The 72089-nt window shown below is 41.6% G+C and overlaps 1 long non-coding RNA gene across 1 annotated transcript; it reads right to left on the minus strand.

The window, feature by feature from the left end:
* Positions 1–25681: 25681 nt before the first annotated feature.
* LOC133073849 (uncharacterized) lies at positions 25682–41977 on the minus strand. The gene is made up of 5 exons (XR_009697053.1): positions 41804–41977; positions 41659–41718; positions 40315–40451; positions 27107–27289; positions 25682–26367 (listed from the first exon to the last, which is right to left on the minus strand). It is a non-coding gene; the product is annotated as an uncharacterized LOC133073849 (long non-coding RNA).
* Between the last annotated feature and the right edge of the window lie 30112 nt (positions 41978–72089).

A 72089-nucleotide genomic window follows, 5' to 3' on the forward strand; every position in this document is an offset into this window, starting at 1 on the left:
GAACTAGAACCATACCCGTAGCTATTCCCTAGTAGCTCAGAAGGTAAAGAATCCGCTTGCAGTGCAGGAGACTTGGATGTAATACCTGGGTTGGGAAGATCCCCTGGAGAAGGGAATGGCAACCCACTCCAGTATTCTTGCCTGGAAAATTCCATGAACAGAGAAGCCTGTCCTACTGCAGTCCATGGGGCCACAAAAAGTTGGGCACGACTGAGGGGCTAGCACTTCATGTTGTTTTCTGGACCTCCAACTTACCAACTGCAGTTCTTAGGATTTCTGACCCTGCATAATCACATTATTGAACTCCTTTTAATAAATCTTTTTACACACATGTATGTAAATCTCTTATTGTTTTGTTAGGAGAAACACATTGACTGAAACCAGCTACCTTGGCCAGGCATCATAATAACTATACGTGTGAGTTATTTTGCAACATGAGGTCCTGAAGGACCACAGAACTAACAAGTCACCACCAGCCAGAAGAATTTGGGAAATGTCAAAAGGAGGCAGCACGTGTCTTACAGCTTCCCAGAATCCTTCTCACTGGCATCCATCTTGGCTGGGCAACGCGTGTGCCACCAGGAAGAACCCTGAGTAAGACAGATTGGCCAAAGACAAGCTGGAAACTAATCCCATCGCCGTGAAACCCAAGACTGTGAGCCATGAGGGAGAGCAGTCATCCTGGGTCCCCTCACCCTCCTGCTCTCTGCCCAGGTGCCCCTTCCCTATAAAGTCTCTTGCTTTGTCAGCCTATGTGTCTCCTTGGACAATTCATTTCAAAATGTTAGACAAGAACCTCCTTTCAAGCCCCGGAAAGGATCTCCCTTCCTGCAACAGTTTAAGTTTCTCTGGAAAACACTGACTAAGACAACATGTGGAGTTCTTAGGACAGACTCTAGCACATACTTGGTGTGGCAAGGCATGCTCAGTCGTGGCTGACTCTTTGCGACCCCCTGGACTGTAGCCCACCAGCCTCCTCTGTCCATGGAATTCTCCAGGCAAGAATACTGGAATGAGTTGCCATTTCCTTCTCCAGGGGATCCTCCCAACCCAGAAATGGAACTCGAGTCTCTTGCATCTCCTGCATTGGCAGGTGGATTCTTTACCACTGCATCACCTGGGAATCCCCAGCACATACTTAGCACTCAATAAATCTTGGTATTAAGAAACATTATATTGAATCAAACAGGTTAAAGCCTGTTCCTGCTGAACGCAGTGTTCCCCTGGAAGCTCTTCAGTGGTGATGCTCAGTACAGAAACTGTTGCTGGGATTGAGAAGTGGGCTATCCTCACTGGCAAAACAAAATGTGCCCACAACAAATTTCTCAAGTCCTTTCTCAAGAAGCTGTCAAAGCTCTGCTTCTGAGCCCCGCTCTCTCTAATGCGTGCGGCACACCATCGCCAGGACACCCTTTCTAAAGCACTTTTGAAAATGCTACCAGGGCATCAAGGGTAAACTTCTTCATTTCTCCCATGGGAGTTTATTGAGGCACTGGATTCAGCCCCTGGGACACAACAGTACATGAAAATTCTACATACTCACAGAGTATGTGAGGGGTCAGACAACTGCACATGCATTCACTTCTCTAAGACTAAACTGATACAGGGCAACAGCCACTAAAAAGAACTTGGACCTGTGGGTGGGATCACTGGGGAGACCTAATTCAGAAAGCCTTCCCCAAACTGCCGTACTCATGGCCTCCTCATCCCCGTGAGCCACTTTGGTTTAGGTTAGATGGCTTTAGCATAAATTCATTCATTTGTTTTACAGATGCTACTGACAATCACTCACAGAAGCTTTTGAGGGAGATCTTTCAGACTGGAGGAACAAGACTCCCAGACATGGTTTGCCCAGTATCACTGAACTCGGGAGTAGAGGGACCTGGATTTGAACTTGGACCCACCTTCTTCCTCCTCCCAGCTCCCCTGCTCTCTCCCACTCCCCCCATCCCCCAGCATCATTGGGGTGCACTCAATCTGCCTTTTGTCCATGCTGCTCCTGGGACGTCCCCTTTCTCTACACAGCTCATCAAAACATCTCGGTGTGGTCCACCTTAAGTACAATAGGAGAGGAGAAGACTGAGCCCCCATCACAGGCTGAAATCATTAAGGAAAAGCAGGGGGTTTATGTTAGACCTTGAAGGATGTGTGAGATGTAGGATTTAATTAAGTGAAATGTGGAGAGATAAGGCCTGGACTTAGAGGACACAGGCGAGAAGGGGTGGGTGGCTCCAGTGACCGAAAATAGGCCATTTTGAGTAGCCTAGGAGAACTGTAGAAGATGGGATGTGAACTTGTATTATATGAAAACAAATTCTCTCTTAAGAACTTCTCTACTAACTGGGGACTCAGAAACCCCCAAAGTAATCTCTCTGAAATAATCCGCATGCCCATGCACAATACTGGGCACAGGGCAATTTCTGAAGTTCAATACCAGATGGACCAATGGGCTGATATTCTCTTGAATTCATTTGAGGGCCAACTCCAAACCTTGCCGTCTGCTGACTCCTTCCTTGTACGAGAAGACCACATTTTCTATTTGCCTTAAAACAGCTTAACATTTTTGGTGCATTACTAAGGCCACTTTAATTTATCACTTTGTTTTAAAGACCCACACCATGCAAAAACAGCATAAAATTCCTCATTGTATTGGAGGGCAGATGGTACAGAGACATGAGACATGCGATCTTTCATTGATGCGATTGGTATAAATTCAGCCTGCTTTCTGTGATTTCTAACAGTCATGAATGGGAGCCGCTTGTCTTTCTAAAGCAAGTTATGAGGGTTTTTCTTTTTTCTTTCTTTTTATTTTTTTTTTTTTAACCACCAAAGCCACTGAAGAATGTCTGAGCAGCCACAGAGAGAAGCCAGGCAGCTGGGTTCTAAATTCCTCCCTTGTCTAGATCCAGGCAGGCTGAAATAGTTTAGAAAGGGTTGATTTACCAAACCTTCTCTGTCTCCCAGCTTTTCATGAGGTCTTTTTGTGTATCTATTTCTAAAATGTTTGCTTTTTTACATAGATTTTTGTATTTCAAGTATTCTAAAGAACTTAGTTTAGGATTTCACTGGAGTCTGGCCGATAATTCAAAGGGAGAATTTCAAACAGAAATCAGGGCTGGTTTTTCCAGAAGTTTTGTTGGCATTATGCCTGATTGCTCTTATTTTTATAATGATGATAGTCCCTCCTTTCTCCCTTTGCTTTCTGCCCACCTTCATGTACAGAAGAAGGCCTGGTTTTAGAGGTCTGTCTTGAAAAAAATCACCATAATGGCATATATATGAGGATTAGGCATAGAAATGTCAGGGCTTATTACATCTCAGTAGTCAGACTTGCTCTTGTGTTTCCCATTACCACTCCATCTCTGAGATGCCCCAGAGAGAAGGAGAGTTCTGCCTGTCCCAGGGGAAATGCAGCCCCTTCCTAAGGTTGAGCAGAACCTTGCCTGGGGTCAATCATTATTGGGAGACTGTGATACTCTCCACTTTTGTTGACTTTCAGGAAATTCTATTGCAGAGAAAACCTCTGGGAGTGCATGTCATCCAGTTCTGTCTGGGAGGGGAAAGTCTAACTGTTCATGGTATTATTAAATACCATGTATAAACCACAGAATCTGGCCATCCGTAATCCCTCTCCCCAAGGACCTCAAAGAGCGTTGGAGGCTTCACTTTCTTTTATTCATCCTCACAAGGGACACAAAGAGAAAGAGGGGGCATTAAACAGTCTCCCAGCATGCTCAGCTGCTGGAATACCACATCTCTTAATTTTCACTCTGGGCTCCTCCAACTTAGAAGAAATGTGAAGGGTTAGCAAGGTTCAGAAGGAACCCTAAAATAACTGCTAAAGGCAGAGCCACCAGGACAGGGGCACTTGTCAGGATTTTCAGAGGCACCCCTGCTTTTGTAGCAAGGGAATGACCTTGGCAATCCATGTGTGATGGGGGAAGGGAGACTCCTTACTTAATGCATGGGAACAAGCCGTTGACTTCAGGAACCCAGAAATGATTGACTGACCCAGGACTCACCTTGCCCAAAAGGCAGGCTCTCCCACCTTCTGCTGCCAAGGAGAGCTGCTGACACATCTTGCTGGCAGTCTTCCACTTTAAAGAATTAATCTGCTGATCACCGTAGATTCATCTTCCTGCGGGCTGCCGAGAAGAATCTGGGTCAATGGGAGTTTATGGTTGTGGGATCAGTCAGTCCAGGATATGAACTATGACGACTCCACATCTCACTCTGTGGCCAGAGTGACCAGGAACAGGCCTAAGGGAAAAGTCCCTGATATCAGCCCGATCTGTAGGCAAAAAGTAAACCCAGAGGCATCTCTTCTCTTTCGACACCATATTTTCTCCAGATGGTTGGAAACCTTAACACACATGCACAATCTCTCTCAGTCTCTCTCTTCCTTATTAGCTCATGACTTTTACTCAACTGCTCTACAGAAAAGCTCTAATGAACTTATTATTACCAGTGTGTGGTCTCTCCAAGGGGCATTTGCATCTATAAAAAATGAAAATGTTAGAGATCAAAGACTAAAACTGGTGTAGATGGGAACTCTCCTGGCCGTCTAGGGCTTAAGAATCTGCTTTCCAAAGTAGGACACGTGGGTTCGACTCCCAGTCCAGAACTAAGACCCCGCATGCCGGCGGGTAACTAAGCCTGTCGGCCACAGCTGCCGAACCCATGCCCTAGAGCCTGTGTCCTGCAGCAAGAGAAGCCGCTGCCGTGGGAGCCTGAGCACCGCAACTCGAGAGTAGCCTCCACTCACCACAGCTGGAGAAAGCCTGCTGTCAACCGCAGAGACCCACTGCAACCAAAGACGAACCCAAACACCACCACCAACAGCAGCGAAGTCTGATCTTGATGAGGAACTGGCGAGTCAGGTGGAGGAGGCATTTCAGCCGTAGTACACCCATCCCTCTCTTAGACATGGGTTATATGAGGTGTGTGGCAGATACCTCTTCTACCTACTCCAAAATGCAAGGCATGGCAAAGTGCAGAGACCAGCCTGGAGGGAACCTGTCCTCTGCTGGCTCTCAGCACTGGGACTTGTCTTACCCTGCACCTTTCCGGGCGTCAGTTTGCTTCTCTGAGGAATGACAGATGGGAGGAAGATTCACTCATACCACTCCATCTCCATCTCCTCCACGTGGCCCTCATCCTGCTCCCTCACCGTCGGGGCCCCTGTGTAGATATCAGAGTCTACTGGCCAGCCGTGGAAGATGGAGTGAGAAAACGTGGCCTATTGCCAGTTCACTCCAGAATTTTTATACGGGTCAAGTTAGGGAGCAACCATCTGGTGAAACGGTGGAATTAGCATGTCCTGGGCTTTACATACCATGGGCTCCATTTCCCCCGAGCCTTTTCTGGCTCTATTTCTAACTAGCTCATCCCCAAGAAAACGTGCAGTCTAGAATTTCAGGATTCAAAATGTTGGCCTCAGCGCTGGAGTCTGACCCACCAGCTGCTTCAGGTGGACTTCCTCGCCAGCCCTTCTGTCCTCCTTATTTTCCTTCCTCTTCTACTCCAGCAGGCTCCCCTGGGCGGCCCTCCCTGTCTTACAGGAGGGAGTGTGCAGGCCCTGGGGAGCCGGTCAGCTCCCACCAGCCCTCGTGGAGGCACCGGGATGGGCGGGTTGGCAGTCAGGGAAAGGGCATAACCCAACCAGTTGTATCAGAGCCACCTGCCTGAGAGATAGGCGGGGCACGGTAAACAGTTTTCATCAACATTAAAAATAGAACCTGCAGAACAGGTCTTGTTCTTCTTCAGTGTGCTGGAGCCTACTGCCTAGATCAAAGTGATTCCCATGGATGTGATGAGTGTGGGGGTAGGCCAGAGAAAGAACTGATGAATGTGGTGAGATTTCATGTTGTTTTAACCTCTGCCACACTCTTCAGGTCCGTACATTTCGTTCCATGCTCAGATGCTATCCAGATGATTCATAATCTAGTGTTGTTAGCTTCAACACAGATGGAAAGGTAACTAGAAGTGTGTTCTGTGTCAGGACTACTCACCTGAAAGCCCTTCAGTTCCGGGAACCAGCTGTGGCAGGGGGCCCGTGTCACATACCAGCTGCGTCACTAGGGGCTGCGGGTACACGGTGGGCATGGTGAGCGCCTTCTGTCCCCTCGGGGCCGGCGCACAGTCAGGAAACTTCAAAGTGAATGAGATGCAGAGAAAGCCGTGAAAGCACGGAAGAGGGGCCCTTCTTCTCTCTGGGTGGTAGGACAGGGCCTTGGGGAAATAAAACAGGAGGTGTGACTGGCAGGATGAAGTTACTCACTTGCAGGATGAAGTGAGAGGGAGAAAGAGAAGAGCATTCCCAGCAGAGGGAGCTCTTTCTTTGTATTGAAGTAGGTGTGGCTTCCCTGGTGGCTCAGAGGGTAAAGCATCTGCCTGCAATGCGGGAGACCCAGGTTCGTTCCTTGGGTCGGGAAGATCCCCTGGAGAAGGAAATGGCAACCCACTCCAGTAGTCTTGCCTGGAGAATCCCATGGACAGAGGAGCCTGGTGGGCTACAGTCCACAGGGTCACAAAGAGGCTGACACGACTGAGCGACTATACACACAGGCTTGTTGGGAGTTGGGAAGGAGGTGATGGGGGAAGAAAAGAATTGCAACCTCTCTTTTTCCTATTCTCCTCATTCCCACTCTTGTCCCTGCAGGAAGAGAGAAAAATCAAACTGAGGGTTTTGGGGGCTTAAAGAAGATATCAGATTGGAGTATTGTTTCTAACTCGCAATAGTGGCAAAACCAACCAATAAAAATCCAACCTGTGAATAACCAGAATGCCCAGGCACAGGGCAATGGTTAAACATGTATGGTGCAACCATCTATATTGTGGAATAGTACATAGTCATTAAAAGGAACAAGATATATTTATATATGTAAACAGCTATTTAAGAAATGGTAAAAAAGTAAGTCATAGAAAAATAGGTAAAGTATGTTCCCAGTTTTGTAAAGAAATAGATACGTCACTTGTATTTATTTATTTTCTGTACATATATATGCATATACAAACACACAGAAAAAAATTCTGGAAAGATACTCAACTTCTGGGAAAGGGTATAGGACTGGAGGAAGAGGGACTTTCACGATTTATTAGGTTCACTTCTGTAGTATTTGCATTTTAACCGAAGCATGTATTACTTACTTGAGGTTTTTTCTTTTTTTTTTTTTAATTGTGGGGAATAAGTATTTGAATAGAAGGACAAAGTTCTTCAGAGAAGAGCCACAGAGTCTTCTTTGTTCATATCTTTCACTTCCACATTCCTGCATTCTGGTGCTTCTTCCTTTGCTCAGCCCTGTCTGACTCTTTGTGACCCCTGGACTGTAGCCCTAGCCCGCCAGGCTCCTCTGTCCATGGGATTTCCCAGTCAAGAATCCTGGAGTGGGTTGCCGTGTCCTCCGGGGGATCTTCCTGACCCAGGGATCAAACCTGCGTCTCTTGCGTCCCCAGCATTGGCAGGTGGATTCTTTACCATTATCACTACCTAGAATGCTACCTGCATTCTGGACACTCACCTAAATTCAGGGAGACCGAGATGCCCCAGAAGCTCAATTTTTGTACTTGTTACCATAAATAACACCCAAACGAGAGAACCAGAGTGAGCCTTTGTACTAGGAGGCATCGACTTGTTTGCTGGCTTCCACGTTGTTGGAAGAGGGTGGTTAATTTGATTTTTCTCTCAGGATTATTTTTCTAGTGTTAATTAATTCTGCGGAGTCCTTTAGTGATCACTTACAAATAAATAAAGAAGAGATATTGTCATTAAAATAAATTGTTAATCAACTTTAATGCTATCATAGAGAGCATAATCTAAGTTCTAATGTGAATTTAAACTATAATGTTGTATAATTTAATGTATATGTGCTCCACTGTACAAAATAGATAACAAAGGCTTTTACTGGGAACTTACCTGGCAGTCAGGTCCAGTGCTTGGGACTCAGCTTCCACTGGTCGGGGGACAGGTTCAATCCCTGGTCAGGGAACTAGGATCCCACAAGCGGAACGGCGTGGCCCAAACAAACAAACAAAAACAAACAAACAAGGACCTACTGTATAGCACAAAGGACTATACTCAATATTTTATAACAACCTATAAGGGAAAAGAGTCTGAAAAAGAACATATTGATAAGTGAGTCACTGTGCGCTGCATCTGAGGCTAGTGCGACGTTGCTGTCAATCAACCATGAAGTGAAAGTGAAAGTGAGTCGTGTCCGACTCTCTGCGACCCCATGGATCATACAGTCCATGAAATTCTCCAGGCCAGACTACTGGAGTGGGTAGCCTTCCCCTTCTCCAGGGGATCTTCCCAACCCAGGAATCAAACCAGGGTCTCCTCCATTGAATGCATATTCTCAACCAGCTGAGCTACCGGGGAAGCCCAAATCAACCATACTTTAGTAAGAAAAGTTAAGTTGTGTCAGAGGCTAGCATACCTAAAGGCAGTATTTTCGAAAATAGTTCCTCTTACCCATCTCCCACTTCCACCAAAACATCATTAGATTTCATTTGATCCAATGTAAAACCAACCACAAAACAGGAGTAGGTAGCACTAACAGTGCTTCAGTGACATTACGTTCAAGATTTCCCACCAGTACCAGGACATCGAGTTCTTTCGTGTCTCCCCGGCAGAGAAGTTCTAAGTAACCTGCTGTATCAAATCAACATCCTTAGACGAGGAGTCCCTGATTCTACTTGAAATTGCTTTCCTAGACCTCTGGTTCAAGTCAGATTTAGAGAGAGTGTCTGACCTTCCTAACCCTTCAACTTACCAGAGATAGAAAATGAATATAAGTAACAGAACTTTCTCCCAACTCTAGAAATCAGAGACTGTGGTGTTTGATGTCCTTTCTCACTGTTTACTTCTGTAGGTCAGGTTGCTTATCCTTCTTAGGCTCCCATTTTTTCATGTCTACGATAGGTGCGCAGTTTCTATGCCAGAGAACATGCGTAAGCAGCCTTCCATCCTCAAGGGAAGAGCTCTGATAGTAGAGAAGAGCGTGGTAGTCTCACAGCAAAGCAAAACCATCCATAGAAGACCCTTTTCTTTTCCATAAGATGCTGCTTGATAGTCAGAGATCCCTATGTCCAAGTTCACCTAAGTCTAAGGTCTGTAACTGTGGTCCCAGCACATAATTCAGAGGGTTCATGAACTAGCTGGATGCAGGAAAAAAAATTCCACCTTTATTTTTAATAATCCCTCTTTGAAATCAAGCAACTTTTCTATTTTCAATGCGCTCACAAAGCACAGTAGAATCATTCAATCAGTACTTGTGACGTGATCACTGGCAGGAATCACACATACTCTACAGAAGGTTGTGGTTGTCCCAGATAGTTGCACTAACCTTTACTACAAAATTATAGTAGGCGTTTGACCTTCAGGGCTTCCCTGATATCTCAGCTGGTAAAGAATCTGCCTGCAATGCAGGGGACCCTGGTTTGATCCCTGGGTTGGGAAGATCCCCTGAAGAAGGGAAAGGCAACCCACTCCAGTATTCTGGCCTGGAGAATTCCATGGACAGTATGGTTCATGGGGTCACAAAGAGTTGGACAAGACTGAGTGACTTTCACTTCACTTCTCTTTGACCTTCAGTTAGATCTTAATGCTTAATCAAGAAACACGTATATTACTATGTCACAGATTTTATTTTTTTTAACTTCTTTATTTTTATTTTTTGGCCACACCATGGCAAGTGGGAGTTCCCCGACAAGGGATCGAACCAGCACCCCCTTGCACTGGAAGGTGAAGTTTTAACCACTGCACTGCCAGTAAAGTCCCTACATCACAGATTTTTAAACAAATATTCCAATAACTATATTTCATTATAATCAGATTCCTTTATAAACTAATATGTTTTCTTTTACTGTCTTCTTTAAAGACAGTCTTCTGAGAAGGATTTATAAGCTTAACCAGACTGCTAACGGAGTTCATGCCCAATAAAGATTAAGAACCTTGCTCTAAGTGGGGTTAGAATGGGTCTTGCAAATGTTCCTGAAGGTCTGTGTCAATGTCACTTTATCTGCACATTCCTGAGATTCAGCTCCTAGCTCCTTGAGTTCCTCCTAACCAAATATGCTAAGGAAGAAGCTAGCTACATCTGTACAAACACCATCCAACTCAAGTGTCAGGTTTCCTCCTCTTCTTCACAGTTGTTGGAAGCCAACAGCTAACAGCATTAGAAGGATCGAATATCCTGTGTGGCTGGAAGAAGAGAGAGAAACTTCTTATGGGATCACAATCCAGGCATTCTGGTTTAACCCTGCTACCCTGTTTGCTTTGCTCTGAATTAAGTGCAACCTGTCAGTGTTCTTAAAATGAAAGAATAAGTCACAAACCTGCAAGTTGCTGGTTTATACTCTCAGTAGGACAGTAGGGCATCACCTAATAGCTGTTTAACAACTTAATTTTGAAGAGTCACGCCTCTGATCAGTGCCTAGGCCAGGCATGACAAATGGATTTCACCCTGATCTGCACAAGTTACCATTGTGTTGGGAAGGGTTCGGAGGCCAACTGCAAGCTTGAGGCGGAAAGAGCTGTGGTTGATTCTTGATGTCTACCATGGTGAAGTGACGTAGCTAGGTACATGCCTGTGATAATCCTGAGTCCAGTCCTTACTGTTACCAATGGCCACCTTTAATTGAGACCCAGAAAGAAACACATTCTTGAACATTTCTTTTATGTCTCTGTCTGTACTGAAGAGCAAGGGAAACCTCAGTTCCTGCAACTATTTTGCCAACTTATTGATTTAAATTGATGAACAATTTAATGATGAGCATTAAACACAGAATGACATTGTAAAAAATTGCCTGAGATTTTAGCAGAGTTGATGAAGGGGAGTTTAAATCAAAATAATTTGATCAAAGAAATTGTGATTCCTGTGCTTTCCTACTGCTCATTGGTACCGTAAAGTTTGACCTCATGACTTCTGCTCAGGAAAGCTTCTCCCAAATCCAGTGCTCACAGACTCAGTTTCCCTGGAAGGGAAGAAAATGGATGGATTTGCCAGGCTGTCTTAAGCAAACCTGATTAAGGAGGTCATTTCCGGAGTAATTCATGGTCCCTAGCAGTCTTGTTCAACCAGTGTTTGGGGCCCTGGCCCACATTTTGGCCGAGACTCTAGCTCAAATTTCTGATCGCCCTTCACCCGCGCCGCGGCCGTGGGCTCTAGCTACAACAGTACAGTATTCCATTGTTTCTCCTAATCTCATACTTTTATTTATGCACCGGCCATGTGCCTGTCACCCTTAAGGAACATACAGCCAAGTCAGAAACAGACAGATTAAAGAATCATTCAATTTAAAATAGAGAACTCCACAGTTCTCTAAACTCTATAGTTTAAAATAAAGAGCTCTAAAAAGAGATCCCTCCTACACTCTGGGTGAGAATGAAAACTGTAGCCACTATGGGGAACAGTATCCGGGTTCCTCAAAAAAATAAAAAGAGAGTTGCTATGTGATCCGGCAATCCCGCTCCTGGACATATATCTGGACAAAACCCAAATCTGAAGAGATATTTGCACGCCCACGTTCTTAGCTGCACTATTCACAATAGCCAAGACATAGAAACAACCCAAGTGTCCATTGACAGATGGATGGATAAAGAAGATGTGTGTAAATATTTCTAATGGAGTATCACTCAGCCATAAAAAAGAATGAAATAATGCCATTTGCAATAACATAGATACAACTAGAGATTATCATACTCAGTGAGATAAGTCAGAAAGAGAAAAACAAGTATCATACAACATCACTTATGTGTGAAACCTAAGTTATGACACAAATGAACTTATCTACAAAACAGACTCACAGACATAGAAAACAGACTTCTGGATGCCAAGCGGCAGTGGGGCGAGACAAACCGACAGTTGGGGATGAGTAGATGCAAACTACTATATACAGAATGGATAAACAGTAGGGTCCTCCTGCATAGCACAGGAACTACATATATTCAATATCCTTTGATAAACCATAAAGGAAAAGAATATGAAAAAGAATATATATAATATAATGAATAATTATATATTAGTTTGGGCTTTCCTGGTGGCTCAGATGGTAAAGAATCTGCTTGCAGTGCAGGAGACCTGGGTTCATTCCTTGGGTTGGGAAGATCCCCTGGAGAAGTGAATGGCAACACACTGCAGTTCTTGCCTGGAGAATCCCAGGGACAGAGGAGCCTGGGGAGCTATAGTCCACGGGGTCTCAAAGAGTCAGACACGGCTGAAGCGACTTTGCACACACACATACCAGAAGCTAATACATTGCAGTTCAACTATCTTTCAGTAAAACAGATTTTAAAATAAAAGAGCTCTATAGTGCATGATTGTGAACCCCAGTCTTTGGGGTTCAGGAAAAATCTTTTGGAGGAAGAGACATTCAAATGAAACCTTCAACGAAGAGCAGGAGGCAGCAAGGCCGGGGGAGGTGAGGGAGAGGGAGAGGTTCGGGAGCAGAGCGTGTTAGAGAAGGGACGGAGGTGGGGGAAGCTGGTGAGAACAAGGCTGGAGAAGCAAGCAAGGGCCAAGATCATAAACCACCCCAAATGACACTAAGAACTTGAAGCCATAGCCTGAGAGCAGTTATAAAATATTAATTTTATTATGTTTGCTTTGGCTGCTCCATGGGGAGCAAAGTTGAAGGAAACAAGATTGCAAGTTGGTGAAAGTTTGTCTTAGGACACACAGGGAAACAGGGAAACCGAGGGAGCCGTCTTGACAGCAATAAAGCCAAGCGCATGGAGCACTGAACTGTTCCTCAAGACATCACAGTCCCCCAGGAGGCTCAGAGCAGCCTGGCAACCAGTACTTCTCTGCTTTTATGCCACCATCAACTATCAACCCTCTGGGTACCTCATGGCTTCTACTTACTGCCTTTTATGTGTTGGCTTCAGTCTTTACTGCAATAGGAATTTTTCCCCACACTGTGACAGCCCTAGCCTGTATCATTCCAGGGTCTCCAAGGCCAGGGACCTTTTGATGGTTCAAGCAGAAAACTCCTAGGGAAGATTATTATCAGTTGTTTCTAGGTCACATGCCTATGGCTGAACCAATCACCGAGGTTAAGCAACTGGGAGTCCTACCGCAACCATATGTTATGGAGAGGAGTTCTCCAAAAAGTGGCGATCCATTAGCAACCTGAAGCAACTTTTCAGAAAAGAAAAGTGTCATTGGCAGGTCCATTGGGCTTCATGGCTTGTCTTGAAGATATTTTTCTAAACACAGGTAACTTCGTTCAGAACTTTAAGTTTCAGTTTCTTCTGCTAGAGAACAAGAATTTGTCAGGTTAGATGTTTCTTAAATAAATCTCAAATCTGTAGAATACCCATCAGACTTAGGGGTACGGGCAAAAGAAACAAAACAAAGAAAAATATTATATACTGTCTCTTTCTCTATCAAGAGTCTTTTAGTAACAGGCTGTACCAGTTGTGTTTCTTTGATCATTAACAACAGACAGTGACACTGGCAAACCTGAGCAAAATAAAATGTATTGGGAGAATATTGAAAGCTGATAGATAGGGCACCTCTGATGCCTATGAAACAGGAACCATAGGATTGGTAGATTGGTAGCAGGAGTATGTCAGAGAATACCACTGGGATGAAGAGCTCCAGATACACACAAGGGTAAAAAAATTATATTAAAAAAAAAAAAAGCAGGAAATTTGAATAAGAATCAACACATGAATAAGTATAACTCACTTGGCGGTACACCTTAAGCTAACACAACATCATTGATCAACTATATTTCAATATAAAATAAAAATTTTTTTTAAAAAAGAAGAAAAGCAGGAAAATTATCTTCATAAAAGTCAGGACAATGGTTACCTCAAGAAGTGAAGATCGGACCAGAATACATGATTTTTAGGGCCCAGTGCAAAATGAACATGCATGACTGGTCAAAGTTTATTAGGAATTTCAAGACGGCAACTCAAAGCATGAAACCAAGCCTGGGACACTTCTGAGCACGGAGTCCTTCGCCGCCGCACAGCCCACACACCCATGAAGCGGTCCCTGATGAGGGGGAAGGTTTCAGCTGGGGAGGGACACACAGGAAGCCTTAGGAGGCTGAAACCTTCTCAGTGCCGCTCCATGGGCACCTACTCAGCTACCTGTAAACCTTACATGTAGTTCTGCATCACAGGCAGATTCTTTACCCACTGAGCTTTGAGGCCAGCCAACTGTGAGGCTCCTCTCTCATGGGATTCCAGGACAGGAAACCTGCGCTTGATTCCTGGGCCGGGAAGCTCCCCTGGAGAAGGAAATGGCAACCTACTCCAGTATTCTTGCCTGGAAAATCCCATGACAGAAGAACCTAGCAGGCTCCATGGGGTCACAAGAGTCAGACATGGCTTAGCGACTAACCCACCAACCATATAGTTTTATGCACTCTTTCCTAAGTGCTGTTATATTTTGCAATTAAAAAAAAAAATCCAACCACATCTTCTGTCCTATGTAAACCATACAACGTTCAGCATGCCAGGAGAAACAGTCTGAGTGGCCAAGTTCAGGTCAAATGCCCTTGTCTCACTGCCATAAAAGGATAGTAATCTAATAATAAAAACAAAAATGAGAAGGTAAACAAGAACAAGATGAAGAAGAACAATAACAGCAAGTAAAGAGCTAATACTTACTGAGCAGCTACTGCACGTTTTAGATGCTGTTCTGAATTAACTCATTAAATACACATTACAACCCTATGAGATAGAGACTTGCCTCTGCAGCTGCCAGAGCAAGAAGTGGGCACTTGGACTTACTGATCACTAAGTTCTCACACTGTGAGGGAAAGAGAATTCTCCAGAGATGAAGTGGATATGTTGGGATACAGAATGGGTGTGGGTAGCCAAGAAACGCCAAAGTCCACTAGATCCTGATAGCTCAGCTGGTAAAGAACTCGCCCGCAATGTGGGAGACCTGGGTTCGATCATTGGGTTGGGAAGATTCCCCTGGAGAAGGGAAAGGCTACCCACTCCAGTATTCTGGCCTCGAGAATTCCATGGACTGTATAGTCCATGGGGTCACAAAGAGTCAGACACGACTGAGCGAGTCACTTCACTTCACAGCACAGGTCGGTGAGAAAATATGGCATGGGTACAAGCTGTTCTTTTTTTGGGTTTAATAATAGTTGGTTGGTTTTCAAAGTTTAATGCCCTGTGCTAGGTAATATACAGAGAAAACAATGCTGAACAAGACAGTGGCCTTCAAGTTACAATATGTCAGTTAGGAATAAAAGAGAGGAAGAGGGAAAAAATACCTCTAAGGAAATAATACAGGAAATGCTCAGGATCTCAGGAAAATGAGTGTTGGTGGCATTATTATCACATTACATGTTGCATTCTCAAGGTAGCTTCAGCCCTGCAAAGATGGACTCAGAAACCTACAGCTAAGAGGTCCATTTCTTCCACAGTGAGTCTGCCCTCGGAGTTAACCTGACCACAGACATCCTCGCTTTCTTGCCAGACTGAAACAGCTGAAGAGCATGACTGCACACATTAGATCCACAGATATGCAAGGCTGCCAAGTGGGGCTCATCAAGACGCAGAAATCTGGAAATCCCATTAGCGACAGATGCAGCCCAGCATGCATGTCTGGGGAGGCCCTGGCTCCAGCTCTTGGGACCAAGGCAGATTCATCTTAGATCATGACAGTCACTCCAGGCCAACCTGAGATCAGGGTGAGGGGGAGCCTCGTGACAAGGAAGGAGCTGAGAAAGCCAGGCAGTTCTGGACCATCCACTTGCCCCAGGGCGGGGCAAAAAGGACAGCCGCTGGAGACAAGGGTTCAAGTCCCTAGAGGCTCTCTAACTGATGTCTGAATTAGGAACTTGAGTGCCTCAATGTGAATACTGCTTCTGTCACTTCAACTTGAGCAGGTTACTTCACCTCTCTCTGCCTTGGTTTCTCATCTGCAAAATGGGGATGAGACATTCGATTGTTAGGATTAAATGAGATAATCAATCTATACTAGCAGTGGTGTTTATTATTACTGTACAAAGTGAGGGGTTGAATAACAGGATCTTTAAGGGGCTTCCCTGGGGGTCCAGTGGTTAAGACTTCACCTTCCAATTCAGGGGATGCAGATCCAATCCCTGGTTGGGGAACAAAGATCCCACATGCTTTCGGACCAAAAAACCAAAACATAAAACAGAAGCAATACAGTAAACAAATTTAGAAAAGATTAAAAAATAAAACAGAATCTCTAAGTCCTTTTCTAATGCTGACATGCTGTGACATTATTTTTTTTTAAGATTTTTTTTTTATATGGGCCATTTTTAAAGTCTTTATTGAATTTGTTACAATATTGCTTCTGTTTTAAGGGGGTGTTTTGGCTGCACAGCTTGTGGGGTATCTTCCCAACCAGATACCGAATCCACACCCCCTGGATTGGAAGGCAAAGTCTTAAATCACTGGACCGCCAAGAAAGTCCCTCTGTGACAATCTTAAAGCAAAAGTATTCATGACTTTGGATTTCTATTGAGAGAGCTTATTATTCAATTGAAGGCATTACCTGTGAGTGTATTTTCAATTCTATTTTTATGTCTATTCACGTCTCTGGTGATATTCAGGCACTGGCTCATGTAAAAGACGAGTATTTTAGCCTATCTGCTTTAACAGTGATAATGAGTGCAGTCCAGGGTTGAACAGGGAGGGAAGCTTGGAGACCTTGTCTACTTTTAATTAGCTCTATCTTTTAAAGAGCGTTCCTTCAGGAAGGGCTGAGTTGAAGCTGAAGGGGGCACGCATAAATGTGAAGATGGTTCCAAAACAGGAGAATTCTAGATTTAGAAGTTCAACGTGGAGATTATACTTACTGAAAATATTCTTAATGTATATTTTAGTGGTAAATTGTTAACATTCTTTCCATATTTCCTGACCTCAGTTATTCCCTTTCCTCCACTGTGGTTGAGGGTAAAATTCAGGCATGGATATCTTTCAGAGAACCAAGGAGACAGAACTTTGCCTGCGGTCAAAAAAAAAAGGGGGTGGGGTGGGCAGAAATTTTAGTTGCTTCTGAGCTGGTTTGTGAAAAGTCAGGGGTGGGAAGGCAGTGGGAGAAGGCCTCTCCAGGGGCCCAGCTGAAGCTCCAATTCCCCATTCCTCTTAATTTGGCTTGTGGTTCCGAAGGCCCAGGGAAAACATAGACTTCCACAAATGTAACCCCAGGCAAAATATTAGAAGAAACAAAGCTTAGACAATTTGCACAAGCTATAGAAAGTAAAAGCAATAAACTGAAAGAGCAGATGAGACCTTCCTGTTGGAGGTACTGTAATATCTCAAAGCCAATAAAAGAGTCCTTCAAATACATCCTCAAAGTAACTAGACTGTTTATCGTGATGTCACATTTATGACCCACACAAGTAGCAGTCAACTAATATCATTATAAAACTGATTTATAAGCACTTACATTGGATTTTTCCTCCTACTGGGACCTCAGATTTGACAAGATCACCTCCCTATTTGCATGAGGAATTCCTGTTGTAACTGGGGACCATGTATATACAGAAGGCAAGATGGTTCCTGTTGATGACAGTTTTACATATTCCATTTTTTTTCTTCAATGGCAAAAGTCACATGCATATGGTCAAATTCTTGGTAGGGGCTCTTTCAATTTCCATGATGTTGATAATCAGATACAGAAAATTTGCCTGGGAAAAGATCTCTAATAAAATTATGAATAAATCACTTGGACTGAATCCAGACAGAGAAACCGATGTGATTTTTTAGAAGCTGAGAACTTCAGATTCTTCAGCAACATTTTGGTAAATTCATTTTTGAAAACAGCAAACCACAAATTGGTTTTGTGAACTATGTCCATCACCAGATTTGTGAGGCCGGGAAAACTAGGGTAAGATGACGACAGTAATCCCGCAAATGTCTGATTTCTACCCCCAACCCCCAACCCAAAGGAACAACTGTCCTTTCAGAGCCAAGTCCTGACTTCAAGGCTGCCGAGAATCCCACTCTCTGAAAGCCCTGCAGAAAACTAGGGGGTGGAAGGCAATCATTTAAAAGAGATCACATTCAGTTTTATTAAAAAACCAAAACAGCTGGGGCATTGATTTGCAAGCTCTGTAATGCCATTGGTATGCCTGACCTGGCCAAGATATTAAAAAGATATTTAAGGCAGTGTCAGTAAGTGTCTCAGGCACAAACTTTGGCATATTCAAACAGCATTATGGAGCTGTGGGTAATTCGTCTTCCTTTATGTTTCGCTATGCAGAGAGAAGGGGAGGGAACTTTTACAAAATGATTTACTGTGACACATCCATTCTAATGAAAGCCTGTGCCGCCCGCCCGCCAGCACTGCTGGCCGATCTGCCCCCACCCAGATGCTCGGCCATATGTCCCACGCTTGGCGTGAGAGACAATTGTGTTGGTGGAGAACGAATGAGTCCAGGGATCTGGGTGTTTTTTTTTTTTTTTTTTTTTAACAGAAATTCCAAAAAGCTCTGAGGTTGCTGGCTTCAGTAAGAGAGGCAGCAGGAAAGGGCCCATCAGTTTGGGGTTATGTGTTTTTAAAGATGCCCCAGCGGTGTAACCACAAGATGGGGTAAGATTTAGTGCCTCCGCGGGGCCAGGGGGATGGCTGGGAGAGGAGTCCCGACTTCGTGGGCGCAGGTTTCCAGCCTCGCCGGCCTCCCTGCTCAGGTTCTCTTCTTTCTTGCGTCAGCCCAGCTGGCTTCCCTCTGACTTCCGGCAGCAGCCGCATTCCTCGGATCCTCACGTCCTAGCTCTTTCTCAGCTGCGCTGTTACGTACCGCTTACTTCCTGGAAGCAGCTGCTGCTGCTTCGACAAAGTGTTTTTCTAGCCCCCTGCCTATTGCGAAACTGGCCTAATTGCCTTCCCCTCTTGGAATGAAATCAACATTCATTGAACACTGACTATATGTAGGACATCATGCTTGGCCCTGTGAAAGAAAGAAATCTGGTGTAAAGCTGGGTCTTTGTTTCAAAAAGCCTGCGATCTACCTGTCTGTGAATGAAGGCTCCCACTGTAGTCCTCGGGCAAGTTTTCTTAACCTCTCTGCACCTTAAATGATGTTTTATGTTTCCTCATCCATAAAATAGGGAGAATAATAATACATAAATCTGTGCATGTGCTCAGCCATGTCTGACTCTTTAGGACCCCATGGATTGTAGCCCACCAGGCTCCCCCTGTCTGGGAAGTTTTCCAGGCAAGAATACTGGAGTGAGTTGCCATTTCCTTCTCCAGAGAACCTTTCTGATTGGGGATCAAACCCAGGTCTTTTGCGTCTCCTATCCTGGCAGGTGGATTCTTTCCCCCTGCTGCCACCTGGGAAGGTAAAAAATACATAAAACTGCTATAAGGAAACTAATGTGTGCAAAATACTTAGAATAATACATGAAACGTGGCAAGCATTTAATAAATGTTAGCTAGTTTTGAGCCCTAGTGGAAGGAAAGAGAAAACAAGAGAGGTAAAATAATATTTATCTGCCGTTCTGTATAATAAGAGTCTTATAGGTATTCCCTTAATCCTCACAGTACCCTGTAAGGTGGGTATTACTATAACCCTTTCATTCTGGAGTCAAGGAGATTGCCAGGTTCATAATTAATGTGAGTTTCCACTGTTGACAGAGCTTCTAGTCAAGGCCAAAACTACTTGGCGGCAAAGCCCATGTTTTTGAAAAGTCAAATGATTTAAAATTTAAATAAAGTTTCTAAAATACTAGAGGGTGTATGGCAAGGTGATAGGTCATTGATTTCCCAGTAACTTGCACAGAAAGACATTCCAACACGAATATCAGGGGGGAAAGACTAACTGGAAAAGGTGGGTCCGGAGGAGAATCTTGATGGATGAGTGTAATTTTGGAAGTGGGTAGCAAAGGCCCATTGATGGTGTGAGCGATTGTAAGGAAAGAGAAAATTGCACCATCTTTTGAGAAATGCAGCACAAACTAAGAGCTCTGGCATGTTTGAATGCTTTTCCACAGGGAGCAGGGGCAAATTGAGTGTCTTAGCAGAGCTTTAGAAAGATCTTCCTGACAGATATAGAAAACAAGCAAGGTTACTGAAGGGGAAAGGGGGGAGGATAAATTAAGTGGTTGGGATCAACATATACACACTATAATATATGAAATAGATAACCAACAAGAACCAACTGTATAGCACAGGGAACTATACTCAACCTATAAGGGAAAAGAATCTGAAAAAGAATCTATATATATTTATGCATATATCAGTATGAATGCACAACTGAATCACTGTCCTATATACCTGAAACTAACACAACCTTGTAAGCCAACTATATGTCAGTAAAATATAGATATACATAAATATAAAATTCTTAAAAAAGAAAGATTTGCTTTACAAGAGAATATAAAATAATCTAGAAAGTAACAGTCAGTTAGGGAACTATAATAGTCCTCTTAGCAAGAACTACCAGTGTCTGCCTGAGGATGGAGGCAGGGGTAGGAGGTATGCAGGAGACGGATGACACCCCAAAAAGGGGTGACTGAAGTGAGTGAACAAAGAGACTCTTTGCAGAGGTCTGGGTAGGGCTGGACTCTCATCAAGGTCAGAGTCATCGGAGCTCTATCATGGTCCGCTGGTTAAGGGTCTGCCTGCCTGTTCAGGGGACTCAGGTTCAATCCCCGGTCTGGGAGGATGCTCCCTGCTGTGGAGCAGCTAAGCCCGTGGGCCACAACTACCAAAGCCCGCATGCCTAGAGCCCCTGCTCCACAGCAAGAGAAGAGTCACTGCAATGAGAAGCCCAAGCACCACAGCTAAAGTGTAGCCCCACTCGCCGCAACTACAGAAAGCCCTCGTGTGCAACAAAAACCCAGTGCAGACAAAAATTAATTTAAAAAGGGATAGGGTCACCCTCTGGAGCTGGCAGCAGTCAGGAACTCTTACCGCCAGGAGGCCTGGAGGGGCAGAGGGTGAGGAGCAATTCCTGGACTCAAGGAGGGGAGTTGGACAGGGAGGGCTGTCTGGCCAGGGCTGTGACTCCGAACGGAGGGACACAGCCAACCTGTCGTAACCAGCAGGACGGGCGCCAGGAAAATAAGTACCCTATCCTTGCCTCCTCCCTCCTCTCTCTTGCCAGTGCCCATGGGCAGGGAAGGCTTTTGTTGAAGTCCACACAGATCATGGTTACTGAGCAGAGAACAGGATGGAGGAGAGCAGAGGGAAGGTCTGGACATACAGATGGCAGACACCCAACACGAGAGGTTAGTTAGGGGATTAGGTAATTGCCATGGCCCTGTGCCGGGCACACAGAGGATGCTGAACCCTTGATGGTTAGTATTATTTCTTATTGTTTTTCCTGTTTTGGTTGGCTTGGTACTCATGTGTCCAGCTCAGCCCCTCTGGCCTCACCACAAACGAAAGTTTTCAAATCCCTGCAGTAGTATGAGGAGTGACTCACTAAAAAGTCAATTTTTGCCTGCAATCTTTGGCCTCTAATTTTTTTTTTTTTTAAGGAAGCTTTTAAATAAGAAAAAAGGAGTCTTGGAAATCATCTTTTTTAAACACAACCTTTGTGATTTGTTTTATTGGAAGTTCTTAACGGAGGAAAGGGGCTCGTTTGTTTAGATTGCTATGCAACAGCAGGCATTGAGTAAACGGGTTCTCAGTTTTTATTTTTTTAAACTTCACCCAGGAGAACATCGATCCAAGTTTAAGAAAGAGAGGAGGAAGGGAATATAGACTCTAGTGTTTTCAAAATTCCGAATGGAATTGCACATAATAGATGCCTAAAACAAACATTCCCAGACAGAAAACTGCCTTCAAAATTCTCTTTCAAGGTAAAATCAATAGATAATGTCTTCATCCAGCCAAATATTTCTTTCCAGCCAATTTATACACTGCCTACTAAATAATCACTGAAAGTTGAAAATGTATGACTTTCAAGCAAATATCAGTGAAAGGTTAAGTGGCTCTAGAAGAATTCTTTTTCATCGCCCTTCCTGGCCCTCGACATGTACAAAGCACAACTAGGCAGAAACAGCCACAAGTAAAAAGAGAAAAGGGGCAGATGCTTTCCCCAATTCTCACCCTATTTTAAACTCCATCCTCAGTTTTGTTTACAAAAGCTTCAAATTCCCCCATTGAACTATTTCTCATTATGCCTAGAGGTTTCTGGTTGACATTCATGCTGGTGCTGATTCTATCAGCTTGGCAGCCCTGATGTAGTTTCTGAAATTTTTGGTCAAGTTAGAGGGGGAATTGTACATGAGTAGAATACCCTGCACTTGGTTAAATCGGACACCTCAAAGCCCATGGTGGGGAAAGAGAGCAGAGGTTAGGAGAAAAATAACACTCAGTAGCAACCAGCAAAACAAACTTCTGTCTGGGGCAACAAGAAGGCCTTGTAAAGAGAGATCAGCCCTGGTGGCACCAACTCATCATTTAAAACACAATGTCTTATTGCTTTATTTAATGTCAGAATAAACCACAGACAAAGTATAACCAAGTCAATAAATAAAATGACAGGATTTAAATACAACCACTCAAAGACTGCCAATTCAGACTGACACTTTGATGCTTTTCTTCCCAAGTTTTTCTTTTAAACACATATATGCTCTACATGCAAATGCATATAAGCAAGATTACAAAGAAATACAGGGACTGTTTTTGAAACTAAAAAACAGGATTATTTTACACATGCAGTTTTATGTCTTGCATTTTAAGTCTAGCATTATATTCATGCATTTTCCCATATCATTAAGTATTTTCAGAATGGTTATTTTTTAAAATTAGCTACATAATAGTGTGCCCTGCAGAGGTAGCATAATTTCTTCAACCAACCTCATATTGTTGGCATTCATGTTGTTTCCCAGTTTTGACTGTTATAAATAATATTTTGATGAATATCCTTGAAAGAATATCTTGTAATTCTGTGTTTAGGGATGAATTCCTGGAAGTGAAATTACTGGGTAAAAAGCCCTGAAAATATAGAGTCCAAACTGCCATCTAGAAAAGTTATGCCAACTCTTGGTCTTGTGGGCAGCCTATGAAAGCACCCATTTCATTACACCCCACCATTCCTGCGAACTGTCATCTTTAAAATCCTTTGCTTATTGGAGAGGTGGAAAATGGTGCCTGGGTATTTTAAAATTTCATTTTTTCTAAACATTTGTTTGCCATGCCAAACCATCATTTGCCGTCTTTGAAAAATCTGATTTCCTTTTGAGTGGATTTTGGAATGCCAACTCCCTGGGAAAAAACTTCCATGAGACATGTGAATACGGCCCTCTTAATATAAATGTCACCAAATCCCTATGAGCTTTCATTTTAATAATAATGCCAAACAATGGATTCTTTTCTGTCATGTTTGCAATATAGTCATACCAGCTTTCAAATGTTGGCGCGTCCTGGAATCTCAAACAAGAGACACTGGCAGTTCTCCAACCTGGAATGACAAGTGAGCATCTCTGTCACTCTGAGCCCACAGGGGGATGGCACAGAGACATGCGATGGAGTGACATGGGTGCCCATCCGCACCCTGACACTCACTCACCCCTTATATGTCAAGGGTTCCCAACCATCATGCCATGGACCCTTTTGACAGCCAGATGAAGTCTAGGGATCCCTTCTCAGAACAATGCCTTTAACTGCATAAAATAACATAAAATACAGAGGATTACAAAGGAATCTAATTATAATAAAATTTTGTTTCCAAAATATTTATAAAAATCTGTAACATAGCCATATATGTGCTTATTTATTAAGCACTGAATAACAAGGTCCAGTGGCAGAGCAAATGACTGCCGTAATTGCAAAGTAGTAATGAGGATAAAGATATACCAAGATAGCTACTAAACTGATACAATATGAGAATATTTAGTATTTTTGTTAGTGACAAAGTCCAAGTTCTGCAAATACTGTCTTAGTTTGTTGCCTGCATTCATAATGAAGGAAATGTTGCCTTTCAGTGGGAGGTTAGTAAAAGATGTCAATTTTTTTTTTCTCCATCATGGAAAGCTTGAGCTCTCTCCGTGGGATACACAGTCACATGAAGTAGGAAATTATGTAAAGACATTATCTCTACCTCCTCCCACTTTTAGAACTGTGACATTTTCTCTGGGCCCTGGCCATTATTATTATTATTTTTTTTTTGCTCTAATTACTACCGTTCTGGGAAGCAGTTGGAACAGGGCAGTAGGCTTGGCCACAGTGGAAGATCTTAGTCAAGGGATTGAAGCCATGTGTTAAAAATACTGTACTTGACGGGACTTCAGACCTTCACTCTGATCCCATTCCATGTCTAGGTCTGCTCCACCGAACCTGGGAGCCAGGATCTCAGGGTTCTAGCCACCGCTTCGTCACTAGTCAGTGTGACAAAAAGTCCTTTGACATCCCAGAGCTTCAGAAATTTAACTCAAAACAATGTGTTGTTTTTTTTTTTTTTTAAAAACAATCTATAAATTCCCCTTCCATCTCTCACAGTCTTTGGCTTTAAAACTTTCAAAGCCTTCTATTGTATTTTGATGATTAATGCAGCTTTCCAAAAGAGTTCTTTAGCATCCAGATCAGAATGCCTCACCTGTGTTCTAAAATAGTTTCTTTCCCTTTGTCTGTCACTCTCAGTCCCTTTTTATATTTTTTCCTCATCCTCCTTCTAAAACAGAGACTTTTTTCTTTCCCTGAATGGAACCTGAACTCCTGTGTTGATTCAAAAATAGAACTAGAAGTTTCTCTGGAAACCACTTCTCCCCATCTAGGTATGAGTGCCTGGGACAGCCAGTCTCCATTTCAGCATTGGTTCTAATGGTCCCCAACCTCTGTTCCCAGAGCATCCTTCCTTCCTTAGTAGGTAAGTTTCCCTGCTCTGCTATTTCCCCTTAAGCTCTAGGCTGGGGCTTAACTCTCTGTGTTCTTGCACTGAACAAGTGGAGTGAAGTGTTTGGTTCTCCTACTCAGAGTTCACAGGGTAAATCTTTCTCATGGATTTTCCTTCCTAATCACCCAACATTCTTAAACACTTGGCATTCTGCTCTGTTCAAGTGATTGGGGCCAGATTCAGGCAGAGTCTAAGTTTTAGGTGTCAGAGTGAACAGGAGTGCTGGGTGAATGGGGAGAGGGCCTGGCAGGCCCCGGGGCCCCGGGGGCCCTCAGAATACTAACAAGGCTGAAGGGAGAGGCTCAGAGGCAGCCTTGCTCTTGGCAAGCCCAGGCAGGGTTCCCTTTGATGTGAAGTCTTGCTTGATATTGCTTTGTGTGTCTGCATTTGTCCTTGGCAGGCAGAAGGCAGTTCCTTTCCAACAATGAGGTGCCCTTGTGTATTGCTGCCATCCACTGAAACAGTGATGCATGCAAGCTGCTCCCAGGGTGACAGGCAAGTGCAGGGGGGAGGCTGGGGCTGACGGGAGGGGTGGGGAGGACGCTCAAGGAGAGCCAGGTGCCGAGCGTGTTAAACAAGGAAGCTGAGACAGGCCTGGGAGTTTGTACCAGTGCTCTCAAAACCTTTTACCTTGAAGTAGGAACAATTTGAGAGAGATACACAGTAATTAGGAGCAAAATGTTGAAAGTGATTTCCTTTGATTGAAACACAAAGAGGTTTAGAAATGTGGATTGCAATTGCCTCAAGTTATTCTGGGTCACATAGTGGCTTGTGAATATTAATAATTACAATCGGCTAGATTTTGTGGATGTTATTAGTGCTGTCCTCTAAATAGTTCCAGTTTTCCACCCTTTTAAGTACAAAGTGGATTGTACTTCCCGGTCTCCTTGTGGCTGGGCAGAGCCATGTGACTAGTCCTAGCCAATGAATGGAAGTGAAATGGGTCTCTTCCTGGCGAGAGTGTTGAATTACTGATGCAAGGCTTTCTGGAGCTCTCTTTCCTCTTGGGATTGGGGACCGCCAGTATTCAATGCGGTCGTTTCTCCATCAGCCTGAGCCTTTAAATAACTATAATGTCAGGGTTTCCCTGCCAACCTACAAGGGACAAGTAGCATGAACAAGAAATCAACCCTTTTAGTTTAAAGTCACTCATATTTGAAGGTTGTTTGTTACAGCAGCATAACCTGGACTATCGTAATTGCTGAAGACACAGAAGATGCCCCTTTCCTTGTCCTGTTGCTTGGAGATCAGATACTGCATTATATCGAACTGATCCTTGACTTCCAAGGGAAACCATCCTCACTCCATTCAGGCAATAGGAGCTTTTACAGCCAGGGAATTTCTCGAGGGAGGGGCGCTGTAAGTCAGCTGTCTGTGGTTGCATCTCTAAGCCTGAAGCTTGGGAAGCCCAAGGTGTTGTAGATAAGAGCCATGATAGGTCCCAGAAGATGCAGGAAGATGTTCATCGGGTCTCAAAGAAAACCGAGAGAGAAACTTTATCAACAGAATATGTGAATTTTGTCTCTCTTCATATATTTCTATGGTCAGATGACTTCAGTCCCTGGGCTTCTTTAATATGAGAGTGGAAAAAGTGGAAAAGGAAAAAAAAAAATATGGTTGGAGAAAACTCACACATTAAAAATAACTCTGAAAGAATACTGGCAAAATTTTAAGAGATGCAGTTTATATTACAGAAAGTATTTTTCAGCCCTGGTAAGGCGCAGCAGAAGGGACATTGGTTGGAGATTCATCTGAGGTATACAGAGGGCTGCAGTCAGTCCAACAAAGCTTCACGGAAGATATTTTCAAGAACTATTGGACATTTGGAAGGAAGGATAGAACAGTGGGTCAGGAGAAGGGCATTACAACCTAAAGCCCTTTTGGGGAAAGGACCTAGAAATTCAAGATGACTCTAGAAGAAGACATTACAGAAGTTTGGCCTGAGGGATGTTCAATTTTTAGGTAGACAAGTGAGACAGGAAATTTAGGTGCTCAGAGGTAGACTGATAAAGAATTTTTAAGTAACTGTTGCTAGGAGAATTACTCCAAGAAAAATGCCCCAGGAAGGGAGAGAGGGTAATAACCAAAACATGACAAAAACAGTAGCATTAAGGTTATAACCGTGGATGAGGGTGGTGTCTGAGAGGCCAAGGAAAGGGAAACTGCCAGTCTCCATGTGAGGGAAGACTGGATGCTGCAGTGATGTGGCTGAAAGTGTTAACTGTCCTCCCATATCTCTCCTTGCCCCCTTCCTTAATGGCAGTCCCTATTTTTAGTTGAGTGCCCAGCTGTGCGGGATAAAGATTACCTTGCTCTCCTTCCTCTTCACACAGATGTGACCGCGGGGCGAAAAGGACATTGGTGTCCTTGGTAGTGCCCAAAGACCTCTGACTTCAGCTTCTTTTCTTCCAGCCCACAGTGGCTTGTCTCCCTTGAGTGACTGTCTCCCTCTGCAATGCGAGTTTCTTCGTCTCTTGTTCCTGCCAAGGTTCTGTGCAGGAAACAGAAACGATTTTAGGTACCTCATGGAGAAAGGAATTGAACACAGGGAACTGAGCGCCACTAAATGACTGGAAGAGTTCAGTGTAAGTGAGGCGGTCCTGTTAGATGGAAGGCTAGTGGCACTGCTAGATTTTGAGGTGATAACCCTGTAACTCTGAGCAAGAGGGCAGGAGTTCACTGTCAACACCCAGAGTCAAGGAACCACTGCCAATTTCACGGGTGCTCCATATCCGTGAGAAAGAAAAAGTGAAAGTGAATTCGCTCAGTCGTGTCCGACTCCTTGCGACCCCATGGACTGTAGCCCACCAGGCTCCTCTGTCTGTGGGATTCTCCAGGCAAGAACACTGGAGTGGGTTTGCCATTTCCTTCTCCAGGAGATCTTTCCAACCCAGGGATCGAACCCGGGTCTCCCGCATTGCGGGCAGACGCTTTACCATCTGAGCCAGCCGGGAAGCTCCATATCTGTGAAGCTGGTCACAACACAGCGGGCTGTGAAGTCTGTCCACTGCAGAAATTCATTTCTGCCAGAACCTATCACTGATGCAGAAATAAAAGTGGCCTCCACCTGCATTTCATCTTCTAAATCTCATGGGAGGCATCTCGAACCCTGGCAGCAAGGGCGCAGAGAAACGTAAATGTGAGCCTTCCAGTCTCTGTGACGCAGGGAGCAGGCAGAAGGAGATGGATATGGATAATGAGTGCCGACAAAGCATACCTGGTCCATCCCTTGTTTGTCCCCCCCCGGAGATGTCAGATATTCTCCATAACTTTCTTAGATGACTTCCTTGCTCATGTGTGTCTGTGATAGCCAATTTCTGTAAGGGACTCAAAAAACCATTGATAGTCCTCATTATCTACCAAATGAAGTCCAAGTGCCTTCTTTTAAACCTAACGGTTTCTTGGAAACCTAAGGTTTTCAACCTTATCTCTCATTTTTCTACTTAATGAGCTCTTATGGACCAGAAAAACTGAATTGGTTTCTAACCTCTAAACATCTGCCTCTATTTTCTGCCACCAACATTTTAGCTACTGTTTCTTCTCCCTAGGATGTTCTTCTTCCCATCTCCCGAGCTCAGATGTTACCTCCTCTAGGAAGCCTTTCTTGATGCCCTACAGCTGGGAAACTCCTTCATATAGCAGAATCCCTGGCACTTGATCTATATTCCTGCCATGGAATTTAAAACAGTCCATCATGTATGACAGCTTTTGTTTAAAAATCATTTCTTCTCTAGCAGACCAAGAACCATAGAGGAGTTATTTCTTATTTTTATTTTTTATTTCTTATTTGTTTTTGATCCCCCGCAGTGTCATAGTGCTTATCAAGTGAATAAATGCAAACCAGGAAGTCAGTTATTATTCTCAAACATTTTATAATCCAATAGTCAGATTTTTAAAAAACACTTTCACTGTTCCTTAGCATATGAAATCTGAAGTTCTTTGCCCAAATTTCATGCTCTGCAGCGAACTGACACTCCTGACATCCCACCCCATAATTTTTTAACTTTCAGTGCCAATAAATAAGCTGCTTTGTTCTCCCCACATGTCTTGTTCATCTTTCATTTCCTGTTATTGCAGCTTGGTGTGTCATTTATATGATGTCATTTTCCATTTGCTCCTAAACCCCAAATAAGATGGGAATGCCTCTTTAATGTCTATAGCAATAAAAAAAAAAAAAAACAATTAACAGATTGTGTTTCTGTGTTTCCAACCTAAAAAAGTGAAAAGTGAAAGTTAGTCAACTTTGGCTACCTGATGCGAAGAGTTGACTCATTTGAAAAGACCCTGAAGCTGGGAAAGATTGAAGGCGGGAGGAGAAGGGGACAACAGAGGATGAGATGGCTGGATGGCATCACTGACTCAATGGACATGAGTTTGAGTAAACTCCGGGAGTTGGTGATGGACAGGGAGGCCTGGCGTGCTGCAGTCCATGGGGTCACAAAGAGTCGGACACGACTGAGTGACTGAACTGAACTGAACTGAGTCACTCAGTCGTGTCTGACTCTTTGTGACCCCACGGACTGTAGCCCAACAGGCTCCCTGTCCTTAGAGTTCTCCAGGCAAGAATACTGGAGTGAGCTGCCTGACCCAGGGATCAAACCCAGGTCTCCCGCATTGCAAGTGGACTACCAATTGAGCCACCAGGAAACCCACAATTAATGCAAAAGATGTAGCTTGATTATACATGATGAAGAATATATTTCACAGGTATATTTTAAAATTCGTTTTCAGGTGACTCTATTCACTAACTCTTTTTATTTATGAAACACCTCTAATTATAATGCAAGTCATAGACCTTAATCTTCTTTATCAAGCAGAATACTTTACACATGGTGAGTGAATAAAAGTGGCTGAGTCGTGGCCGGTTCTTTGTGATCCCATGGACCGTACAGTCCCTGGAATTCTCCAGGCCAGAGTACTGGAGTGGGTAGCCTTGCCCTTCTCCAGGGGATTTTCCCAACCCAGGGATCGAATCTGGGTCTCCCACATTGCAGGCAGATTCTTGACCAGCTGAGCCACAAGGGAAGCCCTTAAACATGGAATTAGACACAAAAAATTATAATTTAATTGTACCCTTTTTCTGCTCAATGTGAAATTTACTCTTTATTAAAACAACAGTGGGACTTCCCTGGTGGCCCAGTGGTTAAGAACACGCCTGCCAATGCAGGGGACACGGGTTGGATCCTGGTCCAGGAAGATTCCGCATGCCATGGGGCAGCTGGACCTGTGTGCCACAATTGCAGAAGCCCGCGTGCCCTAGAGCCTATGCTCTGCAACAAGAGAAGCTGCTACAACGAGAAGCCCAAGCACTGCAGCCGGAGAGTAGTGCCCACGCGCTGCAACTAGAGAAAACCCATGCACAGTAACAAAGACCCATCATGGCCAAAGATAGTTTTAAAAACAGCGTTTGTAAATGTTCTGGTTTCCTTCCTCAGGTGCATGTTTTACATGCCCCTCCCTTCAACTAGTTCACAGTTTCTTCAAAGGAAAGTAACCTTCCTTCCCTTGAACTTTTATCCTTTTGTGTCTAACCCACTGCACCTAGTATTCTAATCTTTAAACAGTAAGAATTCAAATAAGGTTTATTTCAAGTCATTACTATGAAAAATAGCATGAAGGAAGTTATCATTGATTTGTTTGTGCAATGTTATTCCTTCAAACATTATCCAAGCAACTGCCTCCCACTGTTCAATGAAAGAATCATTTTTCTAGATATTTGTAAGAATATACCTGTCTATTATATGAAAAATAACATGGTCTGAGGCTACAAAATGAGTAGACTTATAAGCAGTAATAGAGTTACATAAATCTGGGCTGCACATGCAATCATAGAGACAGAGGCAAAGTGCTAGGGGAATAGAGTGGAAAGAATGATTACCTCTACTTGAGGCTCATCTCCACCAGAGAACATCTGTCTGTCAGGCATACGTCTTGGGTATGCTTCTGAATTTGTATAAGGAGCACTTAACCCTCCTCTCTCACTAGTAGGTTGTTAAAGCATCTGAATCTGCTCTTATCAGCAACGTAGGTTTTCATGTTCAGGTAGGTTTGTGCTGGAGATTACAGCCTTTCACTCCTGTGGTCTCATTTTCATTCAAAGTCCAGTTGTGGGAACTGATATTTACAAAGGAGTAGTTCAAGAGCATTGCCACCCAGGCATTACTCTAGATAGGCTAAATGTTGCCCTTGGATTAAACAAGATCATAACAAGGCTGTGGACTTGAGTTTTGATTCCTTGTAGGCCTCCCTTTTCCAAATTTGTGCCTTAGCCTAAACCATCAGCCTACAGAAAGAAACATAAAGTTCCATGGGATGCTATGGTACTTTCTGCTGCATTTATTTACTGCAGCCATTGATGTTTAGGGCAAAGTCTGAGGAATCACACAGTATCCTCCTTTTGATTACACCCAGAAGTGAGGCTGCTCTACATCAGGAAAAACTGTTCATACTGTGTGCAGAAGACATTAACCCAAAGCCATTCCCAAGGCCTTTGCTTCCCCTCGTTTCTCTGTAAAGGCCATAAAGGCATTGCTCACTTTTCCGGTCTCTCTTGTAGTGAAGGGGAAATCATATGATCCAGTTGTGGCCATGAAACACAGAAAGAAGTGTGCAAGGAAGCCTCTAGGGTAGCGATTGCTTTCCTGATGAAAAATACATGTAAGAGGAGAGCTCTCTAGCCTCTCCTTTACCTCGTCTCCCTACCTTGATTATGGATGTGATGTCTGGAGTTGCAGCAGTCCACTTGGGGCAGCGAGGCTACAAAGTGAAAAAAACTCAACACCCTAAGGATAGCAGGGAAGATAGAGAAAGCCTGGGCCTCTGACAACATGACTGAACAACTGCCCATCTATGTACTTCTTGTTAAGCAAGAAAAATAACCACTGATTCATTTCAAGCATTAGTTGTGCTTTCTGTTACTTGCAGCCTAACATATAATTACTTTTTATTTTATAGATTGTTATCAATCTTGTAATTAAGACTGTCTTTGTCTTAGCTTTGGTTACTAGAAAGTTACAAAATTGTAACTGATGTCCACCATGAGAATATATGCTCTGTTAATTTTTTTTCTGGATTTTGTGGGGGTTTTACCCATGCTTTTATTTCACCCCAATTCCTCCAAGTATTTATCTTGTTATTTTGTATTATATGCATATATGAGTGGAATTTTTTTTCTAGAACAGAACAAGGTATAAATAAATAATACATAAACAAAAAATTCAACTGGAAGATTGAGGAAGTCATTATTTGAATAAGGTTTTCACAGAGGGACAACAGCTGTGCTTCACTCTTTAGTTAAAATTCAGTAATTACAATAACTCCTGAGATTGTAATGGAAGTGAATCAGTAAGCAGTTCAAATAGTGGGCTATTAAAAAATTGTATCTCTATTAAATTCAGAACTCTAAGATCTTACAGTAGGGGGAACACAGACTTCAGGAGATCCATAAACCTTCTGACATAAACAGAATTCTGTTTATACACACATATGTGCATTTTCCTGGGTAAAAGCCTGAAACTTTCATCAAATATGCAAAGTCTGTTATTCAGAATAAGCTAAAGAACTTCTGGGTTAAGTTACATTTACCCTTTTTGAGTCCCCCCCCTACCCCCCACCCCAGAATCACCATTTTGGTTCCTTTGGATTTTCGCACTTCTGTCAAGATGCTACACTCTGTCACAGTGTTGGTGCCTGCTTCATCCTGAGGGTACACACTCCATCGGTGTTAGTTGACTTGCACTGACATTTAATTATTTACACTGCGTTTGGTGTCTGGAATGGCAGTCTCTGGTTGATCATTCTGGAGGCTCTGAATCCATCGGCTGCATCCCAGAGGGCTTGGTGTGTTGTAGACCCACAAATCAAAGTAGTGTGAGGGAGGAGGAAAATAATTCCCATCTAGGATAATGCATTTTTCATGAGAAACAGGTCATTAAGAACCATTGCCTGGTGCTCACTCTCATTCTACCTTTTCATCTTTCCTCTCTTGTCAAATTATTGTGCCTCCTTCTTCTTCTCTCTGTGTTTCCCCTCTGCTTTATTTCTCTGTATTTGATTATCCTGCCATCTCCGTCTTTCTAATATATTTAAATGATTCCTACACGATATGCATCTTTGAACTATTTTCTGGCCTGACTTTTGTTAAGAACACACATCACATGTCCATCACATGGCATCTGTCTCTTCATTTGCTATTGTACACGATACTCACATTCTAGCTGATATAGTGCATTGATTTTCCCAAACTTATAATTTCAATTCCCAACACATCAAAAGACAATGCTCATATCCTGTTTTTCCATGATACTTTGATACTCCCTGAAGATTTCATTTTGCTGCCCATTGTCATATTTTTCTGTTCCCTCTTACGTCTGTGAATACAGACTCAATAATTTACTTGTGCCAATTTTCTGTTCTGACATGCAAATTCCGTGGCAGTTTCCTCCCAAATGATAGACTTGAAGTGATCAAATCCATCACATTTCTCAGAGCAGCTTTCTCTTCTCTGGTTAAAATCATGGGTGGGTTTAAGTGAGTCAGACATTTTTGAGGAAGGAGATTTCTGTCATGAGAGAAGTGATACCATGAGGGAAAAAATATATCTCACTGAAAACGCCTTTCGTATTTCTGTTGACAGTTCTTTTTTTTAAAGCAACTGAGTCAGTTATAATTTTTACTAAAATTTAATTACATGCAGAGAGTAAACATCTGGAAATCATCCTGGATAATCAGTGTGAACTTCTACGGTAAATCAAAGACTTATATGCCAGAGTTTAGAGATTACAGTCTTAATGATCTGTATGTTATTCATAAAAGCCTTTGTTTTCAATCTGTCTTTAAGATATAATTTGAATTCAAGGCATTTATGAAACAGGAAACTTGTCACTTTATTTCTTCCTTTATGTGTATCTCCCTTGGGACAGTGGGGTTGTTGGAAGAGGGGGTTAAGTACTGCTTTGTTTTTGGTGTGTAAGCTTCTTTCTTTAACTCATTTATTTGTGAAATTTAAGAAGCAATAGGGATTCTGAGTCAGACAAGTAAGCTGGAAAACAATAAAACTTGAAAACCACCTAGATGTGAAATCCCCTGAAACGAAGGAATGCTTCCAACATTAAGCTCTCTGTAAGCATGAACTATAAGTGATAACATTCCAAAATTAGCTTGTGAAGGAAGGGTCATAATAGGAAACTTGATCATCTGAAATTAACCCAACCTACTAACCTAAAATAATAGCCTCCACCCCTATCCAACATGACCTAAAAATAATAGATTGCATCTCACCCTAAAGTAACTTGGCTTGAGCCCAGGAATTAATAAATACGTGACACTCAGAATTGCAGCCAAAAAAAGAAGCGGCATTCTCTTTCTTGTGATCTGTCACAGTGCGGTAAGCCTCCCCGGCTCGCTAATCCTAATTAATGTTCATCATCTACACGGCGTTCCAATATGAAAAGCAGAGTGGTGACACTCTTCGCTAGGAATCAGGCTTTCAAGAGGCTGCAGTTTCAGGAGGTGTGTCTTAAACTCTCTATTCTGAGTTCTCCATTCTCTAAGGGATTATGTGTCTTCACTCTGAAAGCTGGTAACCTAAGGAATTAAAAGGCTGAGACAGAAAAGAAAAGCTAGCACAAGGAAAATGCTTGTTTTTTATTTTTTTCATTTTACACGAAAGTGTCATATGGATATAAGCCAGAAAATGCTAGAGTTAGGAGAATAAGAGGTCTAAAATAGTAAAGAGTGGGGAGAGGCGAGGAAGAGATGAAGGGATAGAAAGTAATGGAGAAGAAAAAAAACATTGACTAAAAGGGAGAAGCCAACAGAAGACACACAGATGATTCTGACTTTTGTGGGCCATGGGCACTTTTGCCTTGCAGGTTTCTTTCTCCATAAGAAGATATTAAAAATTAGATGTTACTACAGCATTGGAATAAAGGTGAATATATTGATTTTTTAACCTGAAAGCTCATTTTTTCATCTGATTAAAAAAAAAAATAAAAACATTTTTGTGTGCTTCCATATTATTATGGGCCCAAGGCACCTTTCTCTTACGCCTGCTGGAGAAATAGGCATTATAGACAGAATGAGGGGGAGAGAGCAAGAACTCTGCTCAAAAGTGGGGGAAAGAGCTTACAGTAGCAACATACAAATTAAATAAATACAGATATCAGTGCATCGCCATAGTCTAAACCTAAATTACATGTTAAGATATTCTTAATCATGCCAGCCTAGCTTTACTGAACCATGGGCTAATGTCACATGCTTTATCTTTTCGTTCCACACAACAGCCTGAAAGTTAAGCAGATGAAGATGTAGGGCCGCTCACATGTTCTGTGTCCTTGCAAGGCTCAGTACCCAGTTTTTAATGGAGCTTCTCAAGCTTATGGGGCTTCCCTGGTGGCTCAGCTGGTAAAGAATCCACCTGCAATGTGGGAGATCTAGGTTCAACCCCTGGGTGGGGAAGGTCCCCTGGAGAAGGAAAGGGCTACCCACTCCAGTATTCTGACCTGGTAAATTCCATGGACTGTGTATTCCATGGGGTCACAAAGAGTTGGACACGACTGAGAGACTTTCATTTCACTTCACTTCTCAATATTATATTTGCTTCAAGCCCTCCAAACCTGAACCTGTCCATACAGATGGAAGTGTATAGTCAATGTGTAGACCAACTGCATCCCCTGCGGTTCGCCATCTGGCTCACTGAAACACAGAAAACCTGTGATCTGTAGACTGTTCAGAGTCACAGGGCCACTCAGTTAAAGGATAGCCTTAATAAGATCGAGTTTGACTAAGAAAACTCTTGAGTCATAGGTTAAAATTGGGTGCAATCATAAGTGTAATGTGCCTGCTGTGCCTAGAATTCTATGTTCAGCCAGTGTTTCCCAGGTAATCATATCCTCAGCTTTAGCTGTCACCCAGTGGCTGGTGACCAACAAATGTGCAGCTTCAGTTGTTTAATTTAGGATGCTTTCAACCGTCGTTAACAAGATCCTCACCCAATGATCACAGGAAGACACATGAATGAACGCTCCTGTGAGAGGCCATCAAGAGACAGAAAACACTTCCAAGATGGCTGGTGCGTAGATTCAACAACATCATCAAGGACACGGCTTCTCTCTCTCCACTCTCCAGTCTTCAGTGTTGGCCTCATCCTGTAGCTTGGTTACCTTTTTTGCTGCAGGAAGACTGTAAAGAGCACTGAGGCTGTAGGCTTCCTCACCCAAATCCATTGAGAGAAAGCCTGGCTTCCCGTGCCTTTCCTAGAAGCCGCCTGCAAACACCTTATTGCCTCTCACTGATGGAAATTAGATCACGTGACTTTTCCTGAACTAATTTCTAACAAGTAGGATGATTTTTGGATCAGCACTCTCAGATCAATCAGGCTTTCCTTTGAGATGAGGTGCATTTCCTGAATCACTTTGAAAGAGTAGTAGGTTGGACACTGGGGAGTCTGCAACAACGTCTGCAGCATCAGCTCCAGACCTGGTCTGCTAATTGCCCCATGAGCATCTCCCCATCTCACCATCCACAGTGGTATTTGGCACAACCTGTTCAAAGCTGAACTCATGGTCTGCCTCTAGAGACTGTTCTTCCTCCCAGGTGACTTAGTTGGAAAAATACAAAACCAGAACTCAGAAAATAATCTTCAACTCCTCTTACTTCTTCACCTCCCTCATTACCCAATTATCAAGGCTAATCCCGCCTTGATGTACCCACCACCAGCATCCTTAGCATCACCCTATTTCATCCCCTCATTACTCCTTTACTTGAATTATTGCACATGGCCTCCTACACAGCTTACTTTGACCCGTATCCCCGTTGCTACCAGACGTATGCTTCCAGATGGAGGAATAAGGGAAAGAACACTCACGCCACTACTTTACATGACTTCCATTAGTAGCTCCCCATTAGCTTCTGGATACAACTCATTTATTCAACATATACTTACATGGGGTTGCCTTATGTCAGACTCTGGGCTCAGTGAGATGAATCAAAGGATGAATAAAATCGATGGGGTCCCTGCCTTCATTGGAGTTAACAGTCTAGGGGACTATGGAGGGTGTGGCTATGAGGACTTCTAAAGGGAAGTCCTGATCCGATTTGTTAACAGTCTAGGGAACTATGGAGGGTGTGGATATGAGGACTTCTAAAGGGAAGTCCTGATCCGGTTTGTTTGTTTTAATTTATTTATCTGGCTGCACCAGGTCTTAGTTGTGGCATGTGAACTCTTAGTTGCAGCATGTGGGATCTAGTTCCCTGATCAGGGTTGGAACCCGGGCCCTCTGTATTGGGAACTGAAGTTTTAACTGCTAAACCACCAAGGAGGTCCCCTAATGCAGTTTTTATAGGAAATCGGCACTTTGAGCTTGTGTAGGGGAGCTGGGAAAAGAGCAACTCGGAAGCAGTGCTCCCAGAATCCACAGAATTTCTGGAATCTTAATAAATTACTTGTATTGTCCTCATAACTGTTTATGTCCCCATCTCTTCCTTTAGACTATGGTCTTGTTCATGTTTATATCTCCAAAGCCTAAAATTTCTGTGCAGCTTATTTTTTCATGTCATCTATCTGCTTATTTTTTCCTACCTTGGCTCTTCCCACCAAAAAAAAAAAAAAAAGTCCCTTCCACCAAAAAAAAAAAACCCCAAACCAAAAAACCTGATCCACAGTAGAAATGCAAAAAGTACTGAACACCTTTAGAAGTAAAAAGACCCCGAGACCCAGAAAGTTTAGACCTGTTGACCAATGTCAACAAAGTAAAATTCTTTTGAAAACTTTTCCTCTGAAAATTGGAAGAGTTATCATGAAAGGTGAGTTCCCAATCACAGGAAGTATCTGAGACAGGCACTAGATTTGTGGGTCATTGGTTATCTAAAATTACTACAGACGGTGACTGCAACCATGAAATTAAAAGACACTTACTCCTTGGAAGGAAAGTTATGACCAACCTAGACAGTATATTAAAAAGCAGAGACATTACTTTGCCAACAAAGTCCATCTAGTCAAGGCTATGGTTTTTCCAGTAGTCATGTATGGATGTGAGAGTTGGACTATAAAGAAAGCTGAGCACCAAAGAACTGATGCTTTTGAACTGTGGTGTTGGAGAAGACTCTTGAGAGTCCCTTGGACTGCAAGGAGATCCAACCAGTCCATCCTAAAGGAGATCAGTCCTGGGTGTCCATTGGAAGGACTGATGCTGAAGCTGAAACTCCAGTATTTCAGCAATCTGATGCAAAGAACTGACTCATTTGAAAAGACCCTGTGGCTGGGAAAGATTGAAGGTGGGAGGAGAAGGGGACGACAGAGGATGAGTCAGCATCACCGACTCAATGGACATGAGTTTGAGTAAACTCCAGGAGTTGGTGATGGACAGGGAGGCCTGGTGTGCTGCAATTCATGGGGATGCAAAGAGTCGGACGACTGAGCAACTGAACTGAATTGGTAATCCTTAGGTTCTTGTGGTCTTGTCCAAGCTGTGATTCTACAAAGCACAGTACAGATTAGTGATCCATAATCCCTTACAGAATTTCTTAACTTCAATACATTTTACAGTGATTTTATCTCTTATGTTCAAGATTTTAGCTATTGCAGGGAATTTTGGGTTAATATCTATAAATAGTATTTATCTAAAGAAGTTAAAAAGTCTACAAGCTAGTACATACTCTAGGGAGAATCCAAAATTGTGTTTATATAATGTAAGTTTACCTTTTAGGATACAAATGTGTTTGATAAAGACAGCACATTTTTAATTTTGTCCAGGAAAGCAGTTTCCAGTGAGTGAGTTGTGTTGAATGCCTTCAAAGAAGAATGCAACTTCTGGAAATCCCATGGAGGCAGCCAAAGTTGTCAATGAAACAAGAAATAACCTTGAGGGATATTTTAATATATGAATGTTCTTAAAGAGTATGCTAAAATCATGTCAAATATCTCTCACCAGTATCAACAATTTGTGAGGCTTGACATGCAGCTGAAATACTCAGGATGCAAAAACATTAAATGACCAAAGGCTGCACATTGCCTTAGGATGCCCCTTGGATTCTGAAGTGAAATTTTTATATAATTGAAGTTCATAACTTTTCACTGGACATTCTACATCCAAATTGTAATTAAAGTAATTGTGAAAATTATTGTTCTTATTGTGTCTGTGTAACCAAAATTTCTGGAATACATTTTGTATGGAGCAGGGTGAAATCATCCTTTAAGGTAAAAAAAGAAAGCAAAAAACTTTGAAGATATTTTGATAGAATTTTCCTCTCATAAAAACCTTTTGATCTAATCTATGATATCTACCTGAATAGCATTGCACACATTCTACTTTATCTATTTAAAGAGTTACTTGTAGATTCTATGAAGAGCATTTTCTACCTCTCTTGAAATGCCAGAAATATTTCTAAACCCATGAGATATGTTAATATTTTTCTAAAAATCACCTAGTTAAATGCTGCCTTTCCAGGCATTTTCTGCTTTGTGGTAATGAACTGCAAAGACCTGGCAATTCAACTCTCAATTATAAACAAAGCCTACTTGTCTTAAAACTTGGTCAAGACAGAGCTCTATCCATAAATCTCATTTCAAATTGTGCCTAGTAATTTGCTTTGTGTTTGTGGAAAGACACAGCTTGTTAATAGTAGGGCTCAAATACTAAACTTAGAAAGAGCATCCGAGAGGAAGAACCCAAGGTAAACAGAAACTTCCAAAAGTTGTAAATAACAGAAGACACACAGATGATGTGTATTTCATCGAGTTGCCACATCATAGGCTCATAGTAAATGAGTACAACATGGCTTGAGACCTGTGTGTACAGTTTCTCTATTACCTAACGCAGTGTAGACACACTTACCACACTCCAATCCTTGCTTCCACCAAGAAAAGTAAACAGTGTCATGACATCATTCACAGCCAATCAAAGCTCAGCCACGAGGACAAAGGAAGTGTTGGGAGAATCCTTTTGCAACTCAGAGTCAGGGTGAGCAGGCAGGTTTGATAAGTTGTCCTAACACATCCCTGGGGGTTTCTGAGTTGTATTTATAAAATAGCATTTGCTGGTGGCTCAAAAACTGTCCTAGGAGGTGGGCAACATGTCACATTCCACAGGAGCAGCGATTGTGGTGACGGACCTAAGGTGACCAGGAACAACCTTTGTTCATTGTTCCATCACATGACTCTATAATAAATATTAGTCATCCAATGTACACATAGGATGTGGTGAGGCTTCCTGAGAGGGCAAAACCTTCTTCCAGGGGTCAGAGTACACTCCCTGTTCTAGTCAGATCCCTAATCAGGTTGGCTATCTTCACGTCGGGAAAAAACCACAGCTTTCCCATTAAGCAGAAGCTGTCACAGGGCAGCAGCATTGGGTGCCTGTATATTACCATCGCTTTCAAGTTCTCCTTTTTCCTTCTGAGTCCCAGACAGTTCATGGTTCCCTGGTTTTGATTAAACCAGATTGTATTTTAAAGTTTTGCTTCTGTCTCTTATCTAGCCTGCCCTAAGTTAATATAAAATGTTCCGAATGATCTCACCTTGTGGTTTCATTGACTGGAGATACCGCAAAGCCAGGAGGCACTTCTATTATCCTTGGAGGCACGGGCTCTCTATCTCTTCCGTTCTCCATGAGAACACAGTTCTCTCATCCCAGGGCTGTAGATCCTGTACCAGACTATAGCAGAAGTTTAAAAACAAAAAAAGGACACTACGATATCAGCAACACAGAAACACTGTATTATTTCTTTGGCTGATTTTTACTTATAAATATATTGTGGTTTTGACTTTGTCCTGAGGTACAATAGCCTGTTTTCCTAAAACTCTCAATATATAGGACAGATCATACTTTATCTCTTCCTATTCAAAAAATGAGTAGAGAGTTAGAACTGATACAAAAAACTGGCACTTGGGACTTCCTGGGTGGTCCAGTGGTTGAGAATCTGCCTGCCAATGCAAATGATGTGGGTTCGATCCCTGGTCTGGGAAGATCCCACATGCCACGGGGCAACTGAGCTCTGTGCCCCAACTACTGAGCCTGTGGACCCTGGAGCCCCAGGCTCTGCAACAAGAGGAGCCAAAGAACTGAGAAGCCCATGCACCACAGGGAGAGAAAGCCTGCTTGTAGCAACAAAGACCAGAGCAGCCAAAAATTCATTCATTCACTCATTTAAAAATGAGATAGAGAAAGAAAGAACTGGCACTTGATACCTACTTGGGGTTGATGGAGAAAAATAATTACACATCATATACTCAGAGAAGATACTCTGAGCAGATTTGTTGTTTCATCTCTAAGTCATGTCTATGTCAACCCTTCTGCGACCCCATGGATGTAGCCTGCCAGGCTCCTCTGTCCATGGGATTTTGCAGGCAAGAATACTGGAGTGGGCTGCCATTTCCTTCTCCAGTGGATCTTCCCAACCCAGGACTGAACCTGCAGCTCCTGCATTAGCAGATGAATTCTTTACCACTGAACCACCAGAGAAGCCCCGAACAGCTTTACTGACTAGCAATATACCCATTTTATAGATACTGCCACACAGAAGATAGAGCCTGAGGGAAGGTAGTTCCTTCTTTATGGATGTTGCCTTTCTAAGGTTGTAAAGACAGAGGTTTGACAGAGGCCAGGATCCTGTCTGGACAGCCTGGTGACTGTAGCAAGACTTTCTCTTAGTTCCCATCGCATTCTTCACTTCAACCAAGCACTTCACGCTTGCTCTGATCCTCCTAGACCTAGAGACATATTAATAATTAGAACTCAGTGGCTATCCAGAGTCTCTTGATATATTTTAAATTCCTCCACCTTGAATAAAAAGCTTTCTTAGTGACACTGGCATTTAATAAGATCTACAGCTGGTTCTGCACGTAAGGAGCTTGAAACTCACCACTCTGTCCTAACAAGCAAAAAGATGAACAGACTGCAAAATCAACGATTCTTCTTGGATCTGTAAGAGCAGGGAGGACACAGTTAAAACCACTGCTCCTCAAATGGAAGAGACAGACAAGCAAACACAGGGAGTCGCTGCTTACCAGAGCAGACTTGGGAATGGAGACCACCCGAAGGCAGGAAAACCTGATCTGTAATTGATGAATTGCCGGAGGCCAAGCGAGAACAAGTCTGAGGGTTAAAAACCCCAGGAGGATCCAGTCATAGAGGGACTTACACTATTGTTAAGGTTTTCCTCCAGGAGCTTGACCAGGTCCCCAAAGTAAATATTGAAGGAAAATCTGTTTGTGTTTCCTGGAGGAGAAGGGGAAAAGAAACTATTTTGAAATATACCACGGCATTCTGTTCTTAACAAAGACTGCCCTTAGGGACAAACTATCTAATCAGACCGTGTCTGCTAGAAGTGTGTGTGTGTGTGTGTGTGTGTGTGTGTGTGCGCGCGCGCGCACGCGCGCCCAGTCCTTTCTTGTGCTTGGGCTTAGTCGCTCAGTCGTGTCCGACTCTTTGTGACCCCATGGACTGTAGCCCGCCAGGCTTCTCTGTCCATAGGGATTCTCCAGGCAAGAATACTGGAGTGGGTTGCCATGCCTTCCTCCAGGGAAGCTTCCCAACCCAGGGACTGAACCCAGGTCTTCCGCATTGCAGGCGCATTATTTACTGTCTGAGCCACCAGAGAATCCCAAGAATACTGGAGTAGGTAGCCTATCCCTTCTCCAGGGGACCTTCCCAACCCAAGAATCGAACCAGGGTGTCTTGCATCGCAGGCGGATTCTTTACCAGCTGAGTCGCTTCAGTGGTGTCCAAACATTTGCAATCCCACGCACTGTAGCCCGCCAGGCTCCTCTGTTCATGAGATTCTCCACGCAAGAATACTTGAGTGGGTTAGCCATGCCCGCCTCCAGGGTGTCTTTCCAACCCAGGAATCGAACCCTCACCTCCTGCTTCTCTTGCATTGCAGGCTGAATCACCGGGGAAGCTGCTAGGGTATTACCAGAATCTGATTGACACAGGAAGGGAAAGACCCAACTTCAGCCCATTCTATCCATTCTGTCTCACATAAGAGGGGAGAAAAATACAGAGAAACACTTGCCAAATCCTTAGTCTAGAAGCATAGGTTCACTAAAAGCCTGAGACCTAACCGTAGGATTATTGAACACTTCCCGTCTCCCCACACCTCATCGCCACATTACTAAAGGCCTATTTATAGCAGTTGCTTGTATCCAGTACCTCACGGTCCAGCTGTCAACAGAAACATACAAAGCATACTGAAAGATTAAAAAAAAAAAAAACAATTTGAAGAGACAGAGAACACGAGTCAGAATATTGGAATTATCAGATCAGGAATTTAAAACTACAGTGATCAATATGCTAAGAGATCTAATAGACAAAGTAGAACTGCCAAGCCATGTAAGCAGAGAGATGTGAATCCTAGAAAAAAGAAATCAAGCAAACTGGTGGGAGGGATGTTCAGGTGGGAGGGGACAGGGTAAACCTACCGCTGATTCATGCTGATATTTGGTAGAAACCAATACAATACTGTAAAGCAACTATCTGTCAATTAAAAATTAAAAAAAAAGAAATGCTGGAGATCAAGAACACTGTGATAGAAATGAAGCTTATTAGTAGACTGGACACAGTTGAGAAAAAAAAAATCTCTGAACTTGAGGATATCTCAATAAAATCTCCAAAATTAAAAAGCTAAGAGAACAAAGACGGAAAAGAAACAGAAAAGAATATCCGAGGATTATGGCATAACTAAAAGGATGTAACACATGCAGGATGGGAATACCAGAAGGATAAGAAAGAGAGAAAGGAACAGATAAAATATTTAAAATAATAATTTCAAATTGCTGAAATTCATGAGTGATATTCAAAACTGAGAATTCTCCAACACAGCAGATCCAGGAAGTTCAGAGAACACTGAGCAGGCAAAAAAAAAAAAAAAAAAAAACAAAACAAAACCAAGAACAAAACAAAACTGTACCTAGGCATATTTTTCAAACTACAGAAAATAGAAAGTAATACAGAATACAGACAAAAATACAGAATATAGATTTAAAAACTCAGATAAAGGGAAACAATATTGAAAGAAGCTAAAGGGAAAAAACCTTGCCCACAGAGGAACAAAGATAAGAACTACATGCAATCTCTTTGAAGACTGTGCAAGGAAGAAGAGATGCATGCGTGTGTGCTAAGCCGCCTCAGTCATGTCCAACTCTTTGTAGCCCTATGGGCTATAGCCCTCCAGGCTCTTCTGTCCAAGAGATTCTCCAGCAAGAACACTGGAGAGGATGGCCGTGCCCTCCTCCAGGGCATCTTCCTGACCCAGCGATCAAACCCCAGTCTCCTAAGTCTCCTGTATCGGCAGGCCGGTTCTTTGGCACTAGTGTCACCTGAGAAGACCAAGAGAGTAGATAACAATCTCGAATTCTGCACCCTATGAAATTATCCTTCAAAACTGAAGGAGAAATAAGGACTTTTTCAAAGAAAAATTGAGAAAATTTGTTGCCAGTAGACCTGTCTTACAAGAAATGTTGAAAAATTTGTTTAAAGAGGAGAAAAATAATATAGAGCAGAAACTCAGATCTACAGAAAGAAAGGAAGAGCATCTTATTCCAAAGAAGGAATAAGTAAAGGTAAAATAAAACATTTATTTTTCTTAATTTTAATTGATCTAAACAGATAGCTGTTTGCTCAAACATGTATATATCTCATGCATTTATATGCTTATGTATAAATGAAGAACTTCCCAGGTGGCTTAGATGGTAAAGAATCTGCCTGTGATCTAGGAGACCCAGGTTCAAACCCTGGCTAGGGAAGATAACCTGGAGAAGGGAATGGCTACCCACTCCAGTATTCTTGCCTGGAGAATTCCATGGACAGAGGAGCCTGGTGGGCTACGGTCCACAGGGCCGCACAGAGTCAAACACAACTGAAGCGCCTTAGCACATGTGTACACCATAAATGAAACGAATAACAGCAATGATACAGGGATAGGAGGGAAGAATTAGTATTATTTTCTTCTTATAAAGTACTCACACTACCCATGAAGTGGTAGAGTGTCATCTGAAAGTAGACTTGGATTACTATGTTATGTATATTGCAACTCTTGGGCAATCATCAAGAAAAGGGAAAAGAAAAATCATAACTGCTATGCCAAAAAAGAATAGAAAATGAAATTGTATAAAATGCTCAGTAACACTACAAAAGGCAGAAAAAAGAGTGGAAGACAAAAGTAGGAGCAAAGAACAAGGGCAATGAATAGAAAACATGGTAAGTAATATAGTAGATATTAATCCCACTATATCAATAATCATTTTGAATGTCAATAGTTTAAATGTACCAATTAAAAGACAGAGATTGTCAGAGTGGATCCCAAAACAGGACCCAGCTATATATCTTCTACAACAATTTCACTTTAAATGTAAAGGAATAGATAGATTAAAAGTAAAAAGATAAACAAAAATATATCATGCTAACATTAACCAGTAGAAAGCAGGAGCAGCTATATTAAATTCAGACAGAGCAGACATCAAAGTAAGGAAATTTATCAGGATAAAGAGGGGCATTCCATAATGGTAGGGGCCAAGTCTCCAAAAAGACTAACAATCCTCAGTTATGTATGTGCCTGATAGAGCATCAAATCTCATGTGGCAAAAACTGATAGAACCAAAGAAGAAATGGATGAATCTCCACTATCATAGTTGGAGATTCAACATTTCTTCAGAAGAAATGGACACAGCAAACAGACAGAAAATTACTAAGGATAGAGTTGAACTCAATACTCCTATCAACCAACTGGGTATTGACTGTTTCATCAAGTAACAGCAATATACATGTTCTTCTCAAGGTCATATGAAACATTCCTCAAGATAGACTACATTCCTATCTATTCCTATAAAATAGATAATAAATTTTAAAGAATATAAATCATAAAGTACATGCTCTTGGACCACAGTGGAATGAAACTAGAAATCAATAACAGAAAGATAACTGGAAGATCCCAAAATACATGAAAGTTGAATAACAGACTTCTAAACAACACATGGGTCAAGAAGAAATCTCAAAAGAAAGTGAAAATAAGATTTACACCTACCACACACCTAAAATTCAAATTTGTTCTTGGCCAGAAGTCACTCACAAGGCTTAGTAATTCAGAGATCACTGAGAATCATCTATGGACAATTCCATTCTACCTGTACCTCAGTCCTCAAGGTAGCCTTTACCTTTGCTTACTTCCCTCTAATCTCTGGGAAACTTCCTACTCTGCTGATCTCCCTCTGCTCTCTGTAAGGCGAATGTTATGTCTCAGACCTCCAACCACATATGCTATCATAGCCAGGATCAACACCAGGATGCTAGGACCCTCCAGGCTGAACTCTATCTCCTCCACCTCATTGTAGATTTGCCCATTTGACTTCACTCTGATCAGAGTTTAAGGAGAGGGAGGTGAAGTTACCTTCTGTCAACCTCAAAGCTTATGGGCTTAAGTGAAAAGGATTCTGAGGACAGCAGATCCCAGAGAGTTTCTACTCTTTTCCATTCTTGCTCCCAATCCAAGAAGAGATTTTATCTGAGCATCATAAAATAATATCAACAATCCTGCTCTGTTTCAGTCAGTATAAGTCAGTTATGTAGTGATTTTGTACTTCCTGACATTTTAAAGGACTTTTGAAAGAGAGTCCTAAAATTTCTTTTGACATTGTTAAAAAAGTTGTTTTGGAACAACTTTAGAAAACATTCCAAGATGGGAACAGGAGAAAAGAGCTATAGGCATAATATGTTTTATATTTAAAGATATCAGATAAGATTGTTGTATAGAGAATTCCTTTCTCTTATGTTTATTTTTTTAACTACATATTGCTTACCGAGCCCCAGACTTCTTTCTTACAAGGGGCAGAAAATGCCCTTCCTAGAGAGAGATGACATCTCTGAAATGGAGCTGTTTGTGGAAATTCCTAAGTCTCTCAGGGGGAATTTTTCTCTCACTCAGAAGGATTGACCACAAAGTAGGTGGTCTGTGCTCTGGTCAGTTCCTGGGCTAGCCTTTGGCAAACCTGAATAACTGACAAAGTTAGACATTGCTGAATCATCCTACACACCCACCACCTAGGCACACACCAAACACCACAGTCCCCAGTCTGGCCAGTGTCCAGAATACCTCTTACCTCTCTTCTCTCGTCTCTGTGAAAATGCCCTCTCAGGAGGCTTAACAACTGTAAATAGAGAAAATAGGATCAAGTTACAGAATACGCAAAGTCATTGGAGGTTACAGTTTTAAAAGTCATCTAGCAGAATTATTTTCAGAATTATTCATTTTTAATATTTTAGCTGCAAAACTTTTTCTTCAAAAGAAAACTTGAAAAGAAAAAAGCAGTATATAATATAGAGTAGAAATATATATCTAAGAAAAGCAATATATAAAAGTAAAAATCGATATATAAATAAGGTAACCAAGAGCTACTCTGGTTAGTTTTCACTCCCAAGGGGAAACCTGAAAGTCCCCAGACTTAGGAAACTACCAATCTAATTCACAGATGACAATCTTGAGCCCCAAAGTAAATCAGCTTGTCCAGCATTGCCCAATGAAACACCAATAACAAAGGTCAACTGCTCTTCAGGAGCATGCCCTTGCTATCATTGAGCCTGACACAGGTCCTCAGAGACCCTGCAATATATGTTAATTATCTGAATTCAATAATTTATGCTAGTGTTAATGACTGGCATCATCTTTCCACAGGAGTCCTCTAAGCAATGTTTGCTTTCATTTAAACAGGATTCACCTTCCTAGATCAAAGAAAGGAATATCTAAGAGCAAATATACAGATGTCACAATAGGCTTGGTGGTACAGAAAACTGAGTGGAGGATAACAGAACCTCTAGAGAGGGCTATTCTGTCATTCAAAAATCATGTACAATTTTATAATATAATTCATGGGTTGGCTCAGGGGCAGGGGGCAGAATCAAAAGAAATACTTGTTGCTTTCATAAAAGTGTCTAAAATAAGAAAACCTAAGCCAAATCACATTGACTAGTCTGATGTGCTGAAGTTAGAATGAAGAAGTATTCAGAATTGGTTCTACTTTAATTCAGGGTAGGACATCTTTGTTAGCTACTTCTGATGTTAACAGCCATGTGGTATAATATACACAATTCTATATCATAACATGAACATAATGTTTTCTGTTTTAAGATGAGTGTAAGTTTTATTTTAAAGTTTGGCTTGATTTTATAGTAATATAGTACAAAAATAAAGCTTTCAGGCCCTCAGAATGTATTTCTGTCCCTTATTCTATTTCTTCCTGCCCATATATTGGGAAAGTTGCAAGAAATAAGTAGAAATTATCAAAGTAAATGATGACAGGTATTATACTGTGAGTAAATGTATTGATAAAAAATAAAAATTCAATTTCTTGGAGATCTAGAAAGATTGAGTCTTTGGAGAAAATACAACTGTCACCACCAGCAGCCTCATTCATTACTCAACCAAGCTGACTAGACACTTTCCCTTCAGTACTCCTCATTTTTACACTATTATTATTATTTGGAATGTGGTTCGTTATAACTGAAAGAAAAAAAAGAAACTCATGTCAATTATGGTTTCTTGTTTATTGCAAAAAAAAAAAAAATTCAACTTCCCTATGTGTTGTAAATCTCAACACTCAAAAGGACTGTGTGACTATCATCTTGATAGACGTGAGTCAGGATCATGCAAGTTTAATTTAAAATGCTATGAAGTTGCTTATTTTTCTTCAAGGCACAGGTGTCAGCAACACATGAAACTGAATCAGGAACTCAGAAAGGTGTTGAAAGTTTTCTGTCTTGAAGTTAGAGGTTTAAAAGAAATCCACTTTACATTGTGTGTTCTGTCAAAACCATAGCTGGGGAGAAAATCAAGAAAAAGTTTCCAAAATATTTTCTTGTCTAATTCTACCATCAAATGACAAGTATCAATTTTTGCCATCAATCAAATCATTGTCCTTTTCAGCGGTTTTGATGGTGGCATCAAAATGGTGTTCTGTTCAATTGTTTGCTAAGATCCCCTGGAGAAGGAAATGGCACCCCACTCCAATACTCTTGCCTGGGAAATCCCATGGGTGGAGGAGCCTGGTGGGCTACAGTCCATGGGGTCGCAAAGAGTCGGACACCACTGAGCGACTTCATTTTCACTTTTCATGACCAAAGATGGTGGGGAGGGAAGAATTCTACAGTGAACCCTTCAGACAACACAGGTTTGAACTGCTCAAAGCAGCGAGCTGCGCTCAGTCATGTCTGACTCTTTGTGACCCCATGGATGGAGCCCACCAGGCTCCTCTGTCCATGGGATTCTCCAGGCAAGAATATTGGAGGGGGTTGTCATTTCCTCCTCCAGGGGATCTTTCCAATCCAGGGATCAAACTCACGTCACCTGGGTCTCCTGCATTGACAGGCACATTCTTTGCCACTGTACCACCTGGAAAGCCCAGGTTTGAACCACACAGGTCCACTAATGCTAGGTTTTTTTCAGAAGTAGATTCGACAGCTTACAGTACTACACCATCTGTGTTGTTTGAATCCAGGGATTTAGAACCATGGATATGGAGTCCCAGCTGTGAATTTATACTGGATTTTCAACTATTGCCCAAACTCTCACCTTGTTCAAAAACCAGCTGGATTTTGTTAACTACTGGAGCCTGTCATTAGGGCTTACAGTTTCTTTACATTAATTCAAAAGTAAAAATGATTAGAATATCCACAGAAGGTGCTCCGACCATCAGAATTCTTGTTGAAAATCAAAGGATGAAAGTTATCTTTTGTTGCCAAACATCAGAGTCCAAATTTGGCCGAGGCAACTACAGGAAGACCTCAGCTTTGCTCTCAGAACACTAAATTGTCTACGTTGCTTTGTAAAGATTTGCGTATTTATCACATAGTGCTAGCCTTTGTTGAGTTCTAGATTTTTTGAGAAATGTGATTAGCTACATTCAAGAATTAAAAGATTCAGTTGCCCTATTTTTGGAATTCAGAAAAAGGACTAGGAATAAGTCTTCAAAATACTAATCATCAGTATGGCAGGGGCAAGGACAAGTGAGGACCCATGCTGGCCACAAATAATAGGTATGGTTGTGTTGGACAATATGTACTGAATACCAGTTATTTCATCTTTCAGAAATAACAATGAGATTGAAACATGGGTATCAACATGGAAAGATGTCCAAGTTATAGATAAGTAAGAAAATAAAGTTGCATGACACTATGTAAGCATGACTCCACTTATCAATGTTAGAAGAATATAAAGAGACTTACAAAATATCCCACAGAAGTCTGACAGACACCTGCAGAACCTTGGGCAATAAGATCTCCTGAGTCTGATTCCTAAATTCTAGTCCTGAGTCTACCACATTGCTTAACTCTTTCAAGCTTCAGGTTCTGAACGATCAAGGGGTTAGAGAATCATTTCACCTATCTTCAGTTCAATCTACCTGCAATGCAGGAGACCCCGGTTCCACTCCTGGGTCAGGAAGATCCCCTGGATAAGGGAAAGGCTACCCACTACAGTATTCTGGCCTAGAGAATTCCATGGACTTCATAGTCCATGGGGTCACAAAGAGTCGGACACGAATGGGCAACTTTCACTTTCACTTTTCATTTTCAGTTCTAGTTTGCTGTGAGTGTAAAAGTGTTCTTCCTTAATTTCCATTTATGAAATAAGGGGTTGAAAATATCTTCCTCAAAGTTTTTTGTGAGGCTTTTACAAGCAGGTTTGTAAATGTAGTTGGTAAACTTATATTTTATTATAACAATAATAATCCATAGGTTTAAAAAGCTTCCACTATAATTTATATGTTGTTTTTACTAGTTCTTCCTAATTTCAGCCCAGTTGGGGATATTACCAACACATTTTCTTCATCATAAAGCAAGCTTTAGGTTTAAGGTTATTTCAGGGGCTGAACCATATCAAATGTCAGCATCAGGAAGAAAAATCAATTGCAGCAAGGCTGACAGTTAACTTCCTAAAAGTGAATCTCATTTTCCCACTGATGTCTTAGTGAAATCAGAATTTTGTTTCCTAGAAAATATTTCCGTGGATTAGGTTGCAAACTCATCTTCTTGTTTGAAGAATTATAGGAGTTGGCTTAATCTTTGCAGGGTCTCTGTCAGCTAGAATAGTCTACAGTTCTATTTTAGAAATTCAGTCCAGTAGGTAACCTCTCTCAGACTGAGATGTCAGAGAATAGGACCTGCTCAGATTTTCACCGTGTCTTCAGTTCAGTTCTGTTCAGTCACTCAGTCGTGTCTGACTCTTTGCGACCCCATGAATCGCCCCACGCCAGGCCTCCCTGTCCATCACCAACTCCCAGGGTCCACCCAAACCCATGTCCATCGAGTCAGTGATGCCATCCAACCATCTCATCCTCTGTCGTCTCCTTCTCCTCCTGCCCCCGATCCCTCCCAGCATCAGGGTCTTTTCCAATGAGTCAGCTCTTCGCATCAGGTGGCCAAAGTATTGGAGTTTCAGCTTCAGCATCAGTCCTTCCAATGAACACCCAGGACTGATCTCCTTTAGGATGGATTGGCTGGATCTCCTTGCAGTCCAAGGGACTCTCAAGAGTCTTCTCCAACACCACAGTTCAAAAGCATCAATTTTTTGGTGCTCAGCTTTCTTCACAGTCCAACTCTCACATCCATACATGACCACTGGAAAAACCATAGCCTTGACCAGATGGACCTTTGTTGACAAAGTAATGTTGCTGCTTTTTAATATGCTGTCTAGGTTGATCATAACTTTCCTTCCAAGGAGCAAGTGTCTTTTAATTTCATGGCTGCAATCACCATCTGCAATGATTTTGGAGCCCACAAAAATAAAATCTGACACTGTTTCCACTGTTTCCCCATCTATTTGCCATGAAGTGATGGGACCAGATGCCATGATCTTAGTTTTCTGAATGTTGAGCTTTAAGCCAGCTTTTTCACTCTCCTCTTTCACTTTCATCAAGAGGCTTTTTAGTTCCTCTTCACTCTCTGCCATAACGATGGTGTCATCTGCATATCTGAGGTTATTGATATTTCTCCCCGGCAATCTTGATTCCAGCCTGTGCTTCTTCCAGCCCAGTGTTTCTCATGATGTACTCTGCACATAAGTTAAATAAGCAGGGTGACAATATACAGCCTTGACGTACTCCTTTTCCTATTTGGAATCAGTCTTATGAAAGTGTATTCTTTCTTGATGTCAATTCAGTAAAGCTGAGTTTATTCTAAATTTGTTTCTTATTAAACTGTGTAAGGACAGAAATAGGACTGGTGATGGATGTCACTGAGTAAACAATTTAATATAAAGAACTTTCTAACAGCCAGAGTTGTCCAATATAGAAAAAGCCTGCCATTGGATGAATTGAGACCCCTGGGAGGAGAAATAAGGGGCTGAAAGGGGACTCAACAGTCAGAAGAGGGATCTCACTTCTTATTGAGGAAGATTGTTTATTTTGTGTAGGGTACTTGTGCTAATCTTTTAATCCTTCTAATGAATTGTTGTCATGCTGAGGATTTTTTTGGGCTCATTTCTAGATTTCTAGACACATTGTAATTGTTCAATAAATCTATCTTTAACAAATGAATAAATAACACAGAGAGAAAGCTTGCATTTATCAAACAGGGGCGTAGAGGAAGTTTAAGATCCCTTAATTGTGAAATTCTTGGAAGTGTTCATCATCCCTTGGAAAAGTAAATTCAGTAGTAAAAATGCAATGTCATAGTGAGTGTTTTGAAATTTTTCAGAACTCTTTGCTACTTCCAGACTGTTGTCCATTTCTTCCTTGCAGTTTTATGCTTAGACTATTTGCTTTACTATTTCAGGCCCCAATTTCAGACGAGATAGGGTGCGTTCAGGGTGGTATGGCCATAGACCAGGCCCCAATTTCATACTTGGATCTTCTAGAACTCAAAAATCATCCTTTTCATTGTACCATGTATATTAAAAAAAAAAAACTATATTGCCAAATAATTTTTTACCAAAAGGAGCTACATATTGAGTGCCAAAAATTGCTTGATTTCAGAAAGTTCGAGGTTTTACGTTATGGCAAATAAAGAACAAAGTTAGTAACTTCTGAATTCTACAAAACTTGTCTGCTTCAAATCAAATATGCTTGAATCTCATATTATTCTTGAGTCCACCCAGCACCCTGGTTTGTTCATGTCTGGGTTTCACACACTGAATCTCAGTTCTTTAGTTGGTGGTAAAATCAATTTAGTGGGTTACAAACCAGAACTTTCAGGAAAAAAAGATTAGAGTTAAATGACAAATATCAGAATGTATCATACCTAGTAATGAAAAGTATTTTTTTCACAAAACTTTTAGTAATTCAGATTTATTTGTATATGTGCCTATACGTGTGTTGTGATGTAAAATATATTTCTTACAATGGACCATATGAGTGAGAACAGTTTGGGAAAGCTTTGGTTTACAGGCTGCTCCAGGACCCTTAAAATAATGTCTCTGGTTTAAAAGGTCGACTCACTATACAATTTTCTCAAAAGATTCTTTTGATACATAATCAGGTATCATATACATGGTAAAATTACTCAGGTCAAAAATTTTTTTCTCAGTAGTAGGAGGAGTAGATGACCCAGTTCTCAAAGTTCATGCACTTGAGCCAACTGGAATGAAAATAAGAAGTGTAGGGTGTTATTTATTTTACATTGTCTGCAGATGAACAGGTCAAGTGCTTCCGAGCGCCAAGGGTCCCGACGTTTACAACCTGCTTCCTTCTCTGGTGTCTATACCCAGGCATCCTTCTCCCCTGGATTTACCTTTGTTGCCATTTTTCTTTCCATCTTAATAACCCACTATTACAGTCTCTCTTATTTCTCTTTCTCAGGCACTTGGCAAATACAGGAGGCAAAGTTTACAAGGGTTAAATATTTCTAAGAATCCTACTTTTAAAAGGTTGTTAGAAAGTAGCCCTTTCATCTACACTCCTGACTTTTTTTCCCTCCTCTTCCCTCCACTCTCTCAAAACCACAAGAGAAAGAGTGGTTAAGGCCACTCCTGTTGTTTAAATTGGCTCCTGTTGCCTCTAGACTAGAAAAGATTCTATATTTGGTGGCAGTGGTTGGAATTAGTCAAAATTTTGAAAAAGATAAGTGAATGCAAACAGTTTGAAATTGCCTTTTTCTGTTTTCTTTCTAGTACCTTTACACAGCTATAAGTAATATACAGTTCATAAGAAGAAGTTGATTCTTATAAATATTTTATTCTTTCAACAGAACTCAATGTTGAATGCATTTCAGTTGGTAATATATTCTCCATTTACTGGTCCTTTTCAAAAGAGCTCCCCGCCCCCACCCACCATTTCCATCTTATCAGTATGGTGCGTAGAGAATATTTGACTTGAGGCTGAATCTATTTTCCCAATTTTTTGGAGTGTCTATTCTCTAAAGAAAGTATTATTAAAAGCAGACGTCTTCAAAATGTACTTTAACAATAATTATTTTCTTTGACTATGAGAAGGATATTTTGATTTCCCAAATGCACGTTAACGGAATTCTTGAACCGGATACTTTTGCGGCTCTTTTCTCTATTTTCTTCGGTAATAGAAACATGACATTGTCTCCCAGAGAATTCTAAAGCTTTAGATTCCTTGGTACGTGTCCTGCATGAACTAAAGCTGAGGATATCAACTTGTTTTTCTACTTGGCTGTAGATCCTAGAGGTTACCACTAACTTTTGAACTATGGACAGGCTCAGTTTATCTTCTTGTCAGGCCTTGTGAAACAGCTCTTCAGAGACACCAAAAACAACTCAAGTTTTCTGTTAAGGGACCTGTGATGGTGGAAAAGATATTTTGTTTTTGAGGGCCTCAGTAACCTCTACTGTATAAAATAAGAAAGTTAGCTAGAATAATCTTCAGAGACTAAACAAAAACTGTCTCTAGCTCAAAAACACTTTGATTCTGTTAACCAACATTTAATCATCAAGTTGACAAAAGCAATTTTTACCTTACTGTAGTGTTACATACATATTACGATGCTTAGAGTAGACTTCTTAGAAACATATTGGATTCCATTGTATTATGTGTAAATTTGAGCGTTTGTTAACGGGAGAAAAAGAGGAAAGCTAACACTGGCTCAATTATTAAGTAAGCAAAGTGAACACAGTGGAGGAGTGTAAGAAAATTTTGAGCGAAGACAACCTTTGAATATTTTTTCTCTTTTCTGGAGACATGTGACCTAGTAAAGGGCTTCCCTAGTGGCTCAGATGGTAAAGAATCTGCATGTAAAGCAGGAGGACCTGAGTTCGATCCCTGGGTCAGGAGGATCCCCTGGAGAAGGGAATGGCAACCCACTCCAGTATTCTTGCCTAGAGAATTCCATGGACAGAGGAGCCTGGTGGGCCCCTGTCCATGGGGTCATAAAGAATCAGACATGATTGAGTGACTAACACGATGACCAGTAAAATGTGCAAGATCAGAAAAGACAGATCAGATGGTCTGGACAGTCCACGCTCACAGGACACAATACAATTTGGTCGAGGCACACTAGTTTGGTTAAAAATCTTATCTTTCTTCTCTTCACCGTAGAAGCAGCTTATATGTTTGCTTTTCTCAAAGGCTCAAAGAAAGGAAAAGTTGCCAACCTGATTACCAAAATAATTAATGAAAATCTGGCTTAGTCAGCAACAGCTGATTTGAGTTGACCTGTATCTCTGGGCTTCCCAGGTGGCGTTAGTGGTAAAGAGCCCGCCTGCCAGTGTGTGTAGACATGAGAGACCTGGGTTTGATCCCTAGGTGGGGAAGATCCTCTGGAGAAGGAGATGATAACTCGCTCCAGTATTCTTGCCTGCAGAATCCCGTGGGCAGAGGAGCCTGGCGGGCTACAGTCCATGGGTCGCTCAGAGTCGGACACGACCAAAGTGACTTAGAACAGGGAGTGTCGCTGCAGGCAACAGGAAGAAAGATCCTTGCACACCCTCCTCAGACAGGAACGCTGCCATGAGCTCATTCGGACAGAAAACCACCTCCCCCGCCGCATTCCCACGGATTGCTGAAACTAAAGGTCATTTCCCTCCAACCTAGAAAACAAGGGAAAGGGGACTAAGGTACGGAGCTGAAACAGAAGTATTGAGAAATTTCCAGAAACCTTCATTTCTGCTTAGAAACTCCTTGAGAGGAGGCCCGGGGGTAGGGAGATAAACAGGACTATCACACTGCTGATCCTGGAGATGCTTTCTCCGCCCCCACTTGTCTTTGAAGTGAGGTACACAGAAGCAAAGGAACAAAAAGCCAAACAAAACACTTGGGAAAGACCCAGAAACTAGTAACACAGGTCTCTATCTCTACCCTACCAGTCTTTTTTTTTTTTTTAAGTTTACATAGTGAAAAATGTCTGATATATAGAAAAGTAGAGAGAACAGCATAAAGCACGCCCATGCCCCCATCACTCAGCTTTATCAACTGTCCACTCCTGGCCAGTCTTGTTTATCTTCACCCTTCCCATACCTGCCCCCTCACAGGTTATTTGGAAGCAAATCTCACACATGACATTATTTCACAGATTTTAGAAATGACTTTTCTCAATGACTTCATTCTAAGTCCTTCATCTTTCTGAGGTCAGGAAGTCCAGATGAAAGGAGGAAAATGAAAACTTTAGGTAAAATAATGACTGTGATTAAAATAAATTATATAAATTTGTTATAACCCAAGTGGAATTTTCATTCTATCCCTAAAATGGATGTCTGTGAACCATCTGTCAGTCAATTTATTGAGTATCTCTTCTGTTCCTGAAAGTGAGAGAGTTGTCACTCAGCCGTGTCCTACTCTTGGCAACCCCGTGGACTGTAGCCCACCAGGCTCCTCTGTCCATGGGATTCTCCAGGCAAGAATACTGGAGTGGCTAGCCATTCCCTTCTCCAAGGGATCTTCACATCCCAGGGATCAAACCAGATTCTTTACTGCCTGAGCCACCAAGGAAGCCTGGTTCTGTCATATCACAAAACCTTTAAAAAAAAAAAAAGACCAATAATTCTGATATATGAATATACAATTATTTTCCTAGGAAAAGACCAAAGGGGAAAAAATGGAAGTACATGCATACTCACTAAAGAAAGCAGGTCTCTGTGGTCACAAAGTTAATAACCTTTTATTATTTGTTAGAACTCCAAAATGACATGAACTTAATTTATTCTCAAGGATAATAAATGGAAGATTTGAGATCACTCCTGGTAATCATCCTTAGATATTTGGTACGGTTTTCTGGTGGATTTTTTATCTAGGAAAAGTAAGAACCTCAGAAACCAAGGCCCTTCTGATTTTAATAGGGCTACCTTTTCCCAGCTAGCCTGCCAGGAGCCATTGCAATCTTATCCACACAGATTTACATGCACCTACATTCCTGGAAAGATTGCAATAAAGGTAAAAAGGGAGAAAGACCTCATTATGGGGCCACTTTACATTTCAAGCTGCAGTTCCTTATAATCAAACAGCCCATCTTTACAATCTAGTAGTGAGGTCTTCTTTTAAAAAAAAAAAGAAGAAAAAAAAGCTTAGCAATAAAGATTTTCTTATCTAAAGAATTTATTTTTCTTTTCTTTACTCCATATTCTATTTTCTGATGAGTTGAAGATTTCCTCCATCCTAAATTGGTTCATTAAAAATATCCATAGACTTCCAAATTTACTTTAAGTTGAAAATTTTTTACCTCGGTTTTGTAAGAACTGTCTCCTCCAAACATTCCCATTTCTTCTGAATGCTCCCTACCTCAGGGAGAACAAAGTTTCAGCTTTCAGTAACCCTCTGAGCGCAGCTCTCTGCCTCAGACAGACCCAGATTCTCACAAAACCGCAACAGAGCAGAATGAGACATTGAATTCTTATTAGGTCTCACTGAAAAACCCATATTAACCCTTTCTAATGTCTTCTAGATCTTGGACAGTTGGGATACAGCTTTGTTTGATGACAGAATCTGTATTAACTCTTGAAGTTCTTAGATTCACTATCATATACATTTTTCTCAATGTGCATTCATTGAACCAAAGCAGAAATGTAAAACTTGTTGGGGGAAGCTTAGTAATCTTTTCTTATATTTTCATCATCCTCAAATGTCTTGAACACAAACTGAACATTTACTAAATAATGCTTTGTGGTCCTTCGAGTCAAATTGCTAAAACTTGATATGTTGAGAAATTTGACTAAAGGAAGCTCCAAGCCAAGGGGAAGAAATACTTCAAGAATGAGCTGGTATGTCTTCAGTTTGAAAAATATGTAAATATGAACTTCTTTGACCTCTTCATGAGATAGATGTTTTTCTTTGAAAAAGAATTATTCATACAATCACTTATACCATGAACAAATCTCTTCAATTCCATCTTTGCAGTCATATGGTGGTGGTGGTTTAGTCACTAAGTTGTGTCCGACTCTTTGCGACCCCATGGACTGTAGCCCGCCAGGCTGCTCTGTGCATGGAATTCTCCAGGCAAGAATACTGGAGTGGGTTGCCATTTCCTTCTCCAGTGCTAGTCATAAAAGGGCTATTTTCCATTCCCACTTCTGATATTACCAGACCACGACAGGCAGCATGCAATCTTACAACACTGAAAAGTTATTTAAAAGCCCCACAGAAAAAGATCTGATAATCAAAAAGTGAGTAGTCCTTGCAGAATATTCTGATGATAAAAAATAATGCCCAACTCATAGCCTCTTTTGGGACTTAATGTCCAAAGTTTATATAGTTTATAACATCCTAAATCTATAAATGAGAAAATTGAGACCCCAAGGCATTATGCTGTTTGCCTAAAGTTTTAATGGCAAAAACCACTGGTAAACAAACATTTACTGAACATCTGTTCTATACCTGGTGCTAGACATGTTTTGGGATAAAGAGACACAGTTCCTGCTCCTACTTTCCCCGCCCTACCCAAGTGGTTCATAGTCCAGTAGGGATTACTATCTAGGAAGCAGACATACAAACTGATAGGCATCTTTAAAATATACATATTTTAGCTGCATCGGGTCTTAGTTGCAGCACACCGGATCTTCATTGGGTCTTAGTTCCTGGACCAGCAACTGAACCCATGTTCCCTGCACTGCAAGGGGGATTCTTAACCACTGGACCACCAAGGAAGTGCTGAGTGATAAACCTCTTGAAGTAGGAAGCCACAGAGTGACCCCAAGACCCAGAGAGCGAGAAATCAGATAACTCTTTCTGAATGGGGTAGACTGTGAACTGGTTCCTAAAGAAAAAGGACTGGCTCCCTGGGTCTTTCTGCATTCACATTAGATGATGTCTACTGTTAAAATATTTGGAACCTGAGTTTCGTTTTTGTCAGTGAATGGTAGTTTCTCTAGGTTAGAATATGGGCCTGAAGGAGTGAAAGCCACAAAGAGAAGGAAACCCAAGCCAGCCGTAGGTCTCACACCCACCACAAGGGGGAGGAGATCAGAGATGACTGATTTGGGCAAATCATTCACCACTCTTCCTAAAAACTATGAGCTAGCAGGTTACATGGGCAGAACCTTCCTAACAAGTGATAGCTTTGTTTCCTGACATTCATTTTATCAGTCTGTGTTCTTTTCACTTTTCACAATCACTTTGACATGTAGAAAGACAATAGGAAATCTTCAAGAAAGAATATGTGAAACACAAATTCACTAATTTGAGCATTTGCTGAGCTCCTGTTATGTGCAGTGTAGGTATTTAAATATTTTAATCATACTTTCAAACCTTTTAAAAGAGATCTTGGTCTCTGGGTTTTTCTCATTTTTTTGTCTATCCGGCCCCTCAGTCAAAGGCATCCCTAGACGAGAAAGATTGTTACACAAATAACTCCAGGATGATACTGTGAAAATTACACTTGCCCTACAGATAAGAGTGGATCAATGTATAGAAGATGGAGCCCCATTGACTGAAGGAGACCAATAGACTAAGTATCGATGAAAGACGATGAGAAGAGAGGCTGTAACACCCTCACAACAGCTATAAATGACACAAGTTACCAAAAGTGGGATTTCTGGATATTTTAAATTTGTGTGTAGTGCCAGAGTGTGTAGAGTTGGAGAATGGTGTTGGAAGTTAATTTATTCTATTTATGGAGGAACTACTCATGGAGGCTGTGGGTTCTTCTCTGTCCTCCAGACTCTGAACAACAGGCTATCCTCTCGACCTCTGGAAGAGAGACCTAATTTCTAACCAAAATTTAGGACCTATGGTCTGACAAATCTATGAGGAAAATGTGTTGAAGATTTTAAATTGAGATTGTCACAGAAAAGCCAAGGTGTACGGTTGCAATGGCCAGCAAACCTTTATGGGCTTCTTGAGGGGTGGAAAAATCATGCCTCATAGGCAAGGCAGTCCTTCGCCATAAAGATAAATGTGGTAAACAGCAACTTATGAATCAAAACTGGGCCACTTCAGACCTACTTCAAACTCATTCCTTGTCAGCTCTGTGAATTAGGCTCAACCAAGCAAAGTAATTTTCCACTGTCAATGGATCCCATATTAAAACAATATCACAAAGACTTAGCAAAGAGTACTGGTTGCTGGAAAATGTAGAAGTTGCTTTTGTTTGTTTTTCTCTAGTCTATCCCAGTCTACAAATATTTATATTTTCATCAGCATTTACTAGAGGAACTATTTACCAGATATTTCCAGCTCTCCACAATCTGACATGTGGTCATGTTGCATGTTTTCCACCCTTTTTGGTTGGCTCAGGCCATGTGAATGTTTCTGACAGAGAGATTGAAAAAAAATGAAATAAATCAGAGCATTTAATTGCTGTCTTGAGAGTCCTCAGCGCACTCTTCTGTCTGGCACAGAGGTCAGCTATGTTCAATATGGCGGCTGCTCTGTCAGCCACGGTCCATGAGGGAAGGAAAAAGCGTAACCTTCTTCTCATGGTCTACAGCCAGACCTAATTTCCCTTCAAGACACATTCCCATAGCCTGGTGTTTTCAATGACTGCTGCTAATTTCCCTATATTACCCCTAAACTGCGCAGTCTCTTCACCTCACTTCTCTCCCTTAAAATCACAGGCTGTCATCTCCCAAGATCAAAACTGTTTATGTCTTCGGTTGATTTCTTTGAAGAGGCTTTACCTATATGGGAGATATTTTCCCTTTTCTTTGGTCTACAGCACTGACTAAATGTCAAAACAGAAGCTGGACTAGACAGTAATGTGACAGCCAGTGTGGGTGGCGTGGGAGGATCACCAAAAGTCTTTAAATACTGCTTTGGCCCTGAATTCTCAAGACAGAAAAGAAATAGGTGGAGAATTATAATCAGTAAAATTTAGTAAGGACTCAATATGTGTCAGGCATTGTTCAAAGTGCCTTTCATTTAATCCCCACAACAACCGTAAGAATAGGTATATTATTACTGATAATAATAGGTATATTATTATCAAGGCACAGGGAAGCTGGGTAACACACAAGATCCCCCAGACAGCAGAGGAGTGTGACAGGATTTCATCCAAGACAGCCTCGCTCCACAGCGCATGGTTTTGACCATCCGTCTGCACTCACTCAACCCGAATATTCATTGGAAGGACTGATGCTGAAGCTAAAGCTGCAATACTTTGGCCATCTGACGTGAAGAGCCGACTCACTGGAAAAGACCCTGATGCTGGGACGGATTGAAGGCAGGAGGAGAAAGGGACGACAGAGGATGAGGTGGTTGGATGGTATCACCAACTCAATAGACATGAGTTTGAGCAAACTCAGGGAGACGGTGAAGAACAGGGAAGCCTGGCGTGCTGCAGTCCACGGGGTCTCAAAGAGGGTGGATACAACCGAGTGGTTGAACAACAGCTACTACACTCACCTGATGGTGCAGATGGTAAAGAGTCTGCCTGCAGCGTGGGAGACCTGGGTTCCATCCCTGGGTCAGGAAGATCCCCTGGAGAAGAGAATGGCTACCCACTCCAGTACTCTTGCCTGGAGAGTTCCGTGGACAGGGCAGTCTGGAGGGCTAGAGTCCATGGGGTCACAAAGAATCAGACACAACTGGGTGACTAACACTTTCACTATACTCACCACTTCCTTAGGAATTGGGCAGGAGATGGGGAAATGCCATTCATATTTTGGTATAACGTTATTAAGCTTGAAAATGTATTGGGCCTGAAGAGAGGCCATGCTCTAATCCCTTTAAGAATGACTTTAATTCATATTTTGGTATAACGTTATTAAGCTTGAAAATGTATTGGGCCTGAAGAGAGGCCATGCTCTAATCCCTTTAAGAATGACTTTAATTCCATTTACTTATCTCACAGTTTTGGAAATTGCAGCTTTTGTTTTACTTAACTGTGTTTTTGCCTTGTCGCTATACCAAGATTTTAACCTGTTGAAGACAATCCTTTAAAACCCTCTAGTGCCTAGAACAGTGCCCCTGGTATAGTCCAGGGATTAGTTGCTAATTTGAATTTCTATGAGCAGGATTCTAGGGATCCGGAGTGGCACTAGTGGTAAGGAACCTGCCTGCCAAAGCAGGAGACATAAGGGGAGTGGGTTTGATCCCTGGGTGGGGAAGATCCCCTGGAGGAGGGCATGGCAACTCACTCCAGCATTCTTGCCTAGAGAATCTCATGGACAGAGGAGCTTAGGGGCTATATAGTCTATGGGGTTGCAAAGAGCCAGACATGACTGAGCAACTTAGCACGCATGCACAAGCAGGATTCCATCTCAGCTTCCTCCTCGCCCTCCTATTCTGCTTAGGACTCTTTTATTTATTTATTTGACTGCACTGGGTCTTAGTTGAGATATGCAAGACCTAGTTCCTTGACCAGGGATCAAACCCAGGGCCCCCTGCACTGGGAGGATAGTCTTAACCACTAGATTCCCCTGGGGAAGTCCCCTTAATCTTTTTTTTTTTTTTTTCTTTTTTAAGCTTCATTTAGAGCAGTTTAGTTTTATAGCCAGATTGAGAAAAAGGTACAAAGATTTCCCATACACCCCCTCCTCCCACACATGCATAACCTCCCCCATTATCAAAATGTACATCACTCACCAGAATGATATGGTACATTTATTGTATCATCCAAAGTCCATTGTTTACATTAGGGTTCACTCTTGATATTGTATTCCTTTGGTTTTAGACAAATGTATAGTGACATATGCATCGTTAGAATATTGTTCAGAGTATTTTCACTGCCTTAAAATTCCTCTGTGCTCTGCCTATTTATCTCTCTCCACCATTCCTCCCAACAACAAAAACATCACCACCCCATCTCTGGCAGCCACTGATTTTTCTATTGTCTCCAAAATTTTGTCTTTTCCAGAATGTCATACAGTCGAAATCAAAAGCCTGTAGCCTTTATAGATTGGCTTTTTTCACTTAATAACATGCACTTAAGTTTCCTCCATGTCTTTTCATGGCTTAGTAACTCATTTCTTTTTAGTGCCGAAAATATTGTATTATGTGGATGTACCACAGTTTTTTTTTAATCCATTCACTTACTGAAGGACATCTCACTTGCTTCCAAGATTTGGCAATTGTGAATAAAGCTTCTTCAAACATTCTTCTGCAGGTTTCCATGCATACAAAAATTTTCAGCTCCTTTGGATAGATACTAAGGACTGTGACTGCTGGATCATATGGTAAGACTATGTTTAGTTTTGTAGGAAACCACCAAACTGTCTTCCAAAGTGGCATTTTGCACTCTTACCCGCAATGTATGAGAATTTCTGTTTCTTCGTATTTTCACTAGTGTTTTAGCTATTTTCCTAAGTACATAGTGGTGTCTCGTTATTTTTATTTGTATTTACTGATGACATATGATATGCAGTATCTTTTCATATTATTTTTTGCCATCTATACATCTTCTTGGGTGAGATATCTGTTAAGGTCTTTGGCCCATCTTAAAATAAATTATTTTCTTGTTTTTGTGTTTTGTGTTCTCTGTATATTTTGGATAACAGTTATCAGATGGTCTTTTGTAAATATTTTCTCCCAGTCAATGACTTGTCCTTCTAATTCTCCTAATGGTATCTTTTGAAGAACAGAAGTTTTTAATTTTAATGAAGTCTAGCTTATCAACTATTTCTTTCCTGAGTCTCATCTTCCATGTTTTATCTAAAAGTTCACTATCAAACCCAAGGTTATCTAGGTTTTCTTCCACTTTCTTCTAGGAGTTTTATAGCTTAGCATTTTACATTTAGATCAATGATCCATCTTGAGTTAATTCTTGTGAGGGGTATAGGGCTGTGTCTAGATTCACGTTTTTGCATGTGGATATCTAATTGTTCCAGCATCATTTGTTGAAAACACTATCTCTGTTCCACTATATAGCCTTTGCTTCTTTGTCAAAAATCAGTTGACTGTATTTGTGTGGTCAACTTCTGGGCTTTTTATTTTGTTCCACTGTTCTATTTGTCTAGACTTTCACCAATATCACACTGTCATGATTACTACAGCTTTACATAAGTCTTGAAGTTTAGTAGCATCAGTCCTCCAACTTTGTTCTTCAACTTCAGCATTGTCTTGGCTATATAGACATTGGCTTTTCATATATACTTTAAAATAAGTTTGGTGATGCACATAAAATAACTTGCTGGGATTTTGACTGGGATATGGGGCTCTTTTTAATTCCTCCTCTAACTTCTTGGGTAGGGGGACTTTGGGATTTATAAACATATTTTAGAGAGGTCCTGTCTTCTCCTTTCTCCTCCTCTTTGTCCTTTCTTTCTCTTGTGAAGCTTTTAGTAAGACCAAGAAGAGGGTAGGATCAATGGGATAGTAAAAACAGTTCATGTCTGCCTTAAAATTTTAGCTGTTTTCTTGGGATAGAACGTGGAGGCAACTGTGATAGAATGAAAAGAGAAACGATTTAGGAGTCAGGACACAGGCTGGATTCTGGCTTTACTGCTAAATATCAGGATGTTGTGTACCAGTCATTTGGTCAACATGGGCCTTAATTTCTCCATCTATAGGAAATAATAACAGCTAATATTTGTTAAACATCTATTCTGAGTGAAAGAGGAGAGTGAAAAAGTTGGCTTAAAGCTCAACATTCAGAAAACAAAGATCATGGCATCTGGTCCTATCACTTCATGGCAAATAGATGGGGAAATAGTGGAAACAGTGACAGACTTTATTTTTTGGGCTCCAAAATCACTGCAGATGGTGATTGTAGCCATGAAATTAAAAGATGCTTACTCCTTGGAAGGAAAGTTATGAACAACCTAGACAGCATATTAAAAAGCAGAGACATTACTTTGCTAACAAAGGTCCGTCTAGTCAAGGCTATGGTTTTTCCAGTGGTCATGTATGGATGTGAGAGTTGGATTGTGAAGAAAGCTGAGCGCCGAAGAATTGATGCTTTTTGAAAAGACTCTTTAGAGTCCCTTGGACTGCAAGGAGATCCAACCAGTCCCTCATAAAGGAGATCAGTCCTGGGTGTTCATTGGAAGGACTGATGCTGAAGCTGAGACTCCAATACTTTGGCCACATGATGGAAAGAGTTGACTCATTGGAAAAGACCCTGATGCTGGGAGGGATTGGGGGCAGGAGGAGAAGGGGACGACAGAGGATGAGATGGCTGGATGGCATCACCGACTCGATGGAGATGGGTTTGGGTGGACTCCGGGAGTTGGTGATGGACAGGGAGGCCTGGCGTGCTGCAATTCATGGGGTCGCACAGAGCCGGACACAACTAAGCGACTGAACTGACTGACTGATTCTGATTTCTGATACTGTCCTAAGCAGTTTAAATGAAAGAGGACAAATAGATCAGTGGTTTTCAAGTTTTACTTTTATTCAAGGGAATCCTTTCTTAAAATAAAGTCTCACATGACTCCCTAATACATAGAACAGATAAAAGGGGAGCACTTATTTTATTTATAAGTTGAGAAGTATAACGTTTCCCAATGAGACAATGTAAAAGACCACAATCTGTGACCACCATTAAATCCAACTCTGGTCTATAATATATTTGAATAGTGTGCATTTTCTTAGTTTAAAAATAACCAAAACTAAATTCACTCAAATTCTTGTGGATCCCTGAAGGCAGTTTTGTGGGATCTTTGGCTTTCACAGAGCACAGTTTAGGAGCCACTGGATGAGTTTATCTCTGAAGTCCCTCTGAATCTCATATTCTTTCTACATCTGAATTGGGCTCAAGTGGCAAAAACTGCAGCCAAGAATACATGCAGGCCAGTCACTTTTCTCCACTTGAAAGAAGATGCCTCCTTTTCTCTTTTCCCATAGACCAATGCCCAATGTTAAAACAAACAAACAAACAAAAACCATCACTAAGACGTTTTGTTCAGTTGCTAAGTTGTGTCTGACTGTTTGTGACCCCATGGACTCCAGCACTCCAGGCTTCCCTGTCCTTCACTATCTCCCAGAGTATGCTCAAACCTTATGTCCATTGAGTCGGTAATGCTGTCTAACCTTCTCATCCTATGCCCTCTTCTCCTTTTGCCTTCAGTCTTTCCCAGCATCAGGGTCTTTTCCAGTGAGTCAGCCTTCCCCTCCCACAAGTGATGGTATGAGTAGTAGTGCTTATAGCTGTGACAGTCAGCGGGCTGCTTTGGGTTTCAGCGTGGATTCCCTGTGTGTAAATCTGGGTATTTTCAGAGGCATCAATTCAAGCTGTTAAACTTTTGGATGCCATCAGACCGGAAATTCAGGAAAGAGGAAGTCTGAAATAATATCACATAGTGAATGTCAACAACGTTGCTAGGAGGGAAAGAGGCGTTCCCGTCCCACTATTTACCTGTGGGATCCTGGCTACTTGCTTTATATTTGGGGGCCTAGTTTCTTGAACCAGAGATCAAGTCTATGCCCTTTCCAGCTGAATCGTTTACTCTCTGAGTAGTTAACATGCTTCTGTGATCAGTTGCACGGCCTTCTGTCTTCATTGCTGCTCAGTTATCAGAGGCGCTAGTTTCGTGGACAAGTATCCTATGTATACAAAGGGCCTCACAGTCAGAGGGCCCTGTGCTTGCGTAACGCTAAGCTGCTACAATCTTGAAATTCTTAATATTTTATCTTTCAACTTGTGTTTTGTAAGTGAAAACCAATGCACATAAGCAGAAGGGATACAGGCAAGACACATGTTCACCATGGTTCCTTGCACCCTGTTAGCATAACCTTCAAGATGTCCACTGGCCCAGAATTCCAGCGAAGCAACAAGGAGTGGAAGTTCAGTGAAGACCCAGGGCAAGTGCAAAGTGTGTTACGTCCCTGACTGAGGAAGCAGGGGTGCTCACGGCTCTGAGAAACCAAGCTTTCTATTCAAACCAGAACTTGCTTTAAATACAGAAAGAAAGCTATGACATTCTAAAGCACATAAACAATCAAGGAATACTAACATATTTTTCGTTACTCATTTTATTTCTCTGTATTAGCTAACCACTTATGCCGAAAATGATGACAAAGAAGGAAAGGGGAAGATGGGAAACCCATTTAGGTCTTTTTTTTTCAGTCCTTCCTTGCTCATCAGTAAAGCGGATGGCAAAGAGTATTGGTAGACTGTGTGAGTATCAAGAAGTGAAATAAAAGCCGTTGAATTAATTTTGTAAAGCTTTCCCACTATTCTGTCAAGAGCAAAATATATATGCAGCCACAAGCTATGAAAAACAAATTGGATGATTTTGGTAATTCCACACATATGAGTGAAGTGTTCTCATATTTGCATTTAAAGCTGGCATTGCATGATATAAAATCAATGTTAAAATTTGTCATAACATTTTAATCTTTCTTTACTTAGAACAACATTATATAGCAAATAAAAGACACAATGATATGAAATATGTAGGTCTAAAGTTAATAAAATATGTATAAGATCTCTGTGAGGAAAGCTATAGAACTCCAATAAAAGAAATCAAAGTAAGTATAAATAAAAGAAGAAATCTTCTGTGTTCATGGATAAGATTTGAGAAAGCATATTCTTTTCAATAAATGGTGCTAGAACAAGTGGACATCTACATGCAATTTAAAAAAATAATCTTAATAATCTAGGGCTTCCCTGATGGCTCCGTGGTAAAGAACTTTCCCGACAATGCAGAAACCTCGGGTTAGGTCAGATCCCTGGTCTGGGAAGATCCCACATGCAGTGGGACAACGAAATGCACCACAACTCCTGAAGCCCAAGAAGCCTAGAGCCCGTGTTCCATAGTAAGAGAAGCCACCGCAATGAACAGCTGGACTGCTGCAGCTAGAGGGTAACCACCACTCACTGAAACTAGAGAAAACACGCACGCATCAACGAAGATCCAGTACAGCCTAAATAAATCAATGATAAAGAAATCTTTACTTAAAAAAATTAAAAATAATTTAGACTCTGGTCTTATATCTTTCATGAAAATTAATTGTAAAAAGGTCATAGACCTATATGTAAAATACAAAACTACTAAAATTCTAGAGGATAACATGATAATATAGTAAAAAAAAAAAAACCCACCATATATTAGAAGATAATATAGTAAAAAAAATAGGCATATGGAAAAATCTCTCCTAGATTATTCTTTCTTTTTGCACTGCTACCACAATTCACTTCGCTTTTGACCCTAGATGGGTGAGTTTTCCACACATCAAGGAATTCTCCCAGAATTGCTTGGGCATCTTACAATTTAATTTAATTCTGACACTGTCTATCTGGAGATCACATCATATCTCACAGATTAAGGGTTCAACCCTACAAGACTGCCCTTCCCCCCGGCAGACATCAATTGAAATTCTCAAGTACTTCTGACTGATCTGCTATAAATCTACATTCTCATGACCTCTTCTTTCAGATCAATAAGTTGCTAGAATGGCTCACAGAACTCAGGAAGACACTTACATTTACTGGTTTACTATTAAAGGAGACAGATGGAATAGATTCATAGAGTATGGTATGGGGAAGAGTTCTAATCATAATAGAATTGGGTTTCAATAGAATTGGGGTAAAATACCCTTCACCCTGGAGTAAGTGAAGTGAAAGTGAAGTTGCTCATTCGTGTCCGACTCTTTGCGACCCCGTGGACCCCATGGACTGTAGCCTACCAGGCTCCTCATCCAGGGGATTTTCCAAGCAAGAATACTGCAGTAGGTTGCCATTTCCTTCTCCAGGAGATCTTCCCCACCCACGGATTGAACCCCAGTCCCCCACATTGTAGGCAGACACTTTACCATCTGAGCCACCAGGGAAGTCACCCTCTAGTAGGAAATAACAACACACTTCAGTATTCTTGCCTGGAAAAGTCCACAGACAGAGAAGCCTGGAAGACTGCAGTCTAAGGGGTCACAAAGAGTCAGGCATAACTGAGCAACTGGGCATGCATACACTCAGCATCCTTCCAGCATACAGACGTGTTCACCCAACTCTACCTTTGGAATTATTATGGAGGCTTCATCATGTAGGTATGAGCAGTCACTAACTCAACTGCCAGTCCCTGTCCCCTTCCTAGAGGATGGGGGACGGGGGTGGTGGTGAGGCTGAAAATCCTAATCATGGCTTGGTCTTTCTGATAACAGGTCTCCATCTTGAAGTTACCAGGAGTGAACCAAGAGTCACCTCATTAGAACAAAAGACACTCTGATCACCCAGGAAATTTTAAGAGATTTAGGAGCTCCATGTTAAAAACTGAGGTCAAAGACTACATATTAGAACTAATAGTAGAAAGAGTAGACAAGAGAGCTCCTGGTGCTTTTATAACTTAGGAAATTACTACAGTTTTAGACGTTCATTGTCAGGAACAGGGGCAGAGACCAATGTATTTATTTTTTCTATTATTTCGCACTAGATGATCTTGGGTTTGGCAGCGAGTTTTTTAAGACATAGTACCAAAACAAAATCCATGAAAAAAATTAGTTGGATTTCATTAAAATCTAAAATCTCTGCTCTGTGAAAGATACCATCAAGAGAATGAAAAGACAAGTCACAGATTAGGAGGAAAATATTTGTAACAGACATATCTGAGAAAGGACATGTGTCCAACATATACAAAGAACTCTTAAAACTCAACAATAAGAATTGTTGATTAAAAAGTGGGTAAAAGATCTAGACAGATACATCACCAAAGAAGATATACAGATGCAAATAAGCAAATGAAAAGATGCTCAAATCATATGTCATTGTATATGTGTGTACGTGTGTATTTAGTCACTAAGTTGTGCTCAATTCTTTGTAATCCCATGGACTATATATAGCCCACCATGCTCCTCTGTCCATGGGATTTCCCAGGCCAGAATACTGGAATGGGTTGCCATTTCCTTCTCCAGAGAATCTTCCTAACCCAGAGATCAATTGTTTCAAACTGTGTCTAAAACAACCATGAGGTACCTCTACATACCTACTGAAAGGGCTAAAATCCAAAACATTAGTACATCAAATGCTGGCACGTATGTAGAGCAACTCCCAACCCTTGCTGGTCAAAATGCAAAATGGTTCAGTCATTTTTGAAGACAGTTTGATAGCTTCTTACAAAGCTAAGCATAGTCTTAGATACGATCCAGCAATTGCACTTCTAAGTATTTATCCAATTGAGCTGAAAACTGATGTCCACACACACAAAAACTACAAATGAATGTTTATAGCAATTCATAGTTGCCAAAAACTGGAAGAAACCAAGCTGTCCTTCCATAAGTGAATGGATAAACAAACTGTGGCACACCCACACACTGGAATATTATTCAGCAATAAAAGGAAGTCAGATAGCAAGCCATGAAGAGTCTTGGAGAGGAGTCTCAAAAGCTTCAGTTCAGTTCAGTTCAGTTTAGTCACTCAGTTGTGTCCAACTTTTTGCTATCCCATGAACCGCAGCACGCCAGGCCTCCCTGTCCACCACCAACTCCCAGAGTTTACTCAAACTCATGTCCATTGAGTCAGTGATGCCATCCAGCCGTCTCATCCTCTGTCGTCCCCTTCTCCTCCTGCCCCCAATCCCTCCCAGCATCAGGGTCTTTTCCAATGAGTCAACTCTTTCCATCATGTGGCCAAAGTATTGGAGTCTCAGCTTCAGCATCAGTCCTTCCAATGAACACCCAGGACTGATCTCCTTTATGAGGGACTGGTTGGATCTCCTTGCAGTCCAAGGGACACTCAAGAGTCTTCTCCAACACCACAGTTCAAAAGCCTGTTGCTAAGTAAAAGAAGGAAGACTGAACAAAAATTACATTTTGTATGATTCCAGCTACAGGACATTCTGGAAAAGGCCAAACTAAGGAGACAGTGAAAAGGTCAAGTGGTTGTCAGGGATTTGGGGGAGCATGGGGGAGGAATGAATTGGTGGAGCACACAGGAATTTTATGGCAGTGAAATCAGTCTTGAGAATATTGTAATGGTGGATACACAACTATGCATCTGTGACAAGCCACAGAGGTATACAACTCTGAGCGTGAACCCTAGTGTAAATTATCATCCTAGTTACTAATGGTGTATCACTGTTGATAACAAATGTATTACAGTAATGGAAATAATTACATTAATAAAAGAGGAAACTGGAGGGGGGCAGAAGGGTATATGGGAACTCTAGCTTCTGCTAGATTTTTCTATAAACCTGAAGTGCTCTAAAAACATAAAATCTACTAGATAAAAACAAGAACAATATCGTGACCAGTCAAGAAAGAGAGGGAATGGAATAAAAGAAATGTTTTATATTTTAACACCTTCAATGGTATTTTCCCTGCATTTTTAAAAAAGGGACCCCACATTTTCACTTGGCCTTGGGGCCTGAAAATTAGGTACCTGGGCCTGTTTATTCCCTTGTATGAATAATAATAGCTAACGTTTATGGAGCACATACTATGCACCATGCTCTATACAAGGTTCTTTTCATATATTATTTAATTTTTACAACAACCCTATGAAGCAGATAGTGTTTTCATGCCCACTTAGAAATAAGGAAATCAAGCTTGAAAAGCCCAGTGTCTTGATCAAAGTCACTTAGCTAGTAGGAGAAAGAATCGGACTTGAATTAAGCCATCTGATTCCAGAGTCAGTGCCAGGCCCCGCCCACCAGCTAAAACACAGTGCCATCTTAGATTTCAAGCTTTCTGAGCACTTCTTTAGCCATGCCACTGACCACCAAATATAAACCTCACTGATTGCAGCGCTCAGGAATCTGCCAAGAGGACAGTATTGCAATTTTAATCATCTCAGATGTAATGTGAATATTCCCAACCAGCAGATACTTTTAACAAAACCTCTCAAATTCTTTGGATAATGCAAGCTGCATAAATCCACAAGAGTCTTGTGAACATCATGGATGGTATTTCTTCAGAGACCAATTAATCACGGAGAATTTAATTTTCCCTAAGAAAATGTGCAATAGATACATGCTTTTATAAAGCCAGCCTCGACAATTTTGATACTGCACTGAGAAGACATTCAAGAAACAAACGTCAGGTCAAGGACAAGAAATCAAAATGAATCCTCTCAGTTTCTTTGCATAAGTTTTTTCCACACTTATTCCTGCTTTTT

This window comes from Dama dama, chromosome 19, assembly GCF_033118175.1.
Source record: "Dama dama isolate Ldn47 chromosome 19, ASM3311817v1, whole genome shotgun sequence".
In the NCBI taxonomy this organism is placed as follows: Eukaryota; Metazoa; Chordata; class Mammalia; order Artiodactyla; family Cervidae; genus Dama; species Dama dama.